The 72,089-nt window shown below is 41.3% G+C and overlaps 3 protein-coding genes and 1 long non-coding RNA gene across 5 annotated transcripts in view; 1 reads left to right on the top strand and 3 right to left on the bottom strand.

Moving 5' to 3' along the window:
* Positions 1-24,435: 24,435 nt before the first annotated feature.
* asl (argininosuccinate lyase) lies at positions 24,436-31,199 on the top strand. Its single transcript, XM_076274460.1, has 16 exons — positions 24,436-24,753; positions 24,964-25,158; positions 26,078-26,161; positions 26,733-26,789; positions 26,926-27,023; positions 27,307-27,384; positions 27,868-27,945; positions 28,220-28,272; positions 28,421-28,483; positions 28,595-28,709; positions 29,191-29,275; positions 29,713-29,772; positions 30,069-30,152; positions 30,280-30,360; positions 30,457-30,563; positions 30,703-31,199. Exons 1-16 carry the CDS (start codon positions 24,721-24,723, stop codon positions 30,845-30,847), a joined length of 1,416 nt encoding a protein of 471 aa, XP_076130575.1. The 5' UTR covers positions 24,436-24,720; the 3' UTR covers positions 30,848-31,199.
* Positions 31,200-31,251: 52 nt separating this feature from the next.
* Positions 31,252-36,952, bottom strand: ca4c (carbonic anhydrase IV c). Its single transcript, XM_076274461.1, has 6 exons — positions 36,797-36,952; positions 33,307-33,452; positions 32,916-33,008; positions 32,765-32,831; positions 32,194-32,357; positions 31,252-31,870 (listed from the first exon to the last, which is right to left on the bottom strand). Exons 1-6 carry the CDS (start codon positions 36,939-36,941, stop codon positions 31,652-31,654), a joined length of 834 nt encoding a protein of 277 aa, XP_076130576.1. The 5' UTR covers positions 36,942-36,952; the 3' UTR covers positions 31,252-31,651.
* Positions 36,953-39,092: 2,140 nt separating this feature from the next.
* LOC143111527 (uncharacterized) lies at positions 39,093-41,247 on the bottom strand. Its single transcript, XR_012984539.1, has 3 exons — positions 41,035-41,247; positions 40,275-40,405; positions 39,093-39,956 (listed from the first exon to the last, which is right to left on the bottom strand). It is a non-coding gene; the product is annotated as an uncharacterized LOC143111527 (long non-coding RNA).
* Positions 41,248-70,825: 29,578 nt separating this feature from the next.
* Positions 70,826-72,089, bottom strand: part of LOC143111732 (aldehyde dehydrogenase family 3 member A2-like) — a 7,724-nt gene continuing 6,460 nt past the window's right edge. For both annotated transcript variants that reach the window (XM_076273986.1, XM_076273987.1), the window contains exons 10-11: positions 72,075-72,089; positions 70,826-71,744 (exon numbers count right to left, since the gene is read on the bottom strand). The exon at positions 72,075-72,089 is cut by the window's right edge and continues 224 nt beyond it. In XM_076273986.1, the coding sequence (XP_076130101.1) occupies positions 71,730-71,744; positions 72,075-72,089 (30 nt within the window). In that variant the 3' untranslated portion in view covers positions 70,826-71,729. The remainder of the gene's footprint in view (positions 71,745-72,074) is intronic.

Below are 72,089 nucleotides of genomic sequence, written 5' to 3'. Positions count from 1 at the left end.
TCTCTACAAATGTCTAATCGCCCCTCCATGCTTGGAGTTTTTCTTGTGTGCTTACCAATACACATTTTCACCATGTGAATGTGACTGGCCAAAATGTAGGATTTACAGTGGCTCAGTGGGATAATGCCTTGTACTGGTGATCCTTAGGTTGAGAGTTCAAATCCCACTTGAAGCATTAGTGGGTTGTGGATGTTAGCATACTACAATAGAATGCTGTTGGGTTGTGGAGGTTAACACACTATAACATTACAGCTAGTTGTCAATATGGACTTGTAGTGCAAGGCAAGTATTACTGTATAATTATAAGCTGTAGCCTATAATTATTTGTTATTCTTATAATATTTGTCATTTCTTATACATATTTAGTCGGCTCTTCCACTTGACAGAACAACTCTATATCGGTTAAGGATGTCACGCATGAAACAATGCTGCAGAAACACGAAAATATTACTTTGAGTTTAGTAGGCTATAATTTTCAGTTCCTGTTTATCTATTGCACAATGGGTAATAATTTAAAGGAATCATGTTGCAGTCTTGTAAATAGTGACCCTGCAAGATCCCTAGTCATTGCAAAATCATAGTCTGTGACTTAAAACTCTACTACTTGTCTTTAGATGTGAGAGGGTCTGAGACTGTAGTCTTTCAAAAATCTTTTCCAAATCTTTGCAAATCTTTCCAAAGTTTACCTGCTGGGAAACCCTGTAGCTCCGGAGCAGGGGCTCAGACCAGGATAAATTGTTTGCTCGCCCTCAGTTCGCTCTTTTGTTCATCTCAACCCAGCACTCCAGTGTGTCCTGCTCTGTGTGCGTCTTTGAGTTAACGTAAGTCATCACTTTAATCACCCTCACTATGACTTTTGTGATGTTTATCAGTTTGTAGAGTAGCTCTGCCATCATGTGTAAAGTTAAGGTGTTTGTTTGTTGGTTTGGTGTGTTGGAGTCCCATGTGAGAGATGATTAGGTGATGTTGGTTGACTTGGGATGTCAAGTATTGTTTAGTTGTACCTTATATAGCCATATGATTTCAGTTTATTGTTCAAATGTCAATTGGTTTGTTTGTGAGTTGGCATCTGTACTGATTTACCCCATTTCACTGATTACTCCATTTTCTGTTTGTTTCCTCTTTGATGCAGCACACATACAAGTAAAGAACAAAAGAACAGATGAATTGAAACTCAAATAAAGTTAACTTGTGTTGCACCGAAACCTGCAATCTCCGTGTCATCACTCCATACCATTGACCCTTCTGACCGAGGCTCTGCCTGCTCGCCACACACTCACTCTACCTTGACCCACATCGCCCCCTACAGTTCCTTCAGTTGGGTTGTGGAGGTTAGCATACTAGAATAGATTACTGTTAAGAATACTGTTGGGTTGTGGAGGTTGGCACACTATAACGTTACAGCTACTAGTCAGGACTTGTCGTGCAAGGCAAGTATAACTGTATAATTAAGTGTGCTTGCAAGCACACCTATTGTTCTTAAGTTTTATTAGGGGTCCGAGCAGCGTAGCTCAGAATTTTGATATTTTGTTCCATTTCAGAGATATAGGCCAATGAAGTTAGACCACTTAGGCCTTTTTTCCTAGATCACCTATATTCCTATATGAGTATTTTTTTTTCTTGAATAACAACCATACAACCATCATTAGGTGGATACCATTAACAGTGCACATTTTCAGATCTGTACTCTTTTTTTTATAAAGCCCTTAATTCTATTGTCAAATGTATGCTAGGAATTTTCTTGATGTGTGTTTGCCAACACACATTTTCACCATGTGAATGTGACTGCCTAATATGTAGGATTGTCAGTGGCTCAGTGGGATAATGCCTAGTGCTGGTGTTTGTTAGGTTGAGAGTTCGAATCCTGCTAGAGCTTGAGGCTCAAGATGCACATGCTATTGGTTATTGAAGATTGACACCATTGAACAGCACCTGAATGACATCAGACAATTAACATTCACACTCATTAGTTGCCAAGAATCAGAATGCCGACACACTCTATGACATATAGGGGAACTTCTTTGTTTACTATTTTTCCTTCATCATTAAGTCTATCATATTTATATTTCATCCATTACTGTTCTTCTCTAAATGTCTAATTGCCCCAGAATATCCAAAAGTTTTCAGGTGTACTCTTTCAGGAAAGCCCTTCATTTTATTGTCAAATGTATACTTGAAGTTTTTCTTGTGTGTTTACCAACACACATTTTCACCATGTGAATGTGACTGTTCAATGTGTATGATTGTCAGTGGCTCAGTGGGATAATGCCTTGTGCTGGTGTTTGTTAGGTTGAGAGTTCGAATCCTGCTAGAGCTTTGGGCTCAAGATTGGTTATTGAAGATTCACACCATTGAACAGCACCTGAATGACATCAGACAATTAACATTCACACTCATTAGTTGCCAAGAATCAGAATGCCGACACACTCTATGACATATAGGGGAACTTCTTTGTTTACTATTTTTCCTTCATCATTAAGTCTATCATATTTATATTTCATCCATTACTGTTCTTCTCTAAATGTCTAATTGCCCCAGAATATCCAAAAGTTTTCAGGTGTACTCTTTCAGGAAAGCCCTTCATTTTATTGTCAAATGTATACTTGAAGTTTTTCTTGTGTGTTTACCAACACACATTTTCACCATGTGAATGTGACTGTTCAATGTGTATGATTGTCAGTGGCTCAGTGGGATAATGCCTTGTGCTGGTGTTTGTTAGGTTGAGAGTTCGAATCCTGCTAGAGCTTTGGGCTCAAGATTGGTTATTGAAGATTCACACCATTGAACAGCACCTGAATGACATCAGGCAATCAACATTCACACTCATTAGTTGCCAAGAGTCACAATGCCGACACACTCTATGGCATATAGGGGAACTTCTTTGTTTACTATTTTAACTTCATCATTAAGTCTATCGTATTTATATTTCATCCATTACTCTTCTTCTCTACAAATGTCTAATTGCCCCAGAATTTCCAAACGTTTTCAGGTGTTCTCTTTCAGGAAAGCCCTTCATTTTATTGTCAAATGTATACTTGGAGTTTTTCTTGTGTGTTTACCAATACACATTTTCACCATGTGACTGGCAAAGATGTAGGATTGACAGTGGCTTAGTGGGATAATGCCTTGTACTGGTCATGCTTAGGTTGAGAGTTCAAATCCCACCTGAAGCATTAGTGTTCAAATACTGTTGGGTTGTGGAGGTTCGCATACTAGAATAGAATGTTGTGGAGGTTAGCACACTATAACATTACAGCATTACAGCTACTTGTCAATATGGACTTGTAGTGCAAGGCAAGTATAACTGTATAATTATAGGCTGTTTATCTTATTGACTCCAACACAGAACCCACCACCACAAATGCAATTCAATTCTGTGGGAAACACTGCCTTCCATTATCAAACCCTTTATCTTATCCACAACAAATAAATAGTCCTGTAGAATCAAGTATTGTTAGAATACTGTTGGGTTGTGGAGGTTAGCACACTATAACGTTATAGCACAGGGTAATCCTAATTTTATGGATCAAATTTATTCCAATCTAACTCAAAAGTTTTGAACAACACAAAGGTTTTATCCAGATCAAAACCAAGAATAGATTATGTGATCTAATCCAATTTCAGGATCCTTGTTTCCTTTTGAACAACCCATTTTCAAGATTTGATCCAATCCGATAGCCGAAATCCGGTAACTGAAATCCGATAACCGAAATCCGATCACATTTCTTTTGAACAATTGTGCCCAAACAATCAAAGCATATGTAAAACTAAAAAGCTATGCTACCTCATGTTCGTTTTGCTCGGACCCCGTAAATCACCGCTTGCGGTTATATTTATTATTATTACGCTTCCGTCATTGAAGTCAATGACAGCCCATAGAACCGTCTGGTGAAAAGTTGTGAAATTTGGCACACTGATTAGGGACAGTCCCATGATTAATGTCACCAAGTTTCATGATGGCACTTCAAGCACTCTAGCGCCACCAACAGGCCAAAGTTGGACATGCGTTCACATACGTAACTTTTGACCCGTATGGTCGATTGTGAAAAATGAGGTATCGTTGGAATCCTTGGACCAAGCAGAGTTCAACGCACTCTATGACGTCAATTTCCGCCATGATGGATTTTCCGCCATTTTGGATTTAATCAAAAACACTAAAAAGTTTTCACAGGTCAAAAATTTTGTCCAATTGACACCAAACGTGACACACATGATCTTCAGACCAAGCCACACAAAAGATACTCCTTTTCGTCTTCGGAACTAAAACCGTTCGCCCGTAACAGCCAATCAAAATTTGCGGCGAAGCCGCCAAACAGGAAGTGAGCTCATATCTCAGCAACCCATTGATCTGTCATAACCAAACTTTGTACATGGACTCAGGACCCAATCAGGGGGACGCTCAAGAAATCTGGTGACCTTTGACCTCTAGGGGGCGCTGTCATTTAGAAACATGTCTTTTGGCCTGTAGCTGCTGTTGTGCTTAGAATTAAAATGCACTAGTGGTGTCTGATAATACTGTTGGAGGTCCTTAGGCCGACCCAAGCCAACTTGTGATGTCATCGTAATTGATTCGGCCGCCATATTGGATTTAATCAAAAACACGTACAAGTTTTCGCAGGTCACAAATTTCAGCGGATCCTCACCAAAATTGGCAGAGACCATTTTCAGACCATAATCTATCAATATATTGCTTTCTGGAACAATTGACAAAAGCATTCGCCCGTAACAGCCAATCGAAATTGGTGGCGAAGCCGCCAAACAGGAAGTGAGTTCATATCTCAGCAACCCTGCCATGTATCATAACCAAACTTACTAGATGGATTCATGACCCCATTAGGAGGACGCTGAAAAACTTTGGTGACCTTTGACCTGTAGGGGGTGCTGCAATTAGCAATATTGCATTTTGATCTGTAGTTGCTGATGTGTTTCATCGATCCTTTATTTTTTGATGTGAAACTGATGACAACATGTTCCATCCAGTTCATTCTAATGCGTGCGTGCAAGGGCGGGGAGGGGCAGGACGGGGTGGGATGGGCAGGGGTGATTAGATGGGGGGCTGGCTGGCGGAGGCGGTGGCAATTCTCAGCACTGTTTCAGCCCTACAAAATCAGTTATGTTTTGATGTGACACTAGTTGAAAGTGTTGATCGCGGATGTCTGCTGAGTTCTATCTTGTCGCCATGGCTACTCCAGCCTATTCTGCTTGGCCCCCTCATTGCTGCTTGCAGCTATATTTATTGGGGGCCAAGCAGCGAAGCTGCGAAGGCACCCATTGTGTTTCTATTTGTTCTTATTGGGGGCCAAGCAGCGAAGCTGCGAAGGCACCCATTGAGTTACTAGCTTTTCCTATTATTACACTTCTGCCATTGGAGTCTATGGCAGCCCATAGAACGCCTGGCTAAAAAGTGCAGATTTTTTGGCAGAAAGTTTCGGGACACTCCACTGACCATTCACACTCATTTACGGACCTCTAAACCCAGCCATCTAGCGCCACCAACAGGTCAAAATCTGGCCGAAAATTGAACCGCTGGGTCTAAAGTTATGAAATTTGGCACACTGATTCAGCACTGTCCCATGATCACTCTCAACAATTTCCAGAACTCTATGCCCAACACTCTAGCGGCACCAATGGGTCGAACCTGGATTGCATTCACGCATGTGACCATTGAATGGTGCGTCCGATTTTCACATATCAGGCACCGTTGGAATCCCTGGACCGACCTAAGTTCAATGACCCCTATTACGTCACTTTCTGCCATATTGGACCTCCGCCATATTGGATTTAGTCCAAACTCTACGAAAAGTTTCAGCGGTCAGAAATTTCATCCGATTTTCATGGAACTTGGCGGAGATGATCTTCTCCCCGAGCCGCACAAACGATACTTGTCAGATTTTTCAATTTAATTTTTGTTTGCCCGTGACAGCCAATCAAATATGGTGATGAAGCCGCCAAACAGGAAGTGGACAAACATCTAGGTGACACTTTGAGTTAACACAGCAAAACTCGATAACATTAGTCAGGACACTTTCTCAATCACTCACAGCAATTTTTATGTATATACATTGAACGCTCTAGCGCCACCACCAGTTCAATGTTGGACATGCAATCATGCGTGTGATCCTTGACTCTTTTGTCTGATTTTCACAATTGAGGTAGCATCTGAATCCTTGGACCATCCCGAGTTCATCGACCCCTATCCCATCACTTTCCGCCATATTGGACCTCCGCCATATTGGATTTAATACAAACTCTATGAAAATATTCAGCGGTTACAAATTTCATCCGATTTTCAAGGAACTTGGCGGAGATGATTTTCTGACCGAGCCACACAAACGATACTTGCCAGATTTTTCAATTTCAAGTTTGTTTGCCCGTGACAGCCAATCAAATATGGTGACGAAGCCGCCAAACAGGAAGTGGACTAACATATCGAAGACGCTTTGAGTTAATATAACAAAACTCGATACTATTAGTCAGGACAATGTCCCAATCACTCACAGCAATTCTTATGCATATACATTGAACGCTCTAGCGCCACCTGCAGTTCAATGTTGGACATGCGTTCATGCGCGTGATTCTTGACTCTTTTGTCTGATTTTCACAATTGAGGTAGCGTCTGAATCCTTGGACCATCCCGAGTTCATCGACCCCTATCCCGTCACTTTCCATCATATTGGACCTCCGCCATATTGGATTTAGTCCAAACTCTACGAAAAGTTTCAGCGGTTACAAATTTCATCTGATTTTCACGGAACTTGGCGGAGATGATCTTCAGACCGAGCCGCACAAACCATACTTGTCAGATTTTTCAAATTCCACTTTATTGGCCCATGACAGCCAATCAAATATGGCGATAAAGCCGCAAAACAGGAAGTGGGCTAACATCTCGGAGACGCTTTCATGTATGAAGTCCAAACTTGGTACAGGGACTTTGTATCTGATTGTGAGGACACGGGAAGAAATTGGCATCATTTGGCCTCCATAGGGGGCGCTGTAATACAGGAAGTGAGCTTGTATCTCAGCAACACTTCGGTGTATGAAGTCCAAACTTGGTACAGGGACATATTAGCTGATTGTGAGGACATGAAGGAAAGTGGTCTCATTTGGCCTCTAGGGGTGCTGTAATAAAGAAAGTGAGCTCACATCTCAGCAACACTTTGGTGTATGAAGTCCAAACTTGGTAGAGGGACATGGTAGCTGATTGTGAAGACATGCAAGGAAAGTGGTTTCATTTGGCCTCTAGGGGTGCTGTAATAAAGAAAGTGAGCTCACATCTCAGCAACACTTTGGTGTATGAAGTCCAAACTTGGTACAGGGACATATTAGCTGATTATGAAGACATGGAAGGAAAGTGGTTTCATTTGGCCTCTAGGGGTGCTGTAATAAAGAAAGTGAGCTCACATCTCAGCAACACTTTGGTGTATGAAGTCCAAACTTGGTAGAGGGACATGGTAGCTGATTGTGAGAATGCACAAGGACATTGGTGTAATTTGGCTTCTTGCTGTGAGTGCTTGCTCATGCCATGGCAACGCCATTCCTGCTATAGCGCTCTGCTTGGCCCCCACATTGCTGCTTGCAGCTATATTTATTATTATTATTATTATTATTATTCCGCCATTGAAGTCAATGGCAGCCCATAGAACCGTCTGGTGAAAAGTTGTGAAATTTGGCACACTGATTAGGGACAGTCCCATGATTAATGTCACCAAGTTTCATGATGGCACCTCAAGCACTCTAGCGCCAACAACAGGCCAAAGTTGGACTTGCGTTCACGCACGTAACTTTTGACCCGTATGGCCGATTGTCAAAAATGAGGTATCGTTGGAATCCTTGGACCAAGCCGAGTTCAACGCACCCTATGACGTCATTTTCCGCCATGATGGATTTTCCGCCATTTTGGATTTCATCAAAAACACTAAAAAGTCTTCAAAGGTCACAAATTTTGTCTGATCGAGACCAAAACTGACACACTTGATCTTCAGATGAAGCCGCACAAAAGTTATTCCTTTTCGTCTTCGGAACTCAAACCGTTTGCCCGTAACAGCCAATCGAAATATGCGGCGAAGCCGCCAAACAGGAAGTGAGCTCATATCTCAGCAACCCATTCACCTATCATAACCAAACTTAGTACATGGACTCAGGACCCAATCAGGGGGACGCTCAAGAAATCTGGTGACCTTTGACCTCTAGGGGGCGCTGTAATTAAGAAACATGCCTTTTGGCCTGTAGCTGCAGTTGTGCTTAGAATTAAAACGCACTAGTGGTGTCTGGTAATACTGTTGGAGGTCCTTAGGCCGACCCAAGTCAACTTGTGATGTCATCGTAATTGATTCGGCCGCCATATTGGATTTAATGAAAAACACGTACAAATTTTCGCAGGTCACAAATTTCAGCAGATCCTCACCAAAATTGGCACAGACCATCTTCAGACCATAACCTATTAATATATTGCTCTCTGGAACAATTGACAAAAGCATTCGGCTGTAACAGCCAATCGAAATATGCGGCGAAGCCGCCAAACAGGAAGTGAGCTCATATCTCAGCAACCCATTCACCTATCATAACCAAACTTAGTACATGGACTCAGGACCCAATCAGGGGGACGCTCAAGAAATCTGGTGACCTTTGACCTGTAGGGGGTGCTGCAATTAGCAATATTGCATTTAGATGTGTAGTTGCTGATGTGTTTTATCAATCTTTTATTTTTTGATGTGAAACTGATGACAACATGTTCCATCGAGTTAATTCTAATGCGTGCGTACAAGAGCAGGGCAGGGCAGGACGGGGTGGGACGGGCTGGGGTGATTAGGTGGGGGGGGATGGCTGGCGGAGGCGGTGGCGGTGGCAATACTCAGCCCTGTTTCAGCCCTGTTGATCCCGGGTGTCTGCTGAGTTCTATCTTGTCACCGTGGCTACTCCGGCCTATACTGCTTGGCCCCCTCATTGCTGCTTGCAGCTATATTTATTATTATTATTATTACGCTTCCGTCATTGAAGTCAATGGCAGCCCATAGAACCGTCTGGTGAAAAGTTCTGAAATTTGGCACACCGATTAAGGACAGTCTCATGATTAATTTCACCAAGTTTCATACCGGCACCTTGAGCGCTCTAGCGCCACCAACAGGCCAAAGTTGGACGTGCGTTCACGCACGTAACTTTTGACCCGTTGATCCGATTGTCAAAAATTAGGTATTGTTGGAATCCTTGGACCTAGCCGAGTTCAACGCACCCTGTGACGTCATTTTCCGCCATGATGGATTTTCCGCCATTTTGGATTTCATCAAAAACACTTAAAAGTCTTCACAGGTCACAAATTTTGTCCGATCAAAACCAAACCTGACACACATAATCTTCAGACAAAGCCTCACAAAAGTTATTCCTTTTTGTCTTCGGAACTAAACCCGTTCTCCCGTAACCGCCAATCAAAGTTTGCGGCGAAGCCGCCAAACAGGAAGTGAGCTCATATCTCAGCAACCCTTGCATGTATCAAAGCCAAACTTGGTGCATGGCCTCAGGACCCAATCAGGGAGACACTCAAGAAATCTGGTGACCTTTGACCTCTAGGGGGCGCTGTAATTAAGAAACATGCCTTTTGGCCTGTAGCTGAAGTTGTGCTTAGAATTAAAACGCACTAGTGGTGTCTGGTAATACTGTTGGAGGTCCTTAGGCTGACCCAAGCCAACTTGTGATGTCATCGTAAATGATTCGGCCGCCATATTGGATTTAATCAAAAATACATACAAGTGTTCGCAGGTCACAAATTTCAGCGGATCCTCACCAAAATTGGCAGAGACCATCTTCAGACCATAACCTTTCAATATATTGCTCTCTGGAACAATTGACAAAAGCATTCGCCCGTAACAGCCAATCGAAATTGGTGGCGAAGCTGCCAAACAGGAAGTGAGTTTATATCTCAGCATCCCTGCCATGTATCATAACCAAACTTACTACATATATTTGTGACCCCATTAGGAGGACGCTCAAAAAATTCGGTGACCTTTGACCTGTAGGGGGTGCTGCAATTAGCAATATTGCATTTTGATCTGTAGTTGCTGATGTTTTAGCAATCTTTTATTTTTTGATGTGAAACTGATGACAACATGTTCCATCCAGTTAATTCTAATGCGTGCGTGCAAGGGCAGGGCAGGGCAGGGCAGGATGGGGTGGGACGGGCTGGGGTGATTAGGTGGGACGGGCTGGCTGGCGGAGGCGGTGGCAATACTCAGCCCTGTTTCAGCCCTGTTGATCCCGGGTGTCTGCTGAGTTCTATCTTGTCACCGTGGCTATTCCGGCCTATACTGCTTGGCCCCCTCATTGCTGCTTGCAGCTATATTTATTATTATTATTCCGCCATTGAAGTCAATGGCAGCCCATAGAACCGTCTGGTGAAAAGTTGTGAAATTTGGCACACTGATTAGGGACAGTCCAATGATTAATGTCAGCAAGTTTCATGATGGCACCTCAAGCACTTTAGCGCCACCAACAGGCCAAAGTTGGACTTGCGTTCACGCACGTAACTTTTGACCCGTATGGCCGATTGTCAAAAATGAGGTATCGTTGGAATCCTTGGACCAAGCCGAGTTCAACGCACCCTATGACGTCATTTTCCGCCATGATGGATTTTCCGCCATTTTGGATTTAATCAAAAACACTAAAAGGTTTTCACAGGTCACAAATTTTGTCCAATCGACACCAAACCTGACACACATGCTCTTCAGACCAAGCCTCACAAAAGATACTCCTTTACGTCTTCGGAACTAAAACCGTTTGCCCGTAACAGCCAATCAAAATTTGCGGCGAAGCCGCCAAACAGGAAGTGAGCTCATATCTCAGCAACCCATTAATCTATCATAACCAAACTTTGTACATGGACTCAGGACCCAATCAGGGGGACGCTCAAGAAATCTGGTGACCTTTGACCTCTAGGGGGCGCTGTAATTTAGAAACATGCCTTTTGGCCTGTAGCTGCTGTTGTGCTTAGAATTAAAACGCACTAGTGGTGTCTGGTAATACTGTTGGAGGTCCTTAGGCCGACCCAAGCCAACTTGTGATGTCATCATAATTGATTCGGCCGCCATATTGGATTTAATCAAAAACACGTACAAGTTCTCGCAGGTCACAAATTTTAGCGGATCCTCACCAAAATTGCCAGAGACCATCTTCAGACAATAACCTATCAATATATTGCTTTCTGGAACAATTGACAAAAGCATTCGCCCGTAACAGCCAATCGAAATTGGTGGCGAAGCCGCCAAACAGGAAGTGAGCTCATATCTCAGCAACCCTTGCATGTATCATAACCAAACTTACTACATGGATGTATGACCTCATTAGGAGGACGCTCAAAAACTTTGGTGACCTTTGACCTGTAGGGGGTGCTGCAATTAGCAATATTGCATTTTGATCTGTAGTTGCTGATGTGTTTTATCGATCTTTTATTTTTTGACGTGAAACTGATGGCAACATGTTCCATCCAGTTCATTCTAATGCGTGCGTGCAAGGGCGGGGCGGGGCGGGGCAGGGGTGATTAGGTGGAGGGGCTGGCTGGCGGAAGCAGCAGCAATACTCAGCCCTGTTTCAGCCCTACAAAGTCAGTTATGTTTTGATGTTACACTAGTTGAAAGCGTTGATCGCGGATGTCTGCTGAGTTGAGTTTATCTTGTCGCCCTGTCTACTCCGGCCTATACTGCTTGGCCCCCTCATTGCTGCTTGCAGCTATATTTGGGGGCCAAGCAGCGAAGCTGCGAAGGCACCCATTGTGTTTCTATTTGTTCTTATTATTATTATTATTCCGCCATTGAAGTCAATGGCAGCCCATAGAACCGTCTGGTGAAAAGTTGTGAAATTTGGCACACTGATTAGGGACAGTCCAATGATTAATGTCAGCAAGTTTCATGATGGCACCTCAAGCACTCTAGCGCCACCAACAGGCCAAAGTTGGACTTGCGTTCACACACGTAACTTTTGACCCGTATAGCCGAATGTCAAAAATGAGGTATCGTTGGAATCCTTGGACCAAGCCGAGTTCAACGCACCCTATGACGTCATTTTCCGCCATGATGGATTTTCCGCCATTTTGGATTTAATCAAAAACACTAAAAGGTTTTCACAGGTCACAAATTTTGTCCAATCGACACCAAACCTGACACACATGCTCTTCAGACCAAGCCTCACAAAAGATACTCCTTTTCGTCTTCGGAACTAAAACCGTTTGCCCGTAACAGCCAATCAAAATTTGCGGCGAAGCCGCCAAACAGGAAGTGAGCTCATATCTCAGCAACCCATTAATCTATCATAACCAAACTTTGTACATGGACTCAGGACCCAATCAGGGGGACGCTCAAGAAATCTGGTGACCTTTGACCTCTAGGGGGCGCTGTAATTTAGAAACATGCCTTTTGGCCTGTAGCTGCTGTTGTGCTTAGAATTAAAACGCACTAGTGGTGTCTGGTAATACTGTTGGAGGTCCTTAGGCCGACCCAAGCCAACTTGTGATGTCATCATAATTGATTCGGCCGCCATATTGGATTTAATCAAAAACACGTACAAGTTCTCGCAGGTCACAAATTTTAGCGGATCCTCACCAAAATTGCCAGAGACCATCTTCAGACAATAACCTATCAATATATTGCTTTCTGGAACAATTGACAAAAGCATTCGCCCGTAACAGCCAATCGAAATTGGTGGCGAAGCCGCCAAACAGGAAGTGAGCTCATATCTCAGCAACCCTTGCATGTATCATAACCAAACTTACTACATGGATGTATGACCTCATTAGGAGGACGCTCAAAAACTTTGGTGACCTTTGACCTGTAGGGGGTGCTGCAATTAGCAATATTGCATTTTGATCTGTAGTTGCTGATGTGTTTTATCGATCTTTTATTTTTTGACGTGAAACTGATGGCAACATGTTCCATCCAGTTCATTCTAATGCGTGCGTGCAAGGGCGGGGCGGGGCGGGGCAGGGGTGATTAGGTGGAGGGGCTGGCTGGCGGAAGCAGCAGCAATACTCAGCCCTGTTTCAGCCCTACAAAGTCAGTTATGTTTTGATGTTACACTAGTTGAAAGCGTTGATCGCGGATGTCTGCTGAGTTGAGTTTATCTTGTCGCCCTGTCTACTCCGGCCTATACTGCTTGGCCCCCTCATTGCTGCTTGCAGCTATATTTGGGGGCCAAGCAGCGAAGCTGCGAAGGCACCCATTGTGTTTCTATCTTTTCTTATTATTATTATACCTTCTTCCGCCATGGAAGTCAATGGCAGCCCATAGAACCGTCTCATAAAAAGTTGTGAAATTTGGCACACTGATTGAGGACAGTCTCATGATTCATTTCACCAAGTTTCATACCGGCACCTTGAGCGCTCTAGCGCCACCAACAGGCCAAAGTTGGACGTGCGTTCACGCACGTAACTTTTGACGCGTTGACCCGATTTTCAAAAATGAGGTATCGTTGGCATCCTTGGACCAAGCCGAGTTCAACGCACCCTATGACGTCATTTTCCGCCATGATGGATTTTCCGCCATTTTGGATTTAATCAAAAACACTAAAAACTTTTCACAGGTCACAAATTTTGTCCGATCGACACCAAACCTGACACACATGATCTTCAGACCAAGCCTCACAAAAGATACTCCTTTTCGTCTTCGGAACTAAAACCGTTCGCCCGTAACAGCCAATCAAAATTTGCGGCGAAGCCGCCAAACAGGAAGTGAGCTCATATCTCAGCAACCCATTGATCTATCATAACCAAACTTTGTACATAGGCTCAGGACCCAATCAGGGGGACGCTCAAGAAATCTCGTGACCTTTGACCTCTAGGGGGCGCTGTAATTAAGAAACATGCCTTTTGGCCTGTAGCTGCAGTTGTGCTTAGAATTAAAATGCACTAGTGGTGTCTGGTAATACTGTTGGAGGTCCTTAGGCCGACCCAAGCCAACTTGTGATGTCATCGTAATTGATTCGGCCGTCATGTTAGATTTAATCACAAACATCAAAAAGTTATCACAGGTCGCAAATTTCATCTGATCTTCACCAACATTGGCACAGCCCATCTTCAGACCATAACCTATCAATATATTGCTTTCTGGAACAATTGACAGAAGCATTCGGCTGTAACAGCCAATCGAAATTTGCGGCGAAGCCGCCAAACAGGAAGTGAGCTCATATCTCAGCAACCCTGCCATGTATCATAACCAAACTTACTACATATATTCATTACCCCATTAGGAGGACGCTCAAAAAATATGGTGACCTTTGACCTGTAGGGGGTGCTGCAATTAGCGATATTGCATTTTGATGTGTAGTTGCTGATGTGTTATATCAATCTTTTACTTTTTGATGTGAAACTGATGACAACATGTTCCATCCAGTTAATTCTAATGCGTGCGTGCAAGGGAAGGGCAGGGCAGGACGGGATGGGACGGGCTGGGTTGATTAGGTGGGGGGGGGGGCTGGCTGGCGGAGGCGGTGGCAATACTCGGCCCTGTTGATCCCGGGTGTCTGCTGAGTTCTATCTTGTCACCGTGGCTACTCCGGCCTATACTGCTTGGCCCCCTCATTGCTGCTTGCAGCTATATTTGGGGGCCAAGCAGCGAAGCTGCGAAGGCACCCATTGTGTTTCTATCTTTTCTTATTATTATTATACCTTCTTCCGCCATGGAAGTCAATGGCAGCCCATAGAACCGTCTGGTAAAAAGTTGTGAAATTTGGCACACTGATTGAGGACAGTCTCATGATTAATTTCACCAAGTTTCATACCGGCACCTTGAGCGCTCTAGCGCCACCAACAGGCCAAAGTTGGACGTGCGTTCATGCACGTAACTTTTGACCCGTTGACCCGATTGTCAAAAATGATGTATTGTTAGAATCCTTGGACCAAGCCGAGTTCAACGCACCCTATGACGTCATTTTCCGCCATGATGGATTTTCCGCCATTTTGAATTTAATCAAAAACACTAAAAAGTTTTCACAGGTCACAAATTTTGTCCAATCGACACCAAACCTGACACACATGATCTTCAGACCAAGCCTCACAAAAGATACTCCTTTTCGTCTTCGGAACTAAAACCGTTCGCCCGTAACAGCCAATCAAAATTTGCGGTGAAGCCGCCAAACAGGAAGTGAGCTCATATCTCAGCAACCCATTGATCTATCATAACCAAACTTTGTACATGGACTCAGGATCCAATCAGGGGGACGCTTAAGAAATCTGGTGACCTTTGACCTCTAGGGGGCGCTGTAATTTAGAAACATGCCTTTTGGCCTATAGCTGCTGTTGTGCTTAGAATTAAAACACACTAGTCATGTCTGGTAATACTGTTGGAGGTCCTTAGGCCGACCCAAGCCAACTTGTGATGTCATCGTTATTGATTCGGCCGCCATATTGGATTAAATCAAAAACACGTACAAGTTTTCGCAGAACACAAATTTCAGCGGATTCTCACCAAATTTGGCAGAGACCATCTTCAGACCATGCCTTATCAGTGCATTGCTTTTTGGAAAAATTGACAAAAGCATTCGCCCGTAACAGCCAATCGAAATTTGCGGCGAAGCCGCCAAACAGGAAGTGAGCTCATATCTCAGCAACGCTTTCATGTATCAAAACAATACTTATTACATGGTCCTCAGGACCCACCAGGAGGACGCTCAAGAAATTTGGTGACCTTTGACCTCTAGGGGGCTCTGTAATTGGCAAAAATGTATTTTGGCCTGTAGTTGCTGCATTATTCTGCAATGGAGGTCAATGGCAGCCCATAGAACCGTCTGGTTCATCCTGATGATGCACAAATAAGTTGGTGACCTTTGACCTCTATGGGGGCATTGAAATTACAGCAAGCATGATCATATCTCAATCGATCTTTTATTTTTGATGTGAAACTGATGACAGCGAGTTCCATCAAGTTCATTCTAATGCGTGCGTGCAAGGGTGGGGCGGGGTGGGACGGGCAGTGGCGGTGGGTTGGCTGGGTGAGGGGGCGGTGACACTCAGCCCTGGTTCAGCCACACAAAATCAGTTATGTTTTGATGTGAAACTTGACCTTGTAACTCAGCCATTCTTGGGTTGTTTGACATGGAACTTGCTGTGACTGCTTAATGCTATATGCCTGATGCCACGGCATTGCGTTTCATGCCAAATCTGGACTGCTGAACTGTCTGCTTGGCCCCCACATTGCTGCTTGCAGCTATATTTATTATTGGGGGCCTAGCAGCGAAGCTGCGAAGGCACCCATTGAGTTAGTAGTTTTTCCTATTATTATTATTATTATTATTACACTTCTGCCATTGGAGTCTATGGCAGCCCATAGAACGCCTGGCTAAAAAGTTCAGATTTTTTGCCAGAAAGTTTCGGGACACTCCACTGACCACTAACGCTAATTTACAGATCTCTAAACCCAGCCATCTAGCGCCACCAACAGGTCAAAGTTTGGCCGAAAGTTGAAAAGCTGGGTTGAAAGGTATTCACAAGTCATTATTATTATGAAATTTAGCGCCCTGATTCAGGACCGTCCCATGATCACTCTCACCAATATACAGAACTCTATGCCGAACACCCTAGCGCCACCAATAGGTCGAATCTGGACTCACATTTACGCATGTAACAATTGAACGGTGTGTTCGATTTTCACAAATTAAGCACCGTTGGAATCCCTGGACTGACTTGAGTTGATTGACCCCTATTACGTCACTTTCGGCCATACTGGACCTCCGCCATATTGGATTTAGTCCAAACTCTACGAAAAGTTTCAGCGGTTACAAATTTCCTCCGATTTTCACGAAACTTGTTAGAGATGATCTTCTGTCCGGGCCGAACAAACGATACTGGTCAGATTTTTCAATTTCATTTTTATTTGCCCGTGACAGCCAATCAAATATTGTGACGAAGCCGCCAAACAGGGAGTGGACAAACATCTAGGTGACGCTTTGAGTTAATATAACAAAACTCGAGACCATTAGTCAGGACACTGTCCCAATCACTCACACCAATTTTCGTGCATATACATTGAACACACTAGCGCCACCACCAGTTCAATGCTGGACATGCGTTCATGCGCATGATCCTTGACTCTTTTGTCTGATTTTCACAATTGAGGTAGTGTCTGAATCCTTGGACCATACAGAGTTCATCGACCCCTAACCTATCACTTTCCGCCATATTGGACCTCCGCCATATTGGATTTAGTCCAAACTCTACGAAAAGTTTCAGCGGTTACAAATTTCATCCGATTTTCACAGAACTTGTCGGAGATGATCTTCAGACCGAGCCGCACAAACGATACTTGTCAGATTTTTTAATTTCATTTTTGTTTGCCCGTGACAGCCAATCAAATATGGCGATGAAGACACCAAACAGGAAGTGGGCTAACATCTCGGCTATGCTTTAATGTATGAAGTCCAAACTTGGTACAGGGACTTGGTATCTGATTGTGAGGACGCACTAGGAAATTGGCATCATGTGGCCTCTATAGGGGGCGCTGTAATACAGGAAATGAGCTTGTATCTCAGCAACGCTTTGGTGTACAAACTCCAAACTTGGTATAAGGACCTGTTACCTGATTATGATGACACACTAGGAAATTGGAATCATTTGGCCTCTATAGGGGGCGCTGCAATACAGGAAGTGAGCTCCTATCTTAGCAGCACTTTGATGTATGAAGTCCTAATTTGGTACAGGGACTTGGTACCTGATTGTGAGGACACAGTAGGAAATTGGCATCATTTGGCCTCTATAGGGGGCACTGTAATACAGGAAGTGAGCTCGTATCTCAGCAACACTTCGGTGTATGAAGTCCAAACTTGGTACAGGGACATATTAGCTGATTGTGAGGACATGAAGGAAAGTGGTCTCATTTGGCCTCTAGGGATGCTGTAATAATGAAAGTGAGCTCACATCTCAGCAACACTTTGCTGTATGAAGTCCAAACTTGGTAGAGGGACATGGTAGCTGATTGTGAGAACACACAAAGACATTGGTGTAATTTGTCATCTTGCTGCTGAGTGCTTGCTCTGCGCTCTGCTCTATAGCGCTCTGCTAGGCCCCCGCATTGCTGCTTGCAGCTATATTTATTATTATTATTACACTTCTGCCATTGGAGTCTATGGCAGCCCATAGAACGCCTGGCTAAAAAGTTCAGATTTTTTCGTCGAAAGTTTCGGGACACTCCACTGACCACTCACACTCATTTACGGACCTCTAAACCCAGCCGTCTAGCGCCACCAACAGGTCAAAGTTTGGCTGAAAGTTGAAAAGCTGGGTTGAAAGGTATTTGCAAGTCATTATTATTATGAAATTTAGCGCCCTGATTCAGGACCGTCCCATGATCACTCTCACGAATTTACAAAGCTCTATGCCGAACACTCTAGCGCCACCAATAGGTCGAATCTGGACTCACATTTACGCATGTAACAATTGAACGGTGTGTTCGATTTTCACAAATTAAGCACCGTTGGAATCCCTGGACTGACTTGAGTTGATTGACCCCTATTACGTCACTTTTGGCCATACTGGACCTCCGCCATATTGGATTTAGTCCAAACTCTACGAAAAGTTTCAGCGGTTACAAATTTCCTCAGATTTTCACGAAACTTGTTGGAGATGATCTTCTGCCCGAGCCGCACAAACGATACTGGTCAGATTTTTCAATTTCATTTTTGTTTGCCCGTGACAGCCAATCAAATATGGTGACGAGGACGCCAAACAGGAAGTGGACAAACATCTAGGTGATGCTTTGAGTTAACATAACAAAACTCGAGACCATTAGTCGGGACACTGTCCCAATCACTCACACCAATTTTCATGCATATACATTGAACACAGTAGCGCCACCACCAGTTTAGTGCTGCACATGCGTTCATGCGCGTGATCCTTGACTCTTTTGTCTGATTTTCACAATTGAGGTAGCATCTGAATCCTTGGACCATCCCGAGTTCATCGACTCCTATCCCATCACTTTCCGCCATATTGGACCTCCGCCATATTGGAATTGGTCTAAACTCTACGAAAAGTTTCAGCGGTCCCAGATTTCATTTGATTTTCACAGAACTTGGCAGAGATGATCTTCAGACCGAGCCGCACAAACGATACTTGTCAGATTTTTTTATTTCATTTTTGTTTGCCCGTGACAGACAATCAAATATGGCGATGAAGCCACCAAACAGGAAGTGGGCTAACATCTCGGCTATGCTTTAATGTATGAAGTCCAAACTTGGTACAGGGACTTTGTATCTGATTGTGAGGACACGGTAAGAAATTGGCATCATTTGGCCTCTATAGGGGGCGCTGTAATACAGGAAGTGAGCTTGTATCTCAGCAACGCTTTGGTGTACAAAGTCCAAACTTAGTATAAGGACCTGTTACCTGATTATGATGATGCACTAGGAAATTGGAATCATTTGGCCTCCATAGGGGGCGCTGTAATACAGGAAGTGAGCTCGTATCTCAGCAACACTTTGGTGTATGAAGTCCAAACTTGGTACAGGGACATATTAGCTGATTGTGAGGACATGAAGGAAAGTGTTCTCATTTGGCCTCTAGGGGTGCTGTAATAATGAAAGTGAGCTCACATCTCAGCAACACTTTGGTGTATGAAGTCCAAACTTGGTAGAGGGACATGGTAGCTGATTGTGAGACCGCACAAAGACATTGGTGTAATTTGGCCTCTTGCTGTAAGTGCTTGCTGATGCCGTGGCAACGCCATTTCTGCTATAGCGCTCTGCTAGGCCCCCGCATTGCTGCTTGCAGCTATATTTATTATTATTCCGCCATGGAAGTCAATGGCAGCCCATAGAACCGTCTGGTGAAAAGTTGTGAAATTTGGCACACTGATTAGGGACAGTCCCATGATTAATGTCACCAAGTTTCATGATGGCACCTCAAGCGCTCTAGCGCCACCAATAGGCCAAAGTTGGACGTGCGTTCACGCACGTAACTTTTGACCCGTATGGCCGATTGTCAAAAATGAGGTATCGTTGGAATCCTTGGACCAAGCCGAGTTCAACGCACCCTATGACGTCATTTTCCGCCATGATGGTTTTTCCGCCATTTTGGATTTCATCAAAAACACTAAAAAGTTTTCACAGGTCACAAATTTTGTCCAATCGACACCAAACCTGACACACATGATCTTCAGACCAAGCCTCACAAAAGATACTCCTTTTCGTCTTCGGAACTAAAACCGTTCGCCCGTAACAGCCAATCAAAATTTGCGGCGAATCCGCCAAACAGGAAGTGAGCTCATATCTCAGCAACCCATTGATCTATCATAACCAAACTTTGTACATGGACTCAGGACCCAATCAGAGGGACGTTCAAGAAATCTGGTGACCTTTGACCTCTAGGGGGCGCTGTAATTTAGAAACATGCATTTTGGCCTGTAGCTGCAGTTGTGGTTAGACTTAAAATGCACTAGTGGTGTCTGGTAATACTGTTGGAGTTCCTTAGGCCGACCCAAGCCAACTTGTGATGTCATCGTACTTGATTCGGCCGCCATATTGGATTCAATCAAAAACACATACAAATTTTCGCAGGTCACAAATTTCAACGGATCCTCACCAAAATTGGCAGAGACCATCTTCAGACCATGCCTTATCAGTGCATCGCTTTTCGGAACGATTGACAGTAGCATTCGGCTGTAACAGCCAATCGAAACTTGCGGCGAAGCCGCCAAACAGGAAGTGAGCTAATATCTCAGCAACCCTGCCATGTATCATAACCAAACTTACTACATAGGTTCAGGACCCGATTAGAAGGACGCTCAAAAAATTTGTTGACCTTTGACCTGTAGAGGGTGCTGCAATTAGCAATATTGCATTTTGATCTGTAGTTGCAATGTGTTTTATCAATCTTTTATTTTTGGATGTGAAACTGATGACAACATGTTCCATCCAGTTCATTCTAATGAGTGCGTGGTAGGGCGGGACGGGGTGGGACGGGCAGGGGTGATTAGGTGGGGGTGCTGGCTAGCGGAGGCGGTGGCAATACTCAGCCCTGTTTCAGCCCTATAAAATCAGTTATGTTTGATGTGACCCTTGTTGAAAGTGTTGATCACGATGTCTGCTGAGTTCTATCTTGTCGCCGTGGCTACTCCGGCCTATTCTGCTTGGCCCCCTCATTGCTGCTTGCAGCTATATTTATTATTATTATTGTTATTCCACTTTTTTGCTTTCCTGTTTTTGAGGTGGTTAACATGGTCGAAACCTATTGAAATTTGGCACACACGTCAGGTATCATGCATCGCAGTTAGGTACAAGAGCTTGACCCCGGGCGTGGCCCAGGGACTCGCTAGCGCCCCCTTAGGTGACTGATCCCGTGGTTGGCAAATATTTTGAGGTGGTTAACATAGTCGAAAACGCATGAAATTTAGCACACACATCAAGTGGTACAGTGAATAGACAGGGATAAAAGCTTGGCACCGGGCGTTGCCCAGGAACTCCATAGCGCCCCCTTACGTCACAGTGACTTGTGGTTGGCATATAGTTTTAGATACACACACCAAATTTGATGGGTGTGTGTAACTCCCAAAAACAATCAACTTTTGTATTAACATGCCATTAGCCACGCCCACAGGAAGTGAGGTAATTGAGATTTTGTGCGTTGTTGGCATGATCAATTTTAACATACTCCTCCTAGACGGTTGATCCGATTCATGTCAAAGTTGGTATACATGACGCCGAGATGTTCCTGATTATAAATTGTGAAGCCTTTTTTTGATATGTTGTAATTTGACGAAATGGCGAAATTATTAATTTTAATACCCTTCCACATGAACAATAAATGTGTCATAATTCACCATGCATGGCTTGAAATGTTTTAAATTTCACAGGTCATTAAAGACCATGTTAATGATAATATTCACATGCCCATAATGCATGTTTGGCATAGCGCCACCACCTGGCAACAGAAAGAATGACAATTATACTGATTTCACATGATCAATTTGAACATACTCCTCCTAGACGGTTTGTCAGATTCATTTGAAATTTGGCAAACATTATGCCAAGATGTCGCTGATGTTAAATTGTGAAGGGATTTTTGAATGTTGTAATATATTTGATATGATTTTAATATCTCACCACATAAACAGGAAATGTGTCATAAATCACAGTGCATTGAATGAATGGTCTGAAACTTTTCAGGTTAATAGATATCATGATTATGATGATATCCAGACACCCAATGGGCCTGCCTGGCATAGCGCCACCACCTGGCCAAGCAAGATATGTGCCAGAAATGGAAAATGCCTTAAGTGATTGATCTGAAACTTTATAAAATATTGGATATCATTATTGTGATGATATTCACATGCGTAAATTCACAGGCCTAGCATAGCGCCACCTTCTGGCCAAGCAGGAAATGTGCCAGAAATGCTCTATGCTTTGAATAAATGGTCTGAAACTTTTCAGGTTAATAGATATTAAGATTATGATGATATCCAGACACCCAATGGGCCTGCCTGGCATAGCGCCACCACCTGGTCAAGCAGTAAATGTGTCAGAAATGGACAATGCCTTAAGTGATTGATCTGAAAGTTTACAAACATTTTGGATATCATTATTGTGATGATATTCACATGTGTAATTTTCATGCCTAACATAGCGCCACCATCTGGCCAACCAAAAAGTGTATCAGAAATGTTCTTTGTTTAAAATGAATGGTCTGAAATTTCTCAGGTTAATATATATTATGATTATGATGACACCCAATGGGCCTGCCTTGCATTACGCCCCCACCTGGCCAAGCGAGTAAATGTGGCAGAAAATAAAATACAAAAACAACTAGCACAAGCATTAAATATGTACATTTCACAAACGCACCACGTCGGTGCTTTGTTGGATTCCGACATGTCACGGGTTGCGGCCCGCAGGTGCTCGGGCCCGCCATTGCCGCTTGCGGCTATATTTATATTATTGTATCTCTTTAGTTCCCAAACAGTGGTATATGTTACACATACACACACACACATACTAATACATGTTTAAAGCCTCCTATGAGATGATATAGGCAATCAGATGGCAGTAGCCTATACAAATAATAATAAAAAAAGTTTCAGTTGGTAGGCGTCTAGCCTTCAGTAATCCTCTCGAAATGTGATTTCAGAAGTGATCCAAGCTGAAGTCTAGTGCGCTTTAGAGTAGAACCAATAATAACCATAATAAAAAAAACAGACAGACTGAAACAAGTCTATGCTAGGTCATTGTGATGGTGTAGAACAGATTCTTGAGGTGGCTTGTGGTGGTGCGCGCTGGGACAGATTACAATGTTTTTTTTTCTTTTCCGGTGAGCTAACAGTCAAGTGTACAGTGGGAACCCTTGGAGAAAAATAGCCTATCCACAGGAAGGAGCATATGCCATTTACAGAAGCATAACCAGCATGATGTAATTCCATTGCCCCTGACACAACAGAGAAAATGCTTTATTGTAGCTAGTGAAATTATAGATGATAATTTGGTGTTATTCACAGCTGTTGTTTTGTGGTATGATTGCTGACCAGTATTCAGACACTGTTGTCCATATAAAAGCAAACGCCAACACAGTCCATAGGCCTACACATAGCCTCAGGTATTCCTCCTTTGAGTATTTGAAGTGACAGATTGACATTGATAAGTAACCATTCCCTGACAAGACTAACATGCATATTACATGTGATAGTGTTATATGAAGAGTTCTGATAGCAATGCAAAATAGGGACTGATGTGGAAGAGGAACTAAAAGGTAAAGCTAGAAATGCAGAGCTGTTTGTTTAGTGAGACAATATCTGAATTTTCTGTTTCCTTGATGATTTGTGTATTTTTCCATGATATCTAGATTCCCTTAGATGTCTTACCAACAGGACTAAATAGACACACACAGGTGTCAGGCTAAGATCGCCATCTAGTGTATTTAAGCTTATTTTATTGTGTAGTCTGTATCAGCTTACCACACCACAGCAAAGAGTATAGAATTACCTCTATGGCTACTCTTTGACCACAGTCTATTCATATAATTGCTGGCACCATATTGGCCAGTATTTTGTATAGAAACATATTCATGGGTTTCATCAGGTCCCTTTCCACAGGTGTATTTAATAAAGCATCATGCAGTCAGCATTCATAATTTAGGTTCTTGGTTTTATAGCCTACACATGTGACCTGATGAAACCCATGAAAAGGCTATAGCCGGTTCCTTACTCGAAATGTATAATAGGGGTTTTAAATTCTTTAATCACGAGATTTGAACAGACAACCAAAACTGCACAGATAGACTATGAGAATGTCTTGTAACCCCCCCCCCCCCACACACACCCCCCCCCCCCCCCCCCCCACACACACACACACTTCCACGTTGCTCTGCGATTAAAGAGAGCAGTTTTCGATCTGAAATCTATTTTGACCCTCCTTTGATACCATACCAGAGTCAATTTTTTAACAATGGGAGGGGCTAAATGAACTGAATGCGTCCTCATTGAATGCACACATGTACACAAACAGCGAGCAGGCACTGTTTGGCTTCAGTGGACAGCTGAGATAGTGACGTGACGACAATAAGTGTTCCTCAGGATTACACATCTAATGTTTTAATGAACGTATAACCTACATGCAAGTTGCAGAATAACGGTAGCCTACCCTAGATTAGAATAACGCGAGACGCAAGCTAGCTAGCAGACAGACTCAGACTACCTAATTTTTGAAAGCAGTGAACACCACCACCACCACCTGTTGTCAGAGTTCAGCTTTGCTTGTCTGATCATGAGTTCAACATGCGCCTGTGACAGTTCGGAGGTAAAGTCTGAATAAAAGTAATTATGTTTGACTCTGAGTAGCCTGTTTGTGTACGACACGGTGTAGGTAGCCTAGATGCAGCTATTTCAAGCAGAACAAAGCATTTCACAGGCGCGCTCATGATTCCATGTTTTTTTTTTTTTTTACAATAACCCATTGTCAAAGAGACACTATGTGTAGAGACAGCTTACGGTTGATTTTTCTCTGCAGGGATCTAAGTTGTGGGGAGGGAGATTCGCTGGTGGTACGGATGCCATCATGGAAAAATTCAACGCCTCAATTGCATATGACCAAAGAATGTGGGACGCAGACATCAGGGGCAGCAAAGCATATGTTTTGGCGCTGCAGAAGGCTAACCTGGTGACAGAAGATGAGATGAGCCAGATTGTCTCTGGTCTGGATCAAGTGAGTTTCTATCTATTTGAGTTCCTTTAATGTGTTAAAACCAGTGCAGCTTTTGTTTCAGCTACTTCCTTGATACACATGATGTTGGTGTCGACTTGGTGGTGACACCTGTTGCACCAAATTCTGTGATCTGTCGAATTTTGTGACTCTAGAGGGCGGGGTGTTATTGGTGTCTACGAATGGTCTGAGCTGTACTGACACAGAGAAGAGGCAATTCTGTTATGTGTGTAATTCTCCTAATAAACTTTGTAAATCTTTGAAACATGGAACATTGACCGGGTGTGGGTGTATTGCTCTACAGGCCTGCCTGTGTATCTTCCTCTCTATACTATCTCTATAGAGCTAAAGCCTACCCCTCACCACTCCTGTGAACAGGTGGACTTCAGCAGGACAGGTCACATATTTTGATAGGCTACTGTCAAATTATGTGACTATAACTCTGCAGAAAAAAAAAATGCCCTGGAGGTCACAAACTGCCTCCTTAAGTTTGTATATCAGTTTGAGGTGCCAAAAAGGATATTCAGACAATGGGAATAATGTCAGTAAAGTGTTTGCTGATGTAAATGGCAATGTATAATATCAGTAAATTTCGGCAGAGTTACAGTGACATAATTTGACAGTAGCCTATCAAAATATGTGACCTGTCCTGCTGAAGTCCACCAAAAATGGATGACAGAAAGTAATGGCCCTTTCTCTGTTGTCCACAGGACAATGGTTGCATAAGCATGTGACTGCCCATTGAGCATTTGTTAGTTGCATTCACCAAACAATGCCTGTATTTTGAACATTGAATTTCAATCAGATTTGAGTGCTGGCTAAGAACATAGGCCTACATTATTGAAATTCTTGATATTAAAGAAAGATGACGGATGGCATAAAAAACATTTCCTACTGTCCTGTGCCTACTCAAACCATGCAGGTTCATGCAGAGTGGTCTCGGGGTTCCTTTCAAATTAAATCAGGAGATGAAGACATCCACACAGCTAATGAACGACGGCTTAAGGCAAGTCACATTCATACTGTCCGTATATACTAACTTCTGCTCTGCTGTGCCTTAACATGTTCATAGAGAACATTGATGGTGTACAGTGTAGTGTACTGTCAGTGTTTCCCATACATTGACTTATTTGTGGCGGCCCACCACAATATCAACATTGACCACCACAGAATGATTTTCCAGGTTGTACTAAATTATGCTTAAATCAGGTTAGCATCATAACCACGCTGTGCTAATTTGTTAAAAACTGTTGCATTCAAGTTAATTCTGCAAACCAACCACCACAAATGGAATTCAATTATCTGGGAAACACTTACTGTAGTCCTATTTTGCTCCCTGTCAGTTTTCTTTGTTCCCTAGTCTTAATATTTGCCATTATTACTTTGATTACATTCACACCACAAACAAGGAGAAATGAAATGTTACCTTGGTGAAGATTTAAACTCCAGTAATCCAGTGTTTCTATTACTGGAAGGAAAAAAAAAGATCTTGAGTTTTTTCCCCCTAAAGTGAGAAGCTCCCAATGCAACCCCTTGTTGCAGTCAGGTTTGTTCATGAGCTTTTTGGCTTTGTGTAGGAGCTGATTGGAGAAGCAGCAGGCAAGCTGCACACCGGGAGAAGTAGAAATGATCAGGTGAGTTTCAACAGTTTGCTGAATATTTAGTTTGAAGGTGGTAGTATCTCATAATAATTCAGGTGGAGTCAGTGGGGGTTTAGTGGAATAAGAGTGGAGAACACCATTGTTTGTTCTTTTTTGGTTATCTTAACAGGTTGTAACGGACATGAGACTATGGTTACGGGATGCCATAGGTATTGTGAAGGGTCATGCCTTACAGCTAATTACTGCCATGGTGGACAGGGCCTCCAGGTAAATATATTTTTCTTACCACGGCCACACACACACACACACGGTCACAGACACAGTCACAGACATAGTCACAGACACTCGTACATAAGTACATGCCATTTTCTTAACACACACACACACACACACACACACACATATGCATACCAGGTTAGAAATAGTAACGCACACAGATGCACATAATAGAGTCCTCTACTTTACATAATAGAAACACCTGCAGGATGCACATCAATATCTGCTTTGTAATTTGTGTGCTGCATGCATCCACCCTTTTGCCCATGTGTAGGGAGATAGACATTGTTTTCCCTGGGTACACACACATGCAGAGGGCTCAACCAATCAGATGGAGCCACTGGATTATGAGGTAAAGTGAGTTTCTGTTTTCCAAGAGACCTATTACAGAACAAAGACCCCAATTAGACAATACTAAACTGATTGATTAGTTCTGTGTAAACTTGACGTACAGTCCTTGACTTTATCGAAAGGTTGTTGATATTTTAATTCCACCGCCAATCACATACACCTTTGCGGTCCATGCCACTGGAGCAACATTGTTCATAGGCTGGTGTATAGTGCCATGGGTTGGTCCAAGTGGCATGGTTTGGTCCCATTTAAAGAGCCCGGACTGAGCTAGAACAATTGTTTTGTACACACTGGTGGAGACTTTCAGAATGAGGAGAACTGAAAAAAATTGTAATGGATTGTAATCAAGGCACCTTTATATATTAATGACGCCAGGTACATATTCGATTTGCCATGTAGTTTGTTGAGTACTTTGTCTTGTCAAGTCTTGTGATTATAATTGCTGTCTCCCCCTTTCTCTGTCTGTCTGTGCATTTCATTTCAGCCATGTAGTGGCCTTGAGTAGAGATGTGGAGAAACTCGATGAAATGCGCCGGCGAGTTAATGTACTGCCTCTTGGAAGGTACCCCTTTATCTTTGGGTTGGCACTTAGTTGCCACTCCAAATTCACTTATAAAAAAAGATCAGCTCTTGTTTCTTGTCGTCCTAATCTTTCACAGTTCTATATTGATGACCGAGTTTTTCAATTCCAAGTGCCTTTAAACCACTCTTAGACCACACAGAAATTGAAATGCCTGCTGAGCATTCTGGTCAAGTACATGTAGATTTTTAACTACAATATATTTTCTTTTCTTAGCTTTAGTGACCTCTTTCTTTTGACTTCTTTCTGTTTACAGTGGCGCCATAGCAGGGAATCCATTCAACATTGATCGCAAACTCCTTTGTAAAGGTTCTCAATTATAGTATCCTCACACTTGTAGTGCAGCCCATTTTACAGTCTACAGACTATAAGACTTGGATTTTTCTCTGTGACAAAAAAATAGATATGTACTCTCTGGAGATATATACTGTAACGGTCTCTGTCTTTTTCTGTATAGAACTGGCCTTTGATTCAGTCAGTATCAACAGCATGGATGCTACAGCAGAAAGAGATTTTGTTGGTATGTATTTTCCACTTTCTTATACACAGAGGATAAGACAATTTGATATCATTGTTTTCTATACTGCATATGGCCATATGTGTGTGTGTTTTTGTGTGTGTGTGTGTACAGCTGAGTTCCTCTTCTGGGCATCTTTAAATCTCACCCACCTCAGTAAGATGGCAGAAGACCTAATTATCTACAGCACCAAAGAGTTCTCCTTCGTTGCACTGTCCGATGCTTACAGGTAACACATGAACAATGAACAGACACACGCACACACACATACATACACACACACACACACACACACCTACAACTAAGACCAGATCACAAAGTTTTTGATGATGATTCCAATGTCCAAAAAGCTGCTTGTTGACTGTCCCGTGCTCTGGCGTGCGCTCCCTGTGTCGTGTGTCCAGTGTGTGCTTTGGGTAGTGTGGACCCTTTCAAGAGAGTTCCATTATCAGCATCATAGTTGGCCCCACAAGGCTTCCTTTTTAACATTCCATATGTTATCTTAATGCAGAGGAAGTAGATTGGGGCCCAAATAGAACGTTCAAGCATTGTTTTTGTTTTTATTGTTGAAAGGTGACCTAAATTTGATGATGATGATGCAGAAGACTGATTGGATAAGGCCTATATGCTCCCTGTGTCGTGTGTCCAGTGTGTGCTTTGGGTAGTGTAGCAGTTAGAGCTCTGTGCTTGTGTGTTTGTGGCCCGAGCAGCACCGGTAGCAGCCTGATGCCCCAGAAGAAGAATGCCGACAGCCTGGAGCTTATTCGCAGCAAGGCTGGACGCGTCTTCGGAAGAGTAAGGAACTATGAACCCTAGTTTGTAGGACGATGTGGAGACGTTTGAGTGTTGCACATAAAGCTTCTTGAGAGAAGGGATGTTTGTGATTTTTTTCCCACCATCTGTGGAAGAAATACAGAAGCACTATGCTTGCACAGCTGATCTGGGTTCCGTTTCTCAGGAAAATCTTGCTTAAGAGGAACGCAGACCTCCAAATATTGTTTGTTATTTGAGACCATCCCCAAACCAAGACACTCACACAAATACAGAGAAGCTTCAGTGTTTTCATCATTCATAATAAGTGGACAATGTAGTATCTTGTGCCAGTGACTGGTTGTTAGTTTGAGAATCAAAACATGTGCCATGTTTGCCAAATGGTGTACATGTGACTTATCAGGAAATGTGGATCTCCGATTTACCACAACCTTTGACTTACCAAACACTTTTTGCCTCAGTGTGCAGGTTTCCTTATGACATTGAAGGGCCTGCCCAGCACCTACAATAAAGACTTACAGGTGAGGAATGTCAGCATATCCTGTAGGAATGTATGGAGATTGAGACCGGTGTGGTTGTTATGAGACAGATTTGTGAGGATTTAAGAATGGAAATTAATTCGGCCTCATTCATGTCTTAGTCACTGGGTTTGTCTGTTGAGTGTTAGTTGCTAGAATAACTCCTGTAACTAATAACTAATGTAATTGCAGCTCATATGGAATATGTATACCAGTATACATATGCCATTAAATGGCCCTGAAAGGCATAATTCACATGTAGTATTATAATAGTGCTCCATTTCCTTTACATCCTACAGGAGGATAAGGAAGCCATGTTTGATGTGTATGACACCATTGAAGCTGTTCTCCAGATCGCCACAGGTGTAATGGCCACACTGACGGTAAGGGGTCAGGCTGACCTTTCATCCCGATTCCTTTGTCCCTCACTGTGGGCACCAGCTCATTATGATGCCTTCACAGGTGGCTATGGCTCTGACATATTTATTTGTTCTTAATTGTTCTTCACAGGTGAATAGCAGTGAAATGAACGCTGCTCTAAGTCCAGACATGCTGGCCACTGACCTAGCCTACTACCTGGTCAGAAAAGGGGTAGGGTTCTTTCTCGGTTTATTTTCTTATTCCTGTTCCTTCCTTCCTTCTTTCCTCCTTGTTAATGATTGACCTGGTGTTTCTTGTTTGCCTCAGGTGCCTTTCAGACAGGCTCATGGATGCTCTGGGAAGGCTGTAGCTCTCGCTGAGTCCAAAAAAGTCCCACTTAATGAACTTACTCTGGAAGACCTGAACACCGCCAGGTCAGCAGACTCAATACACACACAGACACACAGACACACACACACACACACACACACACATTAGTCTCATTGTTCCAGACCTGCTGACATTGCTCTGGTTTCCCTTCTCCTTTTCTTCTCTCTCTCTCTCTCTCTCTAGCCCGCTCTTTGACAGTGATGTGTCCTCTGTGTGGGACTACAGCAGCAGTGTGGAGCAGTACAGTGCCATAGGTGGCACTGCCAAGAGCAGTGTGTTGGCACAGATAGACCACATGAAAACCTGGCTGGAAAAATACAAGCAGTAATGCACCCTGCCTTGCTATAATGAACACACACACCACTTATATAATGTGCCTTTATAAACCCAAACACACACCTAAAGATAATAAGAGGCTTTGTGCTGAGGTGATTTCTGGCTGCTATGTGAAGAGTACAAAATAATAATAATACTGTTACAAGATTTAATGCACTCTAGTCTTAAAGGAAAGTTGTTGAAAGTGCAATGTAAACTTTTGCGTCCCAAGTTTCAGAGTTCTGATTGTTAAGTTACGGTTTTACTGGATTTGTTGATTCTTTGCACCTGTGCTTATATTTAGTATCAAAAACATTTAGATTGACAAGTTTATGCTGCAAATAAAACACTGAAGTCTTGCATTACACTAATGTCTTGCTTTATTAGTTAGTAATATCAGTGCCTGTCGAATATTGATGGAGCATTGTTTATTTTATTTCTATGAGATTCCTGTCTATTTAGAACGTAATTGAGAATATATGAAATTCAACCTCAAGAGAGCTTACAATTACATCAACTGTGATTGTGCCTTTAACTGGTGATCCGGCCTCTAAGTCTGGAGGATTTCCGCCTTTTTCCCTTGCTCTGATGGCATCACACACAATTTCCGCAACTCATTACCGCTAGGAAAAGGGGCAAACAGTATCCCAGAAAATAAATAAATAAATCATTCCCATCTCATTCAGATAACCCTAATAAGGTGACCGAACAACCAAATACCACACAGAAGCAGACATGGACCATCTGGTCATTAGCAGATAATGCATCTGCTCTGGAACGGAAACGACAGGAAAGATAGAGAGTATTTCATGTTCGCTCAGAGCGCACAATACAAGCTAACAGATACAAGGACAGAGCACAGACAGAAGGCAGACACTGAGAGAACTGGGACAGCAGAGTCTGTCGGAGCTAGAAGCTCATCTGGCAAGGGTGAGGACCTGGACACCACTCTGCCGTTGAGCTGCTGAGCAGGCCTGAAGATGTTGGTCATGGGCTTCCCAGTCCAGTACCATACCTCCCCAGCCACTTCTACCAGCTGAGAAGGAGAGGAGAGGAGAATTACACTGACAATACTTGCTAAATGTTTTTGTTTATGGTTCTTAACAGACTTCCAATGACATCAATACATACGTATTAACACTAAAATGAGTTTACAGTAGTCATATGGCCAAAATAAACAAACTTATTATTAGACTTTAATTCTAGAAGTAGAATTAACAGATTAACTACAATAACCATTTTAACATACAAAGTATATACAGTATACAGTATTTCTAAAAAAAAATATTCTCAATTTGGAACAAAAGATTCCATACTGACTGCTGTAGTGTGTGCCTTGATGGGATCATGGTGTCTTACTTGTCTGTGACTGGCTGGCAGTGTCCTGTGGAATATGGTCCAGATAACGGCCTCGTTGCAGGCAGGGGTGGTCATGGACCCAGAGTAGCGGTAGTAGGCCAAAAGCTCATGGGCCGGAGGAATGATGTCACTCATTTTGAAGGCTGCCACTGAGCTGGTGTTTCCTGTAGCCACCAGAGCACAGGAGAAATTAATCAAGAGCACACATTAACTTCTTACCTTAAATAAATAGTTCAAGAACAAATGATCAGTGAATCTGATATCAGAAACATTTGTTGAGAACTTCATTAATGTCTGGACTGTTTAAACCCAGCTCTGTCTTAAAAATGCCCTCATTTAAATGCTGGGCAAAGAGCAGTCAGTGTGTAAGCAAATTTCTCAATGAAATTGATTCGTGTGGCGTGAGACAGCTTTTAGCTGACCCACTGTCGCTTAGGATCTTTCTCATGGTATTAAATTTGCAAAAAGATTTTGCATATTGTTAAGCAAGCTCTAATTAGACTTTATACTTTGCTCTTATTTAAATAAGGGCCTAACTGTCTGACAGTTTTCCTAAGTCACCCAAGCTCACCAATGAAGCGTACTCTCCTCAGAGCTTCTAGCACCGTATCAAAGTGAGGGTTGTCCTCCTGTGATGCCTAGAGAGGACACGAGGAAGTTGGTCATGATTTTAACGGAAGCTATAGTCAAAGCAGGGGCATGTAAAATCAAGAGAGCAGCACCTCAAAGAAGAAGCCAAGCACGGCTATTCCAGCGCGGTCACTTTCAGCCTCTTCCAGAGACTGGTACTCTTCTTTGATGTAGACAATGTGGAGCTTCAGGGATGAAAACACAGAGAGATACATACACACATGTACACAGAGGACAATTTAATACCGACGATGGAGCATGGTGTGCATACAGTACTTTTCCATTAGCCTAAAGACAATCCAAACAACTGCAGTATTAAAAAAAGAATCAAAGAATTGAGGCACTACTGTATGAAAAATATAAATCCTTAATTAAATACTGGCTATATGCCTACACGTTTCAACTTTTACTCTTCATCAGGGCATCAACTGCAGCATTGTTCCAGCTGTTCTCTGCATTGAGACGAATGCGAGCTGAGCTAACCTCCATGGGGTAGCGCTCTCCATCCACCGTGTGCTCCGAGCCAGGCCCAGCATTCACGCCCCAGTGCAGGTGAAACTGCAGCGCCTTATACACACTGGGCAGGCCCCCTCCGTGGATCCTCATAGATTGTGGCAGAGCAAAATGAGCTGAAATAACAATATCACACTAAATCATCATCACACTAAATTATTTATTTTATTTAAGGATATTGGAAAGTAAGTAGTAGCCTAAAATGTATTTTTATTTTATAGCACGTTTATACACAGCTTACACCAGGCACGGCGCTACGGGTGGGCCTGGATGGGCCTAGGCCCACCCACTTTTCAACCCAAAACTTTTCTTAAAAATAAAAAAAAAACTTTTAATATATTTTAATTTGGTCAAGAATGATTAAAAAGCGGCAAATAATCCCATAATCTGTGCTAGTGTGCAAACTGGTGATGTTTCTGTGCAAGTTCAGCAGTGCCAGATACATTAGGTTCTGGGTCGGATCTAGCTTGTCGGTATGCTAGGCTAGCTCCAAGTGATCTGAAAGTGTGAAAATAATGCTGCAACAGTCGTTGTTTAGGTACCTTAAACGTGCACAAACGGTCTCGTTGTATCGCTGCAACCAGGAGATGAAGGATAGCTGAGATCCATAACACCTAGCACATCTCTATGGCTTAATAATGGCTTCTGAATTTTTTTTTTTTTTTGCAATGCAGCTTGTTGATATTGTGATCGTTGATCCGATTTGCATTAAAGGGCCTAATGGGTGTGATTGATCTTTATGAGCTCTCTTGGAGCATGTTTTACATGACAGATGACGTTGTCAATGAACAAGTTCTGTGCCCGAGGGGTAGGCCTAGTAGCCAGCTGATTTTGCCAGGGCTTCAGCCCCGAATGTATTTTGTACAGTTGACTAACAAATATGAAACCATTATTCCGATCGCGCATTGAAACTTTGAGATGAGATGGACGTATTTAACATACAAGCATACAAGCGGACACGGGTGAACTCACTCTTCTTCATGCAGCAGATTGAACATGAACGTTACCTTCCATAACACATAATTTGGAATGTAGGCTACGTGCGCGCGCGAGGTTGGGCATGTCATTGTTTGCATTTAATATTTGGTATAGGCCTACGTTACAAGGAAATCATGAAGTCATCAATAACAAGGTGGTGGTGGAGTTATCCTGTTCTCGTCATTTAGACTAGCCTACAAATTCAGGTTTGTTATCAGCCTCTAGCCTACAGTCTGGAGCTGGCCAAACAGTGGTGGCCTGCTTTGCCTAGTTGTAAAATCGAATGAGTGAGTCTTCAATGTTCCCTTCTCCCTAAGCTAAGCATAACAAACCATATAATGCATATTGCTATTTAAAAGCCACTCTGCTAGGTGGCTATATTCATGGGTTTCATCAGGTCCCTTTCCACAGGTGTATAAAATCAAGCACCTTGATTATCAATGCAGACTGCATGGTACTTGATTAATACACCTGTGGAAAGGGACCTGATGAAACCCATGAATAGGCTAGTTCGTTTCTAGCAAACAGAAAATGTCAAGATAGCTAAATGTCATTACATCCTCTAATTGTCAAAATTTTATTGTCCATAATATTTAATAAATGTGGTGCAAATGAGGCTTGAGTCAGTGGATTTATTTATGAAAAGTGAGCAGCAAGTCAGGCAAAATGGGAATTATGAAAACCGTTTAGACTCTATGGGCTAAGCCCCGAATGTTTTCAACTGCCCTGCATATTGATTGAAACGGTCGGGCAGTGTGATTGATCTGTATTGTTGAAAACCTAAAACAAATGAAATATTCGACTTCATGTTATACAAGCAGAACTAAACTATGTTTGGGGGAAATATTAGATTCCCACTTTTACAGCCTATAGGCCTTAGGTCTATTCGAGAGATGCGCTAAAGCACAGCTTTATGGTGCGTAATGGAGATTCCAAAGCGCTCTTATTTGGTCAGAACCAAGGACAGTGATCGAGGATAGGTACGTCCGTCCTTTTTACAATGCAACAAACTATTTAAAGAGCATCAAGCTATTCAAATCTCTATTATGTAAGCACAAATAATATAACAGTATATTCGTCAGTCATTTTTATTAGGTTAAACAGTGATTTGATAAAGTTTTTTTTAAGGCCCACCCACAATTGGTCTGGCCCATCCAAAACTGGAATCCTGGCGCCGTGCCTAGCTTACACTGACCAAAGTGCTGACTTTGACTTTACGTAAGGGATAATGGACGACACGGTGGTGGTAATCGAGGTTGTAAAACGGGCCCGACGCGAAGCGGAGTGCATTACTTCTGTGAACAGACCACCGTGGAGTCCATTATCCCGCTTATTCCACTGTTGCCACTTGCGTTGTGTTCATTTCCTGTTACAATTTAAACGTTTTAATCGCTAAAACTGTCTTGTTTGTAGAACTAATTTCTTCCGACACATATCAACTAATTTCTCAACTCACAGGACAAACTGCCGTTACTAGTTCTAAATGGATGGTTGCGGCCAAAGGCCAGTCGTTAGTTCTATCTCTCCCGTTGTCAAGCGGGCGTAGGCCTATCCCAAGATTCTGATGAACTTTAGCTTTGAAACATCGCTTTTACTTAGCCTGCTGTCATCCATCTAGCTAAAAGCCACCTCCGTCATATGCTACAATGTTGCAATGTTCTGAACGTCTGCATTTTACAGCTCGGATGCAACGTGACAGTTAATTTAAACTTCACAACGAGTTCGGCGAATTATATACAAGTGTGATAAAAAATGGATCTACTTCATAGGTGTGCAGATAACATACGGTTAATGGTCGTTCTAAATTACGTAGGACAATGGGAAATTCAACCAAGCAGTGGACCCTTTCAACAATAAAAACAAAAACAATGCTTGAACGTTCTATTTTGTTCCCAATCTATGGAATGTTAAAACGGAAGCCTTGTAAGGCCAACTATGATGCTGATAATGGAACTCTCTTAAAAAGGGTCTATACACGTATAATGAGATGGTTATGGTTATGGATTTAGCAGACGCCTTTGTCCAAAGCGACACATAAATACAAAACAACATAATAATATTTAAAACTGAACAGGGAACAGATTAGAATGTAGGTCAAATATAGTAAGGAGAATAGTTATAGTACACAATAATATCAATTCAATCAATAGCCTAATAAAAAAGCAATGGAAAAAAAAGGGGAAAGGCAATAATAAAACAATAATGTCCATTCAATCAATAATATAAAAACAATGACATGCTAAGACTACATTAATAATAAACAATAATGTCAAATTAATTAACAGCCCAATTAAAATAAAACAACATTATACAAACCATAACACATAAGCGCTTAAACAACTAAGTATATGTTGAATAGGAATGTCTTTAGACCCCTCTTAAACGACCCAAAACTACCACAGTATAGGAATCATGAATCTTGAATGTACATTCATCAGGCCCACATCTGAAGAACAGATATAGAGAAAACACTTGAAATCACCTGAGTGTCCGAGGTGATCCACTGTGATGTTGCTGATGTAATCATGCCCATCGAAAACGAATGGGCCCAGGGCTGGGTCATACTGAACTGTGCTAGTGACTATGTTAATGGGAGACTGTCTCTGCCCTCCACATTCAGGGAACATTTGGAACCACTTTCCCGGCTCTGACAATGACAAAGACAATGGCAACAACAACAACATCAGATCAGATAGGGGTTGGCATTAAAATAAACATAAAAAGAAAACATCTACTGGTAATAGCATAATAGACCACAGATAAACAGGAGACAGGGACCACTTTTATTATTCCCTTCAAGTTGATACGTTATGGAAGCCAAACTTAAATACACAAATCTTGCTATACATTTACTTCACCATGCCACTGACCTACTGATGCATTTGACACTTACCCTCGCATGCGTCATCACATGAGTACTGGCTGTGGTAGCACCAGGGCCGAGTTGTATGGTACTGACCTGGAACACACACACACACACACACACACACACACACACACACACACACACACATACACACAAACACATACACACACACAAGCATGCAAGCCGTGTGACTGTCATGGGTCACAGGAGTCCCTTTTAGCAAAATAACACTTGTGTGGTCATTAACTGGCACATTTATTTATTTTTCAGGCCTTTTGAGACACGGCCTGATAATCTTGCCGTCGGCAACATTTCCACTTGACCTTACAATGAGGTGTCACTGACGTAGCAACGCAGTATAGGAACACTACACCCTCCCAGTCATAGGCCCCCTATTACCATCACCAGGCCCCTCCATTCATAAGTTGGTGTCTTCCCCAGCTGTATGAGGAGGTTTGTTTATTGATCTATTTGTTTGTGTTTGACTTCCACTCTTCTTTTCTTTGTAGCTTGAATGTCAAACCCATTTGTAAGTCGTCACTTTGGATTAAAGAATCAGCTAAATTAATAAAAGTAAAGGTAAATGTTTTTTTCAAAACTGCTCATCTGGTTGCTTTTTTATGTTTTTTGCTCAAGCTGTTGTTCAATCTCGAGTGCATGTAGTGTAAGCACACTGGTTTGTAGCCCTACACAATGACTATACTGTAAGAGACAATAAGGGTCATTTTGGACACCTGATTCTTAAATAAACAGAGCGTCAATTCATTTGATGACAACCTTGACACCCTTTTTTGACAAAGAGACCTGAGCCTTTCAGGTAAAGGTGAGTTTTAACAAAGGCCTGTTGTAGAGTCTAAACTCTCAGCTTAATGATCTAAGAAACATTAATAGACCATTAACAGCTTGACTGTTTATTCAACACTGAATACCACTGACAAGAGGACAAGGACAAAATATACCACACTGTAAAACCCGACAAGTTAATTGAACTCAAAAAAATTGGTGAAACCGATTACACAAAAAAATTTAAGTAATAGTAACTCGGTTTTGCTAAGTCAAAGAAACTTACCTTTTTTAATTAGTCTTCACTAGCAAATTTTGAGTGTGTTCAACAAGGTTTTTTTAAGTTAAAGAAACATCAACTACATGAGTTCACGGTAATTAATAAAATTAAGCTTAGATAGCTTAATTGGATTTATTGATGTCAGCCTGAAATATTTCATTTTGCTTCAACCAATTCTTTAAATTAAATTTAAAACTTAAAAGTTTTAATTTCCAGAAAGTTGAACAAACTTGTCAATTTTGATTAGTTTCAACTAAGGACTTGAAAGAAAATTATTAAAAAGGTTGACAAAGGCCAGTGAAATTCTTCTTAATCTTTTATTTTCATGTAAACCATGGAAACAAATACAGGTTGGAGTTCAGAACAGGGCTGTAGTGGAGGCTAAATTCAAATAAACACAGTTTAGATCAAGGGCATAAAGACTAGATAGATAGATAGATCGATAGACAGATAGATAGATAGATAGATAGATAGATACTATCTATCTAGATAGATAGATAGATAGATAGATACTTTATGACAAATGCCTGACCAATGCTAGGAAATTCAACAATCATTTCAATCCAAAACAACAGGAGTCTTCTTTGGGCAGAGGGATGCATTTGCACTGTTCGTGCTGATCAGAATGAGTTCAACAGTAAGGTCCTCAATATCTGGGAACTCCGATTGAGAGACCTGAAGAAATGAACAAAGAACAATTGTGTGTTAATTGAATATCTAATAGGCATTACATGTCAAGTGATACCATGTCATATTAAGTTTAACATTTTATCTTCAAACTTTTCCAGGGCAGTTGCATTATTGAAATAATTACTTGAAATAATACTAAGTAACTTCCCTGGAGTTTCTTGGTGAAAAAACAAACAGAAAAACAAAAGCTTGAAATGTAACTCCAGCGTTATTCGACACATAGCCCTGTTGTTCGAGGTCACGGCTGTTCGTAAGAATAAAATTAAAAGAATTAAAAAAATTGGTGCAACATAGACTGAGTAGTGGCCCAGCAGCTATTGATAACCTACCAGGGAATTTGGCTTTAGTTTCAGTTCAGTTCAAATGCCTTGTTAGGTTAGTTTAAAGGGGTGGTTCAGGATTTTGGACATAGGACCTCATTTCCAAGTTACCAAGTGTGATATTACATTAATACACAGGATTAGGTGTTATAATCCCTTGTGCCAAGATCCAAGATAAAAACACAAGTTGGAGACCGTTTTCAACACGTTTCATCCAGTCCTTCTAGTTGCAGAGTTCGCAGGTGCTAGGCTGGCGCGAGTCAACAGTATGTGTAAGCCTGCCACTAAAAACAGTCTTACCCACTCCATAGTACACCGAGGCAAATAAATATAACGCCTGAATAGACGAGGACTGGGTGAAACGTGTTAAAAACGGTCTCCACTGATAAATAACACACTTGCTAACTTGGAAATTAGGTCCTATGTCCAAAATCCTGAACCACCCATTTAAGCTGCTGGACCAGTATTTGCTTTATGTTGTATACTCAATTTTCTCATTGTTTTTCATTCTAATAGCATGCGTTGACCTCGAAACAACAGGCCATGGGTCGCTTAATGCCACAGTTACGCTTTAACTGTCATGTCAATAGAAAACATACTTACTTACATCCCATGTCTTTAGAAAAGTGGCATCATCCTCATGGAGGTAGAAAGGAAGGCCACGGAGCGCCACAGCACATCGGATATTTACATCTGAGGATCCCTGCATGAGAAAACAAGCCAGTTAATAACTACAAAATGCAATTCAATAGGATTACCTTTCTTTGATAGTACAGCTTCTGAAACCAAAGCATTCTTTTTATCTTAAGTCCATGGAGGAGTTGTAATCTACAAGACCTCTGCTTTCAAAGGGGGTCAAGCACTCTTAGTATGTGGAAACAGGGCCATTGTTAGTAGGCGGTGTGCAATTTCGAGCAAAAACTCAAAATAGGGGGGTAAGTGTAAAGATTTAAAACACATTTGGTCAGAACCACACATGAAATGAATCTATTCCAAGTATTTGTACAAAAGAAATGCTTACCTGGGATTCCAACATGATTGCAGGCCACCACCGAACCAATAGGGAACCAATAGGCTATGTCTGCGGGGAAGGACGTCTGATATGATCTCCTTCCTTCTCAATGCCAATGTTGTTTGCATCAACTTCTGAATCTGTGAATTGAAGGACGAATACACATTTGAACATACTGACAATCTCTATTAGGACAATCCACCATCTCATGATGTCGGTTTAAATGCCACTTTAAATGCATCCTTAAATGGCCGAGAACAGTTTGCACATTAAATGGTTGTTTTCAACTACACAGCTGACATGCGAATAATACACATTCTGACTGAGCATGAACTGTGTGTGACCGTGTCAAATGAATTTAGGCTACTGACTTAAATGTGCAGACAGTCAGTAACATGACAGTGGACTAACGTTAATGGAGGAAACATTGCTAACATGCTGTAAACGATAATGTTGCAGGACCTGTGCCCTGTTATCAAGCAGTGCACCACAAAGCTTGCACTTCCAAGCTATTGTGTTAAATAGTGCTAACGGGGGTTAATTAGTTCATATTTTTAGTACTCACATTGGCAAATTGAGTTAGATCGCTGGCTGATCCAGCAAGTGCTGGCATACAGCAGCCAAATTCTTAGCTGCTAGTGCTAGCTAGTTCTAACCGGATAAAGTTACGTCACGTAGCCTAAGACAATATTTTCAAACATTCGGGTTTTTAAACAATATGATAAAGGACGTGCTTTAGGGTCAACATGCACCTCACTTTTCCACTTACGTTTAATTGCGGTTTTTCTCTCTTCTCGTCGTCTCCTCTCTCGTTGTCTATTTTCACTGCTCTTGTTCTCGTCTCTTGTCATCTGGTGGTCGACCGTTGGCGGCGTCGCTTGTCACTCGGCGTTGGTGCTGTACACAAGGTCCACGTATGGCAGAAGATCCGCCTACAAATTTGCTACAATTTGCGAAGTTTCCCACGCTTTCTATTTTTTCAAATTACTTGAAGCGGATGAGTGCTGTCAACTTAAAAGTTCAAATGTGTTCAAGTAACACAGACGATTAGAGTACTATTAACTTTTTTTCATTTTTGAGTGTTTACAAATCAAAAACATTGTTTTACTTGTACTGTTCGGTTTTACAGTGCATAACCTCAGCAACAATTTTCACATTATATGTTGCTAGCTGCTTATGTATGTGTATATATTTTTGTCCAACAAGTTGTTTTTTTGATCCATGCCTATACTAATAATAATCGATAGTTCAAGCAAAGAAACATATACATTCAAAGACATAATATAGGTCCAAAGACGTAATATAGAACGTAATATAGGTCCCTATTTTCCAGTAGCATGCTGTAAAGTATTCAGTATTAGCTATTAGCCCTTAGAACCCTAAGCTGTTTTTAGGGCATTTGCACTACCTTTATTCATAAGGATTTATTCTGGTCATTGTAAGTGCCACACACACATATTATATATTGTTTTTTTCAGCAGAGTCTAGGCTATTCAGATCATTTCATGTATTAGTACTAGCATTGATTTTATTTAGATTTTTAAAGAATTAAAATATAAAAAGCGTATTATAAAATGTCTTATATTTCAACATGTATCTTACCTCAGCAAGCTCATAGCTCTACATGCATCATGTGTGTGTAGGGCAGACTGTCCTGAATCGGGCAATATAATTGCCATGTTGGAGGGATACTCTGGGGCTGAGCAATTTACAGAAATATGTGGTGTGTAATTTATGGAAATAAATGGCATTTTTTATTTAGTGATGAAAAATAACCTTTCTGCGCTCCATATATGAGACACGAACTGATCTGACCTGATTTGACCCGAGGTTGCGTGTTAGCCTGCATGCCTATGGTGAATGCACTCATAATGATTCTCAACTTTTTACTGCATTGCCATGAACAAAGTAAAGGCAAAAAAGGTGTTTCTTTGTTGAACAAATTGGGATGCAATGTGAGCCTTGAATTGGATGCCATGCAGGAATTTGCTAGGATCTCAAAACCGGATTATGAACATGCTTTGCCATCAGGGGCGCCTTAATACCACCTGAGGCCCCTGGGCTACATGTCCCCCCCCAACCGCAAATATTAATTATGATTAAATGATACCCGGCCTGCGATCTGACCCGCCTACTTACATAACGTGCGCTTTTAGTTAATAAAGCCTAACATGCAGTGTAGCCTATCATTATTGAGATCATTATTATTATCATTACGAAAACAAGCGTTTCACTTTTACAACACTGGCTGTAGCAGGCTAAGTTAAATGATGGGTTACACATATGGACGTTTCAAGCTTTCAGACGTGCATGTGTTTGTCGTGTCGGGGGGTTCCCCAGGAGGGTTTTTTTGAAATCCTGTCTACATAACACACCATTTTTTAAACGCAGTTTGGGACAGAAATACATTTAGCCTACAGAACAAGCAGCTGGCTCATGTGACGTGAATATTGGCTAGGCCTACCTTATGCATTATCACTAGGCTACCCTACATGGAGACATATCTCACGTTAACAATGGAGAAAACATAACGAATGGGTTAGCACAAACTTAGCTTTTGATGAATGGAGATGTAGATCACTAATTCATTTCTTTGCGCAACAGCCCATGTGCGTTCACTCCAGTGAGACAAGTGAAATACATGTTTTTAAAGCCGTTTCATTGCCAGGTATTTGCTACAATATTTACCTGCTAACTTATATTTTCATGGACAGTTACAGGAATCAACGTCATTATCGTTGCTTCAATCCTATCCACGTTATCAGTCAGTCAGTTTGTCAGTCAGTTTCAGCCTCTCCTCTAGCTCCTCTACACACCCGTTGGGATTTATTAAGTTTGTTACATTTTGTTACACTTTAGAAGAGAAGACAAAGGGGGCCTCTGCAAGGATGTTATTGTCATTGTGCGATGTGCTCAATTATTTAGGCTAGCTTCAGAGTAGGCTAATGACTGATGCCGCGAATACGGACACGGCCGTTTATTATTATTGATAATAATAATTATTATTAGGAGGCCCCTCATTGGTCGAGGCCCCTGGGCTGAAGCCCAGGTAAGCCCCTGCATTAAGGCGCCAGTGTTTGCCATAGAGAAACACACGATAGCGTTGGATTATAAACATGCTTTACCACAAGAACAGACAAAAACGTGGGGTAAGTCCAGCTATATGATGTTATTATTTTGCTGTCACTTCATCTGTTTTATAACCCAAAAGGATGTACTTGGTATCAAATGATAGCTCTCCTCTTTCATCTGACATGCGTGGCATATCTATCCGATCACGGGTCCGTGAGTAATTCAAACAGAGTAATGGCTGTGCAGCTTGGTTTGTGTACATGACGTTATTATTTTGCAGTCACTTCGTCTGTTTTTATAAGCCAGAAGGATCGATAAACATGGTACCAATGGATAGCCCTGTGTCCCCTCTTTCATCTGATATGCTTGCCATATCGAAGCAATCACGGGTTCGCGAGTAATTTAAACGAGAGTAATCGGTGCGCAGGTGAACACAGAGAAGTATAGACTGTAAATATGATGCAATTTGATTTAATTTCATGATTTTTTTTATTTCCATACTTGATCGTACAGACAAGTGTGTAGTCTCTTTGGAAAACCCCACTTCTGCTCTGTCACACAATAAAGGTTTCATCTCGCTGCGATGAACAGTTCCGGAGCAATGTAACAGAGAAGAAAGGGTGTCTTTTTTGACACACTTTGCGTCAATCGGGTTCTAAGGGTTAATAGCTATGTTTACTTAAAATATGAACATGTATTATGTATTACATAGAAAAAGTAATTAAACATGTAGGCTACTAACAAGCAAACTAAGTTTAGCAAAGCACATTTCCCAGACCTCTTTCCTTACCTGTGCAGCATGAAAGAAGAGACAGAACAGTGGAGAAGTGGAGAGAGGTCCTCATGACTGTGGCACAGCACTACACAAACTGCTCAGGATGAGAGGAGTGCACCTGAGAGATAGAGAGGGGGGGGGGGGGGAAGAGGAAGGGAGGGAGAGAAGTGTAGTTGTGGTGAAAAAAACTATACAGAGACAGATTCTGACTGTGGGATCTTCTAGGTAGCTAACTGACACATTCACCACACAAGGTTGGATGATGTACTCCAAGATGCATAAAGCTGCAGTATAGAATTTCCATCTACAATAACCTAGCTAATGCTAGCTACTCAAACAGCTGTTAATTTGTCCTCAATGACCATGGAAATGAAATTGAGTGGTCACAAATTTTTGCATAGTGTTGCTATAAAATCTTTGGTGACTATTGGCATTGGGGGATGTGTAATGTCAAGCTAACTCAGAATATTTGAGGAAATTAATTGCCTTAGAAATTCCCCTTTGATTTATTTACTCAGTCAAAAGCTAAAACAAATATTTGATTTTAATAACCAGTAACTCAAGTAGTTTTGTTTAAGGTGACGGCAATTAAGTCAAACAATTCAATGAAGTTCACTGTTCATAAAACTATGGAACATTTTGCAAACTTCCCAAATCAGAAAAAGTTGGGACGTAAAATGCAAATAAAAACAGAATGTAATAATATACAAATTGTTGACTATTTCATAGAAAATATATGTTCATTTTGAATTTGATGCCAGCAACATGTTTCAAAGGGACGAAGGCATGTTTACCACTGTGCAGCTTCACTTCATTCATGTAAATGTTTAGGAACCGAGGACATCAGTTGCTTGAGTTTTGAGAATGAAATGTTGTCCCATTCCTGCCCGATATAGGATTTCAGTTGCTTAACAGTATGGGGTATTCTTAATCATGTTTTCATTCCATTATGCACCTAATTTGACAGGTCCAGAATGCAGACAGGCAATGTTAGCACCTGGACTCTTCCTCTATGAATACTGTTTAAATATGTGCAGAATTCATTTTGACATTGTTTTCCTGAAATATTCAAGGTCTTCCCTGACAATGACATTGCCTGGATGGCAGTATTTGTTGCTCAAAACCTGTACATCATTCGGAATTGATTGTGCCTGGCCATGCAAGATGCCCATGCTATATAGGCCCTACTGCACCTCCACATCGTCATAGATGCTGGGTTTTGAACTGAGCACTAAAAGAAGTTGGATAGTTTGATAGGCCCTCTCCTCTTTAGCCTAGAGGAGTCCATGATTTCCAAAAAGAATGGCACATTTTGACTGATCTCACCACAGGAGCTTGTTCCACTTTACCAGGCCCAGAAAAGATGGTGGTGGTATTTCTGTATCACCAAATACAATTTCTTCTTTTGCATAGTAAAGTTTACAGCATTTGTGAATTGAGTATTAAACTGTGCTCACAATGGTTATCAGAGGTTTACCTGAGCCCATTCAATGATTTTCAATACATAAACAGGTCTGTTTTTAATGCAGTGTCATCTGAGGTCCAAAAGACCATGGCCATCCAATATTGTTTTTCAACTTTGTAACTTGTTTGCAAAGATTTCTCTGGATTCTCAGAATATTTTAATGATATTATGTACTGTAGATGATAAACTCCGAAAACACCTCGCAATTTCATGCTAAGAAGCAGTATATTTTTTCATCATTTGTCCACACAGGTTTACACAGAGTGATGAGTACCTATACATCTTTACTTCTAAGAGACTGTGCTTCTGAGATGCTCTTTTTCATACCCAATTATGTTGCCAGTTACCCTAATTAGTTGTAAAATATTTGTTTCCTTTATCATTACACAACTTTTCCAGAATTTTCTTGGCTCCGTACCAACCTTTTTTGAAACATGTTGCTGGTATCAAATTCAAAAGTAACTCAATAAAAAGTAAAGAAAAATCCGCACACTCAAGTCTTTGCAAACAAGTTTTTTACTCTATGTGCAAGCTTTCGGTCAGATGGCCTTCTTCAGGCAGAGTAAAAACACATTAAGTGAAACAGTGCATGAGGTTACATATAATCATTGATTCATGACACCTGTGTCAGTTTCAGTGCATTCTAGGAATTGTAGTCTTTTACAAAGTCATGACATCCAAAAAAGCATCATGGGAAATGCAGTCCATAGATAGACAATGAAGCTTATCTAAAAACAGGAAACAAGAAACAAATCAATGCAATGTACACATCAGGCTTCAGCCGTCATAAAAACAAAGCATAAAAAACATTTAATTGTTTATAGGAATACACTCATATCGAAATCCTCATTTAGGCCCAAAGGTTGTAATGTCTCCAAAGTATGGATCCAAAAAAGCTCTCGTTGGCAGAGCTTTCTGTCAACATCACCCCCTCTATGTAAAAATACTTGCTCTATACCTTGGAATCTAAGGGAGGAGATAGGATGTGAACAATCATTAAAATTGCAAGCGACTGGATAATTCTCATCTCTCCGTCTAATTTAACTTTTGTGTTCACTTATTCTTTGTTTAAGTGGACGGGTAGTTTTACCAATGTACATTTTATCGCATGGACATTTTAACAAATAAATTACATTTTTTGTATTACATGTAATAACTCCCTTGATTTTAAATGTCTTTCCAGTTAGAGGATGTTTAAATTAATTTGTTTTCTCTGAGTTATGACATTGGGCACAATTCCCGCAGGTATAGTTCCCAGGTTTGACTGGGGCTAGCAGTGCCTGTTTAGGGGGAGGCAAAATTAAGGCTTTAACAAGTTTGTTGCATAGGTTAGGGCCTCTTTTATGAACAAAAATAGGTGGATCCTGAAAGTTTTTGGACAGGGCTGGATCTGTGGCTAAAATGTGCCAATGTTTTTGAATGTTTTTTTTTAATGATGTGAGCCTGAGGAGTATAGGTAGTGATACAAGAAACTGAGAAGTGCCTTTCCTTTTTAATACTTTTTTTCAAAAGGTCAGCACTAGACTTAGAGAGTGCAACATCATAGGCTTCATCAACACACTGAGCTGTATAGCCTCTTTCTAGGAAGCGCTGTTTCATTTATACTGCTTTCTCTTTAAAATCTTCATCAGAGTAGCATAGTTGGCGCAACCTGTAAAATTGACTTTTTAGTAGGCCATTTTTTAAGGCTCTGGGGTGGGCACTCGTAAAGGAAGGTATTGCGGTCAGTTTCTTTTTTATACAGTGTAGTAGTAAGGCTACCATTACTTAGCTCAATCCACATGTCTAGAAAAGAAACTCTTAATGAGTCATATTCCAAAGTAAACTTCAAATCAGAATTGATTGTTAGAACAATCAGACTGTTAGAACCCTTGTCCAATTTTGTTGATTATTACATCAAGCCATATGTCAGCGAACTTCCTTCCTATGTTCAGGACTCTACTGATGTTATCAATAAAATCTCAGAAATAAGTGAGTTACCTGCAGACATCTTATTAGTAACATTGGATGTGAAAAGCCTATATATCCCATGAAAGGGGACTAGATGCCTTGGGTTTTTATCTTCAAGATCGTACAGACCTCCCTCCAAGTTCATTTATTATTGAATTGGCCTCCCTAGTCCTTCAGTTAAATAATTTTTCATTCATAGGGGAATTCTACCTACAACTGAAAGGAACATCTATGGGCTCTATACACTTGCCCCAGACTATATGCAAATCTGTATGTTGGATTTTTCGAGCAGAAATTTGTCTATAATCCAGATATCAACCCTTATAGTGAAAAAATCCTCAAATGGTACAGATGCCTAGATGATGTTTTTTTGCCTATTTCAAGGTACAAGCGAAGAATTAGGGGCATTTGTTTCATTTTTGAATGGTTGTATAATCTGATTTGAAGTTTACTTTGGAATATGACTCATTAAGAGTTTCTTTTCTAGACATGTGGATTGAGCTAAGTAATGTTAGCCTTACTACTACACTGTATAAAAAAGAAACTCTGATGAAGATTTTAAAGAGAAAGCAGTATAAATGAAACAGCGCTTCCTAGAAAGAGGCTATACAGCTCAGTGTGTTGATGAAGCGTATGATGTTGCACTATAAGTCTAGAGCTGACCTTTTGAAAAAAAGTATTAAAAAGGAAAGGCACTTCTCAGTTTCTTGTATCACTACCTATACTCCTCAGGCTCACATCATTAAAAAAAAACATTCAAAAACATTGGCACATTTTAGCCACAGATCCAGCCCTGTCCAAAAACTTTCAGGATCCACCTCTTTTTGTTCATAAAAGAGGCCTTAACCTACGCAACAAACTTGTTAAAACCTCTATTTTGCCTCCCCCTAAACAGGCACTGCTAGCCCCAGTCAAACCTGGGAACTATCCCTGCGGGAATTGTGCCCAATGTCATAACTCAGAGAAAACAAATTCATTTAAACATCCTCTAACTGGAAAGACATTTAAAATCAAGGGAGTTATTACATGTAATACAAAAAATTTAATTTATTTGTTAAAATGTCCATGCGATAAAATGTATATTGGTAAAACTACCCGTCCACTTAAACAAAGAATAAGTGAACACAAAAGTTCAATTAGACGGAGAGATGAAAATTATCCAGTCGCTTGCCATTTTAATGATTGTTCACATCCTATCTCCTCCCTTAGATTTCAAGGTATAGAGCAAGTATTTTTACATAGAGGGGGTGATGTTGACAGAAAGCTCTGCCAACGAGAGCTTTTTTGGATCCATACTTTGGAGACATTACAACCTTTGGGCCTAAATGAGGATTTCGATATGAGTGTATTCCTATAAACAATTAAATGTTTTTTATGCTTTGTTTTTATGACGGCTGAAGCCTGATGTGTACATTGCATTGATTTGTTTCTTGTTTCCTGTTTTTAGATAAGCTTCATCGTCTATCTATGGACTGCATTTCCCATGATGCTTTTTTTGGATGTCATGACTTTGTAAAAGACTACAATTCCTAGAATGCACTGAAACTGACACAGGTGTCAAAGTCAAAGTCAAAGTCTGCTTTATTGTCAATTTCTTCACGTCATGACATACAAAGAGATCAAAATTACGTTTCCTACTATCCCACGGTGGAGACAAGACATATTTTACCAATTAGGTCCACAGACAAACATAACATTCAAGTAAACAATATAAAAAGTAAAAATAAGAAGGCACATACAATGAAGAAATAAGAGCAGCAAAATTGGGTTGAAATTGTGCAATTGTGCATACAGTAGACAGTCAATATAATAGTGCAAAAGTCAGGCCAATAAATGGCTGAGGTAGTTCTGTTTGACCTAAGCATGCAAGTGGCATAGTGGTGCAAGTTATGTAAGAGCAGCAGAAGTGTGTTCAGAAGTGTTTTCAGGACAACAGGACAACAACAACAAGTTGCAAAGTGTGCAAGTGTACAAGTGGAGTAGTGCAAGTGGAGTAGTGCAAGGCAGCCATTTTGGGTCCAAAAAGTCCAAATTGTGAGCGGGGTGACTTGCATCACTCACAATTGTGGTCGCCTTGCGGGTGAGGTGGGAGGTGTAAATGTCCTTCAGGGAGGGGAGTGAAGCACCAATAATCCTTCCAGCTGTGTTCACTATGCGCTGCAGGGCTTTCCTGCAGCTTCCGCCCCACACAGCGATACAGCTGGAGAGGATGCTCTCAATGGTGCCTCGGTAGAATGTGGTCATGATGGCTGGTGGAGCACTTGCTCGCCTGAGTTTCCGCAGGAAGTACAGGCGGCGCTGAGCTTTCTTCGCCAGTGATGCAGTGATGGTGGTCCAGGAGAGGTCTTCACTGATGTGCACCCCCAGGAATTTGGTGCTGCTCACTCTCTCCACCACAGCACCGTCGATGGTCAGTGGCAGGTGTTGGGCGTGACCTCTCCGGAAGTCAACAACAATCTCCTTGGTCTTGCTGACGTTCAGCAGGAGGTTGTTGTCCCTGCACCACATGGTCAGAAGGTCGACCTCCAATCTGTATTGAGTCTCGTCGCCCTTGGTGATGAGACCAACCAGAGTTGTGTCGTCAGCAAATTTCACTATGTGGTTGTTGCTGTAGGTTGCAGTGCAGTCATGCGTCAGCAGGGTGAAGAGCAGCGGACTGAGCACGCATGCCTTGAGGGGCCCCCGTGCTCAGTGTGATGCTGCTTGAGATGTTAGGCTTGTTTGAGATGGACTGAGTCTGACTTGGTCTGGCTTACTACGTAAACGTGATCTTCAGAGGCTAGCCGGGAGGAGCTACAACAGAGGGCAGCTCATCCCGGACAGACAGGCTACAGTCTGCCTGACGTGACTCGCGGGAGATATCGCGGAATTTTGTTTGCAATAAACACAGCAGAACTTTCATTCTTACTCATTAAAATGAGCATGATGACTGACGAAATAAATTCTTATGATGTAGTTTAAATAAACCACTGTTATCATACAGTTAACAGGCCTGCATTGTAGCACATAAATTCAACATCAAGTGTTTCCCCTATATGTGTGTCTATCTATTTAGCCAACAGCAGAAAATAACAGAATATCCAAACGTTTTCAGTAGGCTAGCCTACCATTGTTGCAGAAATCACGTATAAGAAGGTATACCTTCGATTTCTGTTTATTTTAGCATATTCCACCATAAGGAAGCAGTATGAGACTCCTGTCATATTCGTCATAAGGACATTCCTCCCAAATGGCCCCATCACGTCTTTGAACTGACGTCATGAGGGCGTGTTTTAGCTCGTGCAGCTCGTGGAAGGCAACTGCAAGGGTGCATTCAGAACACCTCGGAATGACAAGGACCGCCCCCATGGCTACTTTGTTTTTCCGACAGCAAGTGTTCAAGTGCTTTGCCATCGAATGTGTGACAAGCACGGATGCCACAACAAAGGTTAAAACATACACTCACTAATCCTAAACAAACAACTGTATTTGCTTAAAATATAGTGAAATATGCTCGTGAAAGAAAGATATGCAGCTTTTCAAGTGATAAAAAGGGCAAATTCCTTCACGTTAAAACTGTTGGACATGAAAGGCCACATGGACTACAAACGAACTACAACGTGACGACAAAAGTGATGACGAGCCCCTAACTGGGCAACTCTGTTAGCAAAATCTAGCCCCAGTTTCCGACCTCTGACTCACACATTAAGTGACGTGAATGACGCGGAATGATGATGTTTTCACTCTGAGAAAGGTTTTTCCGAAGCTCATGAACGCTAGGCAAGATCTGTCTGCAGGCTAAAGGCTCTGGTATGGTCCTGCGTCACATTTGCGCGTGTCCAAGACGTGCGTCATTTTTGCCGTGGACGTGAAGCATACTCCAATTTCTGCTGTCCTGAATGCGCATTAAATCGTTATGGTTAGCGCCTGCGCACTACGGATTAACTGTGATACTCTGCCCCACCAACTGGGGGCGGTATGTTGAGCCTGAAAGTAGGACACAACCACCAAAGAAGCCTGAAACGCCTGAAGAAGAGAAGAACGTGGGATGTGCGAGCACTGAACCAAGGAAGAGCTGATGAAGGAAAAAGCACCACGAGTACGTTCGCCTGTCTGCTGGGAATTTTGATAAGCTGGCCCATCGCATCGCTCCATTTATCATCCACCAGAACACACACAGCACACCTGTTGGTATAGCTGAGAGACTAGCTTAGCCTACTTGCTTATTAGGCTACTTAGCCTATAGCTAAGTGACTCGGTGCTGCGAGGGCAGCAATACTGGTGCGATACAAAGTAAAGACATTTTTCTAAACACAGCATGGTAAGAAAGAGTTGTGCGTACAGATGTCCTCAATTACGGATAAGACTCCCGCGATATTTTAAGGCCATGTGACATGGTGTCACGGTGGTAGGTCCCTCCCCGGCTGACAGAAGTCGGACAGAATTTCTAACCAGCAAGCATTGCGTCTGTCACTCCCCGATGTGAGTCGCTACAGGATGTGAGTCGCGCATGCGTCACTTTGCTACTTTGCGACTACCAGTGCTGTTAGCCACAGAATAATGATTAGCCTACACAGCAGTAATGTATTATTTAGCGTAAGGCATCACATTTTCACGGCATGATCTCTAATGTCAGTTCTAGATTAGAGGCTGAAGTAGCCTGCTAGCGAGAGACTTCAGTAATATCAATAAAAATTGACCTATAACGAAGTTTGTTCACTGCTGGCAAGTAAGTAAGCAATCAAGCACAACAAAGGCTGTCACTTGATAGCTAAAACGTTTTTGAAACAGAAAAGATAATTATTTTATGGATTTCAGTCGGATCCCTTGGCGTTATGCCGTAAAACCTATCAATCTGAGCATGCGTGACTCACATCGGGTAGCGACTCACATCGGAGAGTGACAGCGTCCATCCCAGTATGCATTGTGTTCAACCCAGCATGCATCACATCAAGTCAGATCTGCACAGATCTGCCACAAGTCGAACTCGCCTATTGTTGCCAACACGTACTACTTGAGGCCTCTGACAGAGGAAGTCCAGTAGCCAGTTGCAGAGGTAGGTACTGAGTCCCAGGTGTCATGAATCAATAGGCCTTTTCACACAGAGATCCCGCTAAATTTGCGGGAAGAGGAGACGTCTTTTTGCCGTCTTTTTGTGTCTGAAAGCGAGATGAAAATTTGCCGGCCTGCTGATCTGTTCACATGATGCGGCATTTTAGGGAGCCAGGAGGCAGGATCAGCTATAGTAAATTAAATTGTGACGTGCAACAGGGGGCGTGTAGAGTGATAGTCGTAGGCCTTATTATGCGTGCGTGGGGCTTCAGATACAGCAGGTGTGTGATTTCAAAGAACATGGGGGGAGAACCGACTGCACTTTAGTTAGCTTACATTTGCTTTGCTGTTAGAATGTTAGATTCTTGCGATAGATGTCATCAGACGATAAAAAGTAATTTGGAAGGGAAATTGAAGAGAAGAGTTGCCCCTTGCGTTCGCCGTGATTCCCCTTTGAAAATCAGAGGTTCACAGGCTACTGTGGCCTTGGTCAGTGGCGCCGCCAGCCGTAATCCTGTACGCACTGTGCGTACAATTTATTCATGAAATCATTCAATATTACAACAATAAAAAATAGCTTGTGTATTGTCCAGGCACGGCGCTACGGGTGGGCCTAGATGGGCCTAGGCCCACCCACTTTTCAACAGGCCCACCCAAAACTTTTCTTAAAAAAAAAAAAAAAACTTTTAATATATTTTAATTTTGTCAAGAATGATTAAAAAGCGGCAAATAATCCCATAATCTGTGCTAGTGTGCAAACTGGTGATGTTTCTGTGCAAGTTCAGCAGTGCCAGATACATTAGGTTCTGGGTCGGATCTAGCTTGTCGGTATGCTAGGCTAGCTCCAAGTGATCTGAAAGTGTGAAAATAATGCTGCAACAGTCGTTGTTTAGGTACCTTAAACGTGCACAAACGGTCTCGTTGTATCGCTGCAACCAGGAGATGAAGGATAGCTGAGATCCATAACACCTAGCACATCTCTATGGCTTAATAATGGCTTCTGAATTTTTTATTTTTTTTGCAATGCAGCTTGTTGATATTGTGATCGTTGATCCGATTTGCATTAAAGGGCCTAATGGGTGTGATTGATCTTTATGAGCTCTCTTGGAGCATGTTTTACATGACAGATGACGTTGTCAATGAACAAGTTCTGTGCCCGAGGGGTAGGCCTAGTAGCCAGCTGATTTTGCCAGGGCTTCAGCCCCGAATGTATTTTGTACAGTTGACTAACAAATATGAAACCATTATTCCGATCGCGCATTGAAACTTTGAGATGAGATGGACGTTAACATACAAGCATACAAGCGGACACGGGTGAACTCACTCTTCTTCATGCAGCAGATTGAACATGAACGTTACCTTCCATAACACATAATTTGGAATGTAGGCTACGTGCGCGTGCGAGGTTGGGCATGTCATTGTTTGCATTTAATATTTGGTATAGGCCTACGTTACAAGGAAATCATGAAGTCATCAATAACAAGGTGGTGGTGGAGTTATCCTGTTCTCGTCATTTAGACTAGCCTACAAATTCAGGTTTGTTATCAGCCTCTAGCCTACAGTCTGGAGCTGGCCAAACAGTGGTGGCCTGCTTTGCCTAGTTGTAAAATCGAATGAGTGAGTCTTCAATGTTCCCTTCTCCCTAAGCTAAGCATAACAAACCATATAATGCATATTGCTATTTAAAAGCCACTCTGCTAGGTGGCTATATTCATGGGTTTCATCAGGTCCCTTTCCACAGGTGTATAAAATCAAGCACCTTGATTATCAATGCAGACTGCATGGTACTTGATTAATACACCTGTGGAAAGGGACCTGATGAAACCCATGAATAGGCTAGTTCGTTTCTAGCAAACAGAAAATGTCAAGATAGCTAAATGTCATTACATCCTCTAATTGTCAAAATTTTATTGTCCATAATATTTAATAAATGTGGTGCAAATGAGGCTTGAGTCAGTGGATTTATTTATGAAAAGTGAGCAGCAAGTCAGGCAAAATGGGAATTATGAAAACCGTTTAGACTCTATGGGCTAAGCCCCGAATGTTTTCAACTGCCCTGCATATTGATTGAAACGGTCGGGCAGTGTGATTGATCTGTATTGTTGAAAACCTAAAACAAATGAAATATTCGACTTCATGTTATACAAGCAGAACTAAACTATGTTTGGGGGAAATATTAGATTCCCACTTTTACAGCCTATAGGCCTTAGGTCTATTCGAGAGATGCGCTAAAGCACAGCTTTATGGTGCGTAATGGAGATTCCAAAGCGCTCTTATTTGGTCAGAACCAAGCGCCGTGCCTAGTATTGTCTTAATTGAAACATGCTTCGCGCACAAATGATAGCCTAGGGCAGCGTTTCTCAAACTGTGGGTCGCGACCCACTACTGGGTCGTGGAGACATGCCAGGTGGGGCGCGAACTGACGTGAAAAACAGGAGTTTTTAAAAAACATTTTTTTTATCTGTAGCCTGGGCCCAGGTAGCACCCAATGTGCAATGGACGCACTTATTCACAGGGAAGCGCTCGTGTCAAGGCAGCTTAGTTAGTCCCGACCTACATGAGATTTTGAACGTTGTTGTGAGAGTGGTGAATTTCATCAAAACCCGGTGTTGCACCAAATTCTGTGACCTGTCGAATTTTGTGACTCTAGAGGGCGCTGTTTTATTGGAGTCTATGAATGTACTGAGCTGCACTGACACACTGATGAGGCAATTCTGTTATGTGTATAATTCATCGAATTAACTTTGTACATTTTTGAAACATGGAACATTGTCTGGGTGTGGGTGTATTACTCCACAGGCCTGCCTGTGTATCTTCCTCTCTATACTATCTCTATAGAGTAGAGCTAAAGCCTACCCACCACCAGTGTTGCACCAAATTCTGTGACCTGTCGAATTTTGTGACTCTAGAGGGCGCTGTTTTATTGGAGTCTATGAATGTACTGAGCTGTACACTGACAATTCTGGCACATAACTGGCAATTCTGTTATGTGTATAATTCTTCTAATAAACTTTGTAAATTTTTGAAACATGGAACATTGACTGGGTGTGGGGGTATTTTTCTAGAGTAGAGCTAAAGCCTACCCCTCACCACTCCTGTGAACAGATGGACTTCAGCAGGACAGGTCACATATTTTGATAGGCTACTGTCAAATTATGTCACTGTAACTGCAGAAAAAATGCTGTGGAGGTCACTAACTGCCTCCTTAAGTTTGTATATCAGTTTGAGGTGCCAAAAAGTATATTAACAGACAATGACAAGGAGTTTGTCAATAATGTAAAATAAAGTGTTTGCTGATGTCAATGACAATGTACAATATCAGTCTATTTCTGCAGATGTATAGTGGGGTAACATAATTTGACAGTAGGCCTATCAACATATGTGACCTGTCCTGCTGAAGTCCACCTCTTCGCTGGAGTGGTGGGTAGGCTTTAGCTCTACTCTATAGAGATAGTATAGAGAGGAAGATACACAGGCAGGCCTGTGGAGTAATACACCCACACCCAGACAATGTTCCATGTTTCAAAAATGTACAAAGTTTATTAGATGAATTATACACATAACAGAATTGCCTCATCAGTGTGTGAGTACAGCTCAGTACATTCATAGACTCCAATAAAACAGCGCCCTCTAGAGTCACAAAATTCGACAGGTCACAGAATTTGGTGCAACACCGGCCCTTAAAAGCGCGTCTATTCTCCGCACTTTGCGAAGAGATGGTAGCTGACCAAAAGGCTGTACTGTTTCACAGCGAGGCAAGGTGCCAGACCCATAAAAGGTGCCAGACCCACATTAGGCAAGGTGGCTTTCCCGAGGCTTTCCCGAGGTAAAGTGCTGTCGCGCGTGTTTGAGCCCCGAGTCGCCTCTTGGAGGAAGAGCGCATGTTTGAATCTGCAAGCACGTCTAATGAACATTTCTTGACGAAGCTGGCCTATCTTAGCGATATATTTTATGTATCTTAGCGATACATTTGAGTTAAATGTCCAGTTACAAGGCAAAGACAAGCACCTCACCTAGCAAATAAGATTACTGCATTCACCAAAAAATCTTGAGTAGCCTATGGGACAGGCGCCTCGATCGCGACAGTATTAGCCTATGCCTTTGAGATTTCTGAGCGAAATCGCTGAAACGTCTGATTGGGAGGCACTCTTGTGATCCCATGTATTAAACAGTAGGCCTACATCACATCCCTGCAAAGTTTATTTCAAAAATATTTCCCAAACAGCAGTGCTCAGTATGACTGGATTATGGATCCATTTAATGCAGCATGTTGGTATTTCATTGATGTACAATGCTGTAAAATGGCCTATGCTTCGTAATATGTTGCTGGAAAACAGAAATATGTGTGTTATGTATTTATTTATCATTATATCTGCAGCACCAGCTGATATTAACTCTGTTGAAGAGGATATATTTAGAACTTGTCATTATTTCAATAAATTTGACAATTTTAAGCTTGACCTACTAGTCCATGAGCCACAGGGGGTCGTCACTACCACTTGGGGGGGCAAATTCTCACTATATTTTTCTGAAAGCTACATATCTCTGGAGCATAAAATGGTATGATAGCAAGTTGGATCTTGTAGCTTTGTGGCTGGAACGGCCTTCAAAGTTGACCTCTGATTTGAAAAAAAAGGAAATTCCGCCTATTGGCTTTTTTTGTTAAAACACTCATAAGAGCCCAGAAAATAATCCAAATCTTATTATTACTGATGCATATGTGGTGTTTGATGTTGGCATACATATTTTGACTCATTATGTGATTTTGCTCTTCATTTTGGTTGATAAAATTCAAGATTTATGTGCAAAAAAATCTATGACACTTCACAGAATGCTGTTCATTGACTTCAGCTCAGCTTTCAACACCATCATCCCCTCCAAACTGATCACCAAACTCAGTGAACTGGGCATCAATACCTCCCTCTGTAACTGGATTCTGGACTACTTGTATTGCATTCATTGTCTACACTTGAGATAAATAAGTTTGGTTTTTCTTTTATCACATACACATATATTGGTATATGTTTTTTCTTTACCTTTTCGACGTATACTTCCATCTTCATCAGAAGGTCACACAGTGGAGTAGTGTGACACGTTTTTATCAGCTGATGTTGTTACGGAGGTTTGATCCACCTGTCAGTTTTTTGACAGGTGGACCACACCTCCTGCTGTCAGTCCGCCGCCCCCCAGGACGGCACTCCAGGTATGGGAGAGCATGTAGCCTATGCTCCCTCATCTCTGTTCATCGTCTTTGGGCTCCGCTTTCTTATTTCAATCGCCTCCTTTATCCAGCGGTGGTATCGGTTGTTCTCTTGCTTAATGACTGGCATGAAGGAGGTGTGGTCCACCTGTCAAAAAACTGACAGGTGGATCACACCTCCGTAACAACATCAGCTGATAAAAACACGTCACACTACTCCACCGTGTGACCTTTTGATGAAGACGGAAGTATACGTCGAAACATGTCAAGGTAAAGAAAAAACATCTACCAATATATGTGTATGTGATAAAAGAAAAAACAAACTTATGGATTCTGGACTTCCTAACCAACAGACCTCAGTCTCACCTGAGACCTCACCTCCTCAACCATCGAACACCAGTGTACCACAGGGATGTGTGCTGAGCCTTCTCCTCTACTCCCTCTTCACCTACAACTGCACACCTGTACATGCTCTAACACTATTGTCAAGTTTGCAGATGACACTACGGTGATTGGGCTCATCAACAATAACGATGAGACGGCCTACAGGGAGGAGGTCCAGCACCTAACATCGTGGTGCACTGATAACAACCTGGCTCTCAACACCAAGAAGACCAAAGAGCTCATTGTGGACTTCAGGAAGTCTAAAGCTAGCACACACACACCCATTTTCACCAACAGGACTGAGGTGGAGCATGTCACCAGCTTCAAGTTTCTGGGTGTCCACATCTCTGAGGACCTCTCTTGGACCCTCAACACCTCTACCCTGATCAAAAAGGCTCACCAGCGTCTCTTCTTTCTGAGGTCCATCTGTCTCCTCAGATCCTGGTGAACGTCTACCGCTGCAACATCGAGAGCATCCTCACCAACTGTGTCACAGTTTGGTATGGCAACTGCTCTGCCCACGACCGGAAAGCACTGCAGAGGGTGGTGAAAACTGCCCAACACATCACCGGTTCCTCACTCCCCTCCATCGAGGCCATCCAGGGCAAGCGATGCTTGTGTAAGGCGCGCAGCATCATCAAAGACTGTTCTCACCCCAACCACAGACTGTTCACCCCACTCCCCTCCGGGAGGCGTTACAGGTCTCTCCGCATCCGAACCAGCAGGTTCAGAGGAAGCTTCTTTCCTGCGGCTGTCACCTTACTGAACTCTAGCTCTGCATCCCGGTGACATCCAACAAACTAAGCCCCCATCACCCCCTGCCCCGCCCCCGCCTGATGCCTCCTTGCCTGTGCCTGTTGAGGTGTCCACGACCATGGCAACCTTGACAGGGACAACAAGGAGATTACTATACTATTGTAATGTTACTGTTTCTGCACTACAATGGTACTGTTAACACACTGCACATAGTTGTACATACTGTACATATCTGTCTATATGGTTCATACTAAATATCCATATTTATTCTGTTTTTCTGTAATATATTCTGTTAATACACTGCATATATCTATATTGTTCTTACTACTACTATAATGGTACCACCACTACATTGCACATACCTGTACATGTTGTTCATACATTGTTCATATTACAGTACATAGCCATATTTATTCTCCTCCTATAAGGTAACTGCTAATACACTGCACATATTTATATTTAATTTATGCTACTCTAAACCACCTTCTGCAAAACAATTGTATACTACTGTCTACACTGCACTATATTTCTTGTCCTGTCTATGCACCACCTGCCTATACTATATCACATTGCACTTTTCTGCTTTTTTGCACTTCTAGTTGCATTTCGTTGTCTCTTTACTTGTTCTCTGCACAATGATAATAAAGTTAAATCTAATCTAATTTAATCTAAAAAATGATCTGCCTCTGCTTTGCCTCTTTACGGATCATGCTATGAATAGCAGCAGTGATGTCTGCATAAGTTGAGACATTGTTATTGACCTTCTGGACCAGAGACATTTCATCAATGATTGTTGCTGTATTATATTCATCTGGAAGATTATCTGATAGTGATGCAAGTTTCTGCAAATGCTTTGCAAGTGCTGCTTTAGAGGTTTTCCTTGGGGTCCCCTCAGGTGTCGCCAATGACCATGGTTAAGGTCCAAAGGGTGACAAAAGACTTCTCTCATGTCCAGTCTTTAACATGATGGTCTTGCCATGTGCCTGTGTTTTCTTTTTTGACTCATGCTCGTAAATGTATTTAATTTTTGCTTTGTCAATGGAATTTGTGCTTAGGTGTATCTGACTCCAGCCTCTATGTCATGATCTTTGCCTGTAGTATGAGCCTGAATCAGATCATCCCTAACCTCGTGTTGCTTTGCCTGCTGTAGATATGCAAATGAACTCATGTTCCTCTGAAAATGAATTGATCCAATTTTAGTTTCTGTCTCATCAGATCTAACTGTGTAGAATTTTTAAAACTGTTGTAAATGTACTTGTAGATCAAGTCTTGGAAAATAGTTATTATTTCTTTTCAATGGGAATTATTTTAACATCAGATGAAAGACAATTTTAAGTATGATAATAATAATATTAATAATAATAATTGTACATAATGATAACAATGTGTAAAGTATGAATATTTTCACCAACCAGTTCATCTACATCTCATTCCCACATTCTTACTAGTCAAAAGTACAACTGAAATGTATAATGTAGGTAATTTTAGCACCTGTGATGCAATTACCATAATTTCCCAACTATTAGCTGCAGCTTATACAATGATTTTGCAAAATTTCTTCAGCTATGAGGTTAATACACGGGGGCAGTTAATATGGTATATGGTTTTGTTTCTTTTAACATAAAACACTGTCCTGTGGCTTATACACAATACGGCTAATACACAGGAAATTACTGTATGTATTTCATGTGCCCTGGACATTATAAAATTATAATATTTATGTTAAGCTGGGTACATGTGGTGATGTGAACAATTTTCATATGGTATTCCTTGAATGTAAAGGTAATATGTGATTGGTACTCATGATGTTTTGATCTCTTGGAATATCTCTTATGGGTAGTTTCAATAAAATACTAATTTACTGAATTTTGGGGTGTTTCCGAATAGTACATTTACAAATAGTAAATAGCATAGCAATGCAGACCTATGTAATCATTTGTATTTCAAGTCTCTGCTGGGAGGTAGGAAGGTATAAATACATTGATTAATGAGGTAGTGGGCATTTCAATTAGTGCTGTGTCTCTGAAAACGTAGATTTGCTCATTATTACACATAAATCTTGAATTTTATCAACCAAAATGAAGGGCAAAATCACATAATGATTCAAAATATGTATGCCAACATCAAACACCACATATGCATCAGTAATAATGAGGTTTGGATTATTTTCTGGGCTCTTATGAGTGGTTTAACAAAAAAAAGCCAATAGGCGGAATTTCCTTTTTTCAAATCAGAGGTCAACTTTGAAGGCCTGTACAGCCACAAAGCTACAAGATCCAACTTGCTATCATACCATTTTATACTCCAGAGATATGTAGCTTTCAGAAAAATATAGTGAGAATTTGCCCCCCCAAGTGGTAGTGACACGCCCATTTTTGGGCCTGTGGCTCATGGACTACCACCAGGGGCGGTCTTAACATAGAGGCATAGGTAGGCGGCTGCTTGGGGCCCCCTACCAGTAGTCTTAGTAGGGGGCCCCCAACCAACCTAAAAAAAAAAACCTTGTCATCATGAACGCTTAAAAATGGTTATGTCTCTACACATACACACCCTACGTCCACAATGAAATGGACTAGGCCTAGTCTGTAACGTGCGTTGCGCGAAAGATAAACATAAAGGAAGTCTGGGAAAGTGTTGCCAATTTAGCGACTTTGTCGCTAGATTAAGTGACTTTTGGCCATCCCTAGCAGGAAAAAATGGCATCTAGCGACTAGCGACAAATTTGCTTACTTCTTGCAACGATGGCAAACTCTGTTTCGTTGTTGAAACGTCAGAAAATCTCCCCTCTCATGCCAGTTTCGTTAGTGAATTAGGCCTACATCGCGAATTCGCCCAAAGCGTTGCCCCACGACAATAAAAGTTACGACTGGCTTATGTGGTATCAGCCCGTGTCATTACACGGAAGTAGATGTTCTATACATCTAACAGCTCAGAAAACTTCACTGGAAGGTGCAGCAACAACGAGACGAGAGCAATGACATGATGGCAGGGAAACAGGGACACGCTTGCCAGCATCGTTCAACAAGCACATTGAACAAAGGAAAGTAGGCTACAACTTCATTCACAAAGTAGATAGTTTAAAATCGAGAATACAAGTAAAAAAAAGTAGAAAACCTATACATTTGTTTAGGCTATGCAGCATGTTGTCAATGCAGGACAGACTGTCGGCTGGAGTAAAAAAAACAATTATCTCGGTCTGTCCGAGTGACATTTAAGCCTATAGCCTACCAAAATATAGCCATTGCCGGTTAAATTGTGTAGGCTACCCTATGGTGAAGTTATAATCAGATGTCATGCAGTGCAAAGCAGATGCAGCAGTTGGGAATAGGTTAGAAATTACTGCATTTCAGCCACCTGATGCTCGTTCTGGTGTAGGCAGAAAAAAAACCCGGATAAGATAGTATACATACTTGTAAAGTGTACCAATTAATACTGTATATAAGTATTAAAACACTTATATTTCAAGAAGTTGCCTATAATATAGAAGAAAAGCAAACAGGCGTAAAGGGGAATTAAAGGGCCATCACCGGGGTTTTTTAGGTGGTGGTAGTGGGGGGCGGGGGTCGGGTTCTCTGTTGGGCTATCGTGACTATTAGTTTGTGTAGTGCTACACTTTGTGTGTTCTCTGCTTTCCATCTTCATTTTGGAGTAAAGAAGGGTTTAAAGGGGAAGGTTTTTTTCTCCTCTCCAACCTTTACTTTCCCGTAGATTAGCTTTACCTGCCTATCCACCATTCAGTCGGTAGGCTAAATTTTTTTTTCGTTCTCTTTTAAAGATCGGATTTGGGGGCCCCATACATACCTTCGCCTTGGGCCCCCGATAAGCCTATTTCACAGTGTACAGGTCTCTGGCCTCATTGATGTTAATGATGCCTTAATTGGCAGGGTAAAACGTCTTCCTGCTTTTGTCTTTCCTGTGGACTTTTCTTTTGCTGTCTATGGGACAGTGCTGTTCCACAGGAAGTTGATTTACACAGCGGCCCCATCTTGTGAAATGGGCTAATTTGCTAAATCCGCCACTGCCTACCACTTTCTTAGAGCGATGAGGGACAGGTGGGGCTCGAGAATGCCCCCTTGATCAAAGTGGGGAATGAAAGAAAACGTTTGAGAACCACTGTCCTAGGGCAAAGAGAATGGACATCTCAACATAAGGATACATTAGAAGATGATGATTGGTGTAAACTTTGTCACACGACGTGATAAGCAGTTCTGGCGCTTAAATACGCAACGTTCCATTCAGTCATATCATTTAAGCGTAGGCCTAGTGCTCATCATGAAAAGAAAACAGCAGCTTAATATTTTTCAGGTGTTTAACAGGCGCACTGTAGCAATTATGCCGAAGGCAGTGAGATTATTAGGCATTGCATCCTGTCACTCTGTTTGGAACATCGTAGTTCGGGTTGATAAGATTCCGTTAATGCGAGTATGGATCGTCTCAAAGTTTGGGACAACCAAACAGCAGTGTAGGCAAAGCAAATCCTAATTGTTAGGTTACCATAGCTGTCTTTTCTCTAGGCCTGGGCCTATCGGAAATCGCGACATAAGCACATTGGTTTCTTTTTTTTTTCTTTCTTGTTCGCGTGTTGGGTAGTGAAGCGATAATGCATTAGTACATCATGTGAGCCAGAGCCGATATGGCCAGAGCTGGTGCTCTGTAGCCTAAAGGTATTCTGTCCCACCCAAATTTGCTGAACTACTTGCGAAGTAGCCTATTCATCACAGACATCACATGTATCACACGAAAGAGCTTTTTCTCAGCTTTTAAACGATGTTAGTGGTTAGTTGTTGTGGTAAACGGTTTGCGAGAAAAGTAACTTTGATCTAATCATATTTTTTGCGCCCGTCTCCCTACCCATTCATCTTGGTGGAATACTTCGCGAACTTTACCTCAACACATGACAACCCATATATCAGAATAAACAGCAGACCTTATCGAACACAAAGGTGTAAATCATGCCTCTGTACAGTTAGCCATTCCAGAGTAATCCGGTTTTAAATGTGCAGCAATGTCTTTATGCATGTCTCCAACTTTGCGGTTCCTAATGTGTTTAAATTGTTCAATAGGTCTACATGATTTTATAACAGGGCAAATACAAAACAAATGTTACAAATATCGCCTAGATATCTGTAAGCATTACAATCAGATGATATAGGCCACATACAGGGCAGCAGACGCTCATGAGTTCATGCTTTGTTTTTTCGCTGGATTTTATGATAGCCTATTATGGCAACTGATTGCATTCCAAGCTACAGTCAACTCTAGCAGGCATTGAATGACTTTGTGAATATTGGGAGACTTTGTGAATTTAGGCTATAGATTAACATAATGTAGTGTCTCTGCTATTGTTGCTTTTGATCAGATTGATTTGCAATCTCCTGTGGTGGGCTGGACATAGCATCGAAATGCCGCTCAGATTCCCCTTTCCGCCTTGACCCATTCACACTGGTGCCGGTGTTACATGGCAACTGGCTTCCTGTTAACTGGCTGCATTGATGACGTTTCATGATTGATGACGAGTCTTTGACAGATGTGGCCGCTTGCAGATTTGTCACTTTCTGATATACTAGAGACGCACACAAATATGCATGACATGTTTAAAAGTCAAAAATGTTTGTAGTACTACATGCACTGGACCATGAATATGCCACCCAAAAAACAAACACCTAAATAGCATAAATTAACTTCATGTGGGTATCGACCACGAATAAATTGACCTGTTTGCTTGTAAATCAGACGTCTATCAACTTGCGCCACGAGCCAGCTGACAGCACTCACAGAAATTGACTTCAGTTGTATGATTAAAAGAAGTCAGCTAACGTTATGATAATTGTAACAAGTTAACATAGCTGTTCATGTTATCTGGCTACCATGTTATCATGCTACCGTTGCCCAAGCCAGTAGGCCTTCATGGTTAAGTATCATGGTTAAGTTTTACAAACGTTTCACTGAGGTTAGGCTGTGGCCGCCCCTACCTGAAGTGTCTGTAGAGTAAATAAATCAGCAAATAAATCAAATAAAAATGTGTTGCCTAATTGTGTATCCTTTTAAGAATTTAGTTCATGAAACACAGGCATTGAAACCCACACTGCAATGGGCAGGAGAAGTCTATAACGTGTCCATATTTTACAGAGAATTTGCACACAGGGAGAATCAAAATTCTTAGGCTTATAGGCTATCAACTTTAATGTTGCTGACATGTATACATGGGTTTGATATTTTATTGATATTTTATTTAGTCTACCAATTCATACATTTGTGCTTTTCCTGTGGCGCAACAGGTTAATGCCTATATCTTGCTTTTTCGCGCAGTCGACATGGGTTCAACCCTCCCCATTTCACGTTTTTTTTATTATTATTTATTTATTTTTAGATAAGCAACGCTTCCTCAATTTAGGTGGCCACAGAGAGCCTGACTAGCAGTCAGTGAAAACTTAACCATGATACTTTGAAGACCTACTGGCTTGGGCAACTGCTGTAGCAAGACAACACGTACCATCAGCCGTGTTAACTTGCTACAATCGCCAGCTGACTTCTTCAAATTGTATAGACTAAGTCAATTAAATTTCACAATGGCTTATCAGCTGGTTCGTGGCGCAAGTACATAGATGAATGGCTATCATGTAAGTGGTTTCATTTAGGAAGCAGGTTCGATACCCACGAATTGTTGTTAGGCTATTTGTATTTATTTTTTTGGTGGCATATTCATGGTCCAGTGCATGTAGCGTACAGACAATTTTGACATTTAAATATGTCATGCATATTTGTATTTGTTCGTCTCCAGTTGCCATCAGAAAGTGACAAATCTGCAAGTGGCCACATCTGTCAAAGAAACGTCATCACTCGTTAAACGTCACCAACGCAGCCAGTTAACATGGGTGCCAGTTGCCATGTAACACCGGAACGAAAAAACTCGGCAAAATGTCTAGGGGGCTTGGTAGTAAATTTGGCGAGACACTTTGTCCCGTCGTTCCGCCTCGGTCTATGTGAAGGGGACAGTCTTTCCGCGATTCTGGTACATAAAATCGCGGCGATTTCGCCAGTGTGAAAGGGCCTAATGATATGTAACCTCATGCACTGTTTCACTTAATGTGTTTTTACTCTGCCTGAAGAAGGTCATCTGACCGAAAGCTTGCACATAGAGTAAAAAAACTTGTTTGCAAAGACTTAAGTGTGCAGATTTTTCTTTACTTTTTATTGAGACTTGTTTATCCAGCACCTCAACAGATGAGCGGTGATCTTTTTGACCTTTTTATCAAATTCAAAAGTAACACATATTTTCCATGAAATAGTCAATTATGTAATTTTCAACATTTTATATGCTAGCTGTGTTCTTTTTATAGCGATATATGAGTTTACGTGATTTGCAGATTATCACATTCTGGTTTTATTTGCACTATACACAATGTCCCAACTTTTCCTGATTTGGTGTTACCTCTCACAACTGAACCATGGACAGTAGTGGATCGCAGTAGACCTACATAACTGCCATATAGGAATGACTTAGATGTACAACACAGTTGGGCAATAATGTTCAGCTGTGTGGCATCTAGAGGTGTACTAATCACTGCTACTTGACCAAGATTTTGGTTTCACATTGAGAGCGCAGCAATATTACATAAGTAGGTCTCTTAAGTTTTCTTCTATGGACCTCTCCATAATGGTTACCCTGATCATGTTCCATTTACCAGCATTCACCAACTGCATCTACCCACCTGCACATGTCAAAATTCTCCAGAAAGACACCCCATGTCCAACATTGCATCAGTATTCTAATACAACCCCAAAACAGAAAAAGTTGTGACATTGTGTAAAATGTAAATAAAAACAGAATGTCATAATATAGAAGTCTTGTAAACCCATATTTAGCAGCAAAACGGACATATCAAATGTTGAAAATGAAAAATGACTATTTCATGGAAAGTATATGTTCATATTGAATTTGACGCCAGCAACATGTTCCAAAAAAAGTTGGGACGGGAGCATGTTTACCACTGTGCTGCTTTACCTCTTCAATTAAAACAATTTTGTAAATGTTTAGGAACTGAGAAGACCATTTGCTACACTTATGAAGTATGAGTATGAAATGTTGTCCCATTACTCCCCGATATAGGATTTCAGTTGCTCAACTGCTCATGTGCTTATGGGGTATTCTTAGTCATGCTTTTCATTCCATTATGCACCTAATTTGACAAATCTGGACTGCAGACATGCCATCTTAGCACCTGGACTCTTCCTCTATGGAGAAATACTATTTAAGTATGTGCAGAATTCATTTTGGCATTGTTTTCCTTAAAAATATTCAAGGTCGTCTCTGGAAAAGACATTGCCTAGGCTAGATGGCAGTATATGTTGATCAAAACCTGTATACATCATTCAGAATTGATTGTGCTTTGCCAAATGTGCAAGATGCCCATGCTGTTGGCACTAATGCTCCTCCACATAGATGTTGGCTTTCGAACTGAGCACTAAAACAAGTTGGATAGGTTGGATACTTTGATAGGCCCCCTCCTCTTTAGCCTAGATGAGTCCATGATTTCCAAAACGAAAGGCAAACTTTGATTGGTCTAACCACAGGACCTTTTTCCACGTTACCTCAGTGCATTTTAAACAAGCTCAGGCCCAGATACAGTAAGAGGGTGGTATTTTCTGTATCATGTCTCAATACAATTTTAGCTGTTACAATTTTGGCTGTAGTTTTGGAATTAAGTATCAAACTGGGCACATAGACAATGGTTATCAAAGATTGTCTTGAGCTAATACAATGACAGGTCTGGAAACAGGTCTGGTGTTGATGCAGTGCCATCTGAGGTCCAAAAGACCACGGCCATCCAATTTGTTTTTCAGCTATTTCCCTTGTTTGCAAAGATTTCTCTGGATTCTCTGAATGTTTTAATATTATGTCCTGTAGATGATAAACTCCCTAAATACGTCACAATTTCATGTTAAGAAGCATTAAAATGACATTGTTTCATCATTTGTGCACACAGGTTTACACAGAGTGAAAAATACCCCTACATCTTTACTTCTAAGAGACCCTGCCTCTCTTGGATGCTCTTTTTCATACCCAATCGTGTTGCCAGTTACCCTAATTAGTTGTGATACATTCTTCCTTTTGTTTTCTTTATCATTACACAACTTTTTCAGCATTTTGTTACCCCCATCCCAACTTTTTTTGAAACATGTTCCTGGCATCAAATTCAAAATTAACATATATTTTCCATGAAATAGTCAAATTTCTCATTTTCAACATTTGATATATTGTTCCTTTGTTGTGTCCTTTTTGCAACTAAATAGAGATTTGCAGATTATTACATTCTGTTTTTATTCATATTTTACACAATGTCCCAACTTTTTCTGTTTTGGGGTTGTAGATAGATAGATAGATACTTTATTGATCCCCAAGGGGAAATTCAAGGTCTCAGTAGCATACAGACATCACACACAACATGCACTAACAGCAGAAAAAGTAATACAAGTATATAATATAAAAAACACAACTAAGCAATAAGGACAGTAGAAGTTAAAGAATATACTAAAATTCAAATTATACTAAATAACACTAAATCAAGTCTAAAACAGTATCCACATAGTGTGCTTAGGGGTGATTAAGCATAGAAGAGAAGTCGTTATTGTCCACTACTGTGGAAATTCGTCTTTGGCCCCAAACATGTAACACACACAAGTAAGACTACACAACAGGTACAACATAAAGCAGACACAAACAAAGACTACACAGCAGGTACAACAACAACATAATGCAAACACACACAAAGCACAAACAAGACTTTAAAGCAGGTAGGCTACAACATATAGCACACACAAGCAAGTCTACACAGCAGGTACAACATATGGAGACATGGAAATGTGCAAAAGAGGTTGATGTCAATAAAAAGCAGTAAATAATATAAGTTAATCAGTTAATCATAAAACTCATAGATTATATTGATTTAGCAAAATAATAGATGGTATAAAAGATTTCTTAAAAATGAGGCGCTTGCAATGACTGACGCAGGGACTGAGCCTGTGATTCTCTGTGCATAGTAAGATAAGGTGCTCTGTGAGAGTGAGTGTCATGGTGATGGTGCAAATGAGTAAGTCCAACAGTGCGAGAATAAGGTCTAGAGACCAGCATAAAATAAATATGGACAATATGGAGTATAAATATGGACAATATGGAGTAGACAAGGGAAAAAAACTATAGAAAAACTTAAAAAATGCAGTCAATACTGTTAAATGTACACTCTGACAACTATATTTGACTATTATTTCAAATCTTTTAGGAAAGTATCATGGTAGTAAATTAAAAAGAACAGACCTTACCTGACAGAATATGCCACACAATGTGCAGACCTGTGCAGGTCTTGTGGCCTGAATCTTTTGAAACTGGACAATTGCAATGCATTGTGGTCTACCTGCTTGTGAGACCATTACTCATGATTCAGAATGCAGGAGCACATCTGGTTTTTAGATGGATAAATAGATACTTTATTGATCCCCAAGGGGAAATTCAAGCTTTTTTTAAAGCTCTGTTGGCAAGTCTGACAGATTGAGAGGACTTAGCCAAAATGTTGAATGTTTACAACTGTCATGCCCCTCCCCCACTACCACCGAGCACCGTCTCATCGAGTTTGTGGTCGTCAGTGCGCACCAGACTGCACCAGACTGTGATTGACAGTCAGATCTCACACAGCACTGCTCTGATTGGACCAGAAGAACCGGGAGCTGTGGATTTTTGCAAAACAAATAACAGGCTCTAGGTGGAAGTAGAAGTGCTGGCTAATTTATGTTGTTAATCAGCATAGTGTCAGTTTCAATGAATATGATCAAAAAAATCTTGCCAACTGCAGCTTTAATCAGCCAAAGAAGTCACCTATAACTCCTTATTGGCCTCCTATTGCAGTCAGAATTAAATTCAGATCCCTCACTCTGACCAATAGGACACTCTGCACCTTGCTCTTTGAATTCCATGATCCAGCTCTACGTCCCCTCTCACCCTGCGGTCCTCTGATGAGCGTCTGCTGTGTCGACCATCCATTGCCGTTAAGACGTCAAAGTCAAGACTTTTCCTCAGGGATTTCTTCATTGGTGGAATGAGTTACCTATAATGTTCCACTTTCACATTCTTGTGATCATTTCAAGAAATATTTTAAAGACTTATCAGTTCACCTTGCACTCAATTCATTCTCTTACATTGTGGTTTATATGTTTACATTTTTGTTTTGATTCGTTTTTATTTTTAATTAAATGAAAAATCATTTTTGATATTTGATATTATTATTGATATTGTTATTAGTGCTATTATTATTATGCTTAATCTTCAACTATCTGAAACTGTTAATTATTCAGCCAATGTAGTGTTAATAAATTGCTTTGAGACAAAAGTGTCTGCCAAATGCCATTGACATAAACATAAATTCAGAATGACTCACTCCAAAAATCTAAATTATGCTAACTTAAATCTTTTGTTTAGGTTATCAGTGGAACTGACCTATGGTAGAAATCATACTGTACATTTCCCAAATTATATTGGTATTACATTACAACCACCCAGATTATATTGGTATTTTAGTGCAACTATAAGCCAAACAGTCTACTGAAAACACTTAATTCACAAGTTCATGTTCCAAATGTGCTTAATAAAGAGAAGCAAGTGAAAAGCGTGTTTGTCGAGATCTCTTGCCAGGGTCATAGAGTGCTTTGCAGGGATTGTGCAGGAATCAAACAGGATCCATGCGTACACCCCCATGCATACACCCCCATGCGTCCCCTAAGAAGATGGGTGGCGTGAGGGGAGGTGGGGGGTTTGGAGTCAGTGAGCAAACCAAATTCTACAGCATGAACGTGTAGGAATAAATTACCTGTTAACATTTCGTTTTTAGCTTTAGTTAACTTTTTAGTGCCAGAAAAAAAAAGACAGAAAAGTTACCTCTCGCAAATATTATTCCTTCATTTGCAAATAAACAAACAAATATTTTGTAATAGATAAAATCTCATCATGACATTTCCATGTGTAGATCTGTTTACATTGAGAGTTGATATGTAAAGGCTTAATTAATATTTCACAATATTCTCATAAAAAATGCCAAAAAGTAGAAACATTGAATAGAAAAGTTGTTCAGAATTGGTCATGTATAACGGCTAAACGCAGGTGCAATATTGGACCATAGTAAATACAAAAACAGAACTATAACTTCAGCACTCATCTCTAATCCTTCACATTCTACCATCTGTCTTTCTTGGACACTACTTCGCCAATTACTGTTTAAAATACTTCCTCCGTGTGAACAGATCTGAGCAAAAACCTTCTTAAATCCCTTATTCAATGCACTGAATAGCTGCTTTAGCATACTGTCTGCCCATATTTAGGTTTAATGGGATTCATTGTAACCCATTATTAGGAATGCAACAGACCAAACATAAGGCCAAGTATTGAGTGGAGGCGATATTAAAATAAAGAAAGATGGTACATCAGTGACAATATTGCAACATTTAAGTTTCCTTCATTTAGAGAAGTCTACTCTAACGGAACACAAAGGCATTTTTAAAAGGCTGAATGACTTGCTGACTTAAAATAACACAAATTAAAGTGCTTTGAATCCAATTTAAAATCATATAAAATCAATTATATAACTGTAATGATTAATGTGTAATCATTACAAAGTAATACTCTACAAGCAGCTTTGCATATATGGTTAATATGACCACCTCTTTCAGTCATTAAGGCCAGTGCAGTCATCATAGTTTAGTATGATGGATGGCCACTAGAAGCAGTGTTTACTTGGTAGATGAAGAAGATATCAGTCACTCTTGATCGTGTTCTTGGTTGCTGAATCAGTCTAAGAATCTCTGTAAATACAAAATGCTGGTCAGATAAAAAATGGCCATTCACCAGTTCACCTATTAATCCATGGTGAATGTATAGGTATATTTTAAATCTACAATTTCTTTAAAGGTATTCAAATCTTACAGAATGATACCAGGCATTAACCATAGGGAGTATCAAAATTTAGTCTTAGCACATACTGCAGAGTACATGCTTAAACAATGCTAGTTGGAAAAAAGTTAGGAAAAGTGTCATGTTATCCTCTTTAGGGTTTAAAAATGTAAAAATACTTGTAGAAGTATGTTTAATTCCCTATAAAAAATTGTCCTATTCTCCTGTTTTTCAGTCCTTACCTGGATCACGAAGGC

This window comes from Alosa pseudoharengus, unplaced genomic scaffold (genome assembly GCF_046254945.1).
Source record: "Alosa pseudoharengus isolate Yale_2024_CS ecotype anadromous, Long Island Sound unplaced genomic scaffold, YU_APseudo_1.1 YU_APseudo_1.1_scf_8, whole genome shotgun sequence".
Lineage (NCBI taxonomy): Eukaryota > Metazoa > Chordata > Actinopteri > Clupeiformes > Clupeidae > Alosa > Alosa pseudoharengus.
The sequence above is the reverse complement of the archived record's forward strand: the minus strand, read 5'-3'. Positions and strand labels throughout refer to the sequence as shown.

Bases quoted from the DNA above. Each gene is read 5' to 3' on its own strand.
- asl (XM_076274460.1), top strand. From the start codon at position 24,721: ATGAGTTCAACATGCGCCTGTGACAGTTCGGAG. The intron at 24,754-24,963 runs GTAAAGTCTGAA...TTTTCTCTGCAG, and splicing joins GCGCCTGTGACAGTTCGGAG to GGATCTAAGTTGTGGGGAGG. The intron at 27,946-28,219 runs GTACCCCTTTAT...TTCTGTTTACAG, and splicing joins AATGTACTGCCTCTTGGAAG to TGGCGCCATAGCAGGGAATC.
- ca4c (XM_076274461.1), bottom strand. From the start codon at position 36,941: ATGTTCCCTGAATGTGGAGGGCAGAGACAGTCTCCCATTAACATAGTC. The intron at 33,009-33,306 runs GTTAGCTCAGCT...TCATCCCTGAAG, and splicing joins GAGAGCGCTACCCCATGGAG to CTCCACATTGTCTACATCAA. The intron at 31,871-32,193 runs GTAAGACACCAT...TCTCCTTCTCAG, and splicing joins TGCCAGCCAGTCACAGACAA to CTGGTAGAAGTGGCTGGGGA.